Source organism: Phaethon aethereus (genome assembly GCF_964289735.1).
Source record: "Phaethon aethereus genome assembly, chromosome: 2".
Classification (NCBI taxonomy): Eukaryota; Metazoa; Chordata; class Aves; order Phaethontiformes; family Phaethontidae; genus Phaethon; species Phaethon aethereus.
Window position 1 is genome coordinate 27,495,842 of NC_138582.1, and position 60,948 is coordinate 27,556,789.

The 60,948-nt window shown below is 41.4% G+C and overlaps 1 protein-coding gene across 1 annotated transcript; it reads right to left on the reverse strand.

The window, feature by feature from the left end:
- Positions 1-17,478: 17,478 nt before the first annotated feature.
- Positions 17,479-60,537, reverse strand: TMEM67 (transmembrane protein 67; the record flags this gene model as incomplete). Its single annotated transcript, XM_082015260.1, has 28 exons — positions 17,479-17,559; positions 18,010-18,152; positions 22,615-22,717; positions 23,073-23,177; positions 23,260-23,376; positions 24,410-24,526; positions 25,706-25,786; positions 26,264-26,404; positions 32,522-32,661; positions 32,768-32,867; positions 33,610-33,696; positions 34,048-34,146; positions 34,636-34,734; positions 34,826-34,882; positions 36,872-36,977; positions 38,330-38,453; positions 38,835-38,991; positions 40,907-40,972; positions 43,465-43,551; positions 45,160-45,268; positions 45,388-45,542; positions 53,131-53,193; positions 53,947-54,021; positions 54,129-54,198; positions 54,661-54,760; positions 56,213-56,306; positions 57,774-57,862; positions 60,354-60,537. The coding sequence occupies 28 exons, from the start codon at positions 60,535-60,537 to the stop codon at positions 17,479-17,481; spliced, it is 2,949 nt and encodes a 982-aa protein (XP_081871386.1).
- Positions 60,538-60,948: the final 411 nt, after the last annotated feature.

The window sequence follows — 60,948 nt, forward strand, 5'->3', positions numbered from 1 at the left end:
GTAAGCCAATGATGTAGATAATTTATTCAGGCTTCCTGAGTGCGCTATTTTTCTAAACTCTCAGTTAAATACTGTGAATGAAGGTTGCCATAGTTACAGCTGAGTTCAGAAATTAGCTCTCTTGTATTGTAATTCTAGTTCCTTATCTCACTCCTCCTGCTCTGATACAATGAAAGACACATTTCCATCTCTGTAATTAACCGTGATGTAAAAGATCTCGCTCATTTGTCTAAAAATGCTTGAGCAAATGTGGGAAGAGGGACATTTTCCATTCTCTTGTTTTCGCCAAAATCAGTGAGCGACGTGGTACTTCCAGCACCCTGTCTGCATACCTTCTGTGCATAACTTCAGCTTAGTCGTTGAAATTTAGTTTGGCATTTTAATTAATTGCAAAAATATACACCATGAAGTAAACAGGTACTCCCACAACTTCTTTCTGTAAAGGATATATTGCTTGCACAGACCTGCATTACATTGGCACTTATTTTAGCCGAAAAAAAAGTCCCAACATGACTGGATTCAGTAGGGCTTAACATTAATTTCTGTGTGGTTTGGATCAGGTGTTAAGATGGTGGCTGGTAAGCAGGAATCGTCAAGGACTTCATGTAATATCTACTGAAAAGCGAATGCCTTCTCTAGATGCGGAACGACAAGGTGTCTGTCTTACTGTCAGAACAACTTGTCTCCGTGAGCTGTTTGCTTACACATCACAAACGACACATGAATAATTGGTGATGATTCAGGAGTGTTTTTGAGGCTCCTGGGTCATTACAAAGCAGATTGAGAGACGGGTCGTACCACTCTGCAGGCAAGGACTCGGCACGTCTGGGTCTGCCCCGGGCTTATCGGTGAGAGCAAGGCCTGCTCCGGGCCACCGCGGCTCACGGGTCTGAGCGGGGAACGGGGCAGCAGCTCAGCAAAACAGCTGCAATAATTAATAAATACATCCTCACCGCGCTCCTCCCTTCTGCTACCCACATTTCTCAGCCACGGCCCAGCCCTCTTCCCTGCGCTGGTCGTCACGCTCTGCGGACCCTTTGCTGGGACGACGCAACTCCCGGAACGGGGAATAGAGAGCTGTTCAGCTGCTTCTCACTGCGTTAGGTGCTGCTGGTTCAGTGAGATGTCTCCCGCCCAGAGGAGAGCAGAGGGCTGCCGGGCTGGGGCGAGGGGAGCCATTGACTCCTGGGGGGAAGCGGGTCTGCCTCTCCTCTTGGCTCCGCTCTGTCGTCTGTGCCTTTTAGGCTTAAAGGTGTGTGTTGCCATGCTATTTGTTAAAGAATCAGCATCTCTTCCTTAACACAGCAGTCAGAATAAATATGCTTTATTCTCCTGAGAGTGGGTGGGAGGGCACATCCGCAGCGCAAGAGGGGGCAGGGCCAACATTTGCCCTGTGAACGTTTTCCTGGGATTTTTTTCCCCAGACAGGAATAAGGCATGTGCGTATCTTACAGAAGGGATCCACTGGCCATTAGGGACAAACCACCATAAACTGACATGAGCAGGGCTTTGTTTTGAACACGGTATTTGATGCAACACTGGTAGAATGTTAAGGAAAACCAGCACTTACCATGCTTTAATATTAAAATCGAGTGCTTAGAGATGATATGCACCTCACATCTGCATAGTGGGCATAATGAAATACGCATTTCGTACACGTACTGAAATGAATCTTCAGTTTACTTGCGTCCCGTGAACTGCGATGGCACATGCTTGACTAAGCATTGCTGCCGAGGGATCGCTGCGCGAGGATGCCTTACGCCGCGCGCTGAGCCGCTTGGTGAGTCACTGGAGTAGAACGCACGTTGGAAAAGCTCATTTCCCCACTTACGCAGCGGTAAAATATTTTTGGATCCATGCCTGGTTTGTGCTAGGAATATTAAGGATGTTTCTGTTTTTCTGATAAAGTTCAGTTAAGAGAGGGAGAGAGATATCATTGCTGCAGTTAGCACTGAATTCTCTCAGCCTGCAGCTGAGTTTTAATTTCCAAATCAGTTTGCACGGCTCTGTCTGAAACATGCCTTGAAACAGTACGGCCAGCTTCTGTATCGAACACAGAGGACTGCATTTACTCTTTCATCTTTGCCTTATATTTAATCCTCTGTAGCAAACTAGCATTGAGTCCTCATCTGTAACATGGACCATAGGAAATCTGTGATTTTTCAAGCCTTGATGGAATAATTAGAAGATGAAAAGTCATATGATTAAAAAAAAAGATTTTAAAGGCATAAATGCACGTTTAGCTCAGTTAAAGCTATCCAAATTATTAAAAATAATGAGTGGAATTAAAACCATGTTTTTAATTAAAACCAAAGCAATTTTCTCGTAGTGAAAATCTGAGGAGGCTAAGAGTGAAATAGCGCTGGAGCTGGAGGTCAGCCGGTAAAGTGGGGCACGTTCTGCACTCGGATGTCTGTGCATGGTGCTGATCAGCTCTCGTGACATCTGGATGTGAGCAGCTGGGCGCAGAACTTGCTCTGCCAGCAGCAATCACAGCAAAAGCAGACAACCAACGAGAAAGAGGTGAAGGACTGGTCAGCTGTGTGTCTCTGAGTTCATTAAGTCCACGTCCATCAGGGTGAGGAAAGGATGGGCCATTCCCTGAAACAAAGTGTTTGTCTCTCCATTTATTGAATCCTAACCTCTTCTAAACACGTTATTTCTTGAGCCCATTCTGTTTCTGAAGGGGTGGCTGCCTAGTTACAGAGGGCAAGCAGGGTCATCTGAGCTGTGTACGGTTCTGATGGACCAAAAAAAGGCACCACACTGAGCACGGTAAGAATTTCTCGCTGTTTCTGCTGGGGCACAATACTACAACCTTGTTGGCAGATGCTTTTAATACACTAAAGTAACAAGGTCTGGTAATCAAGTAATGGTAGGGAAAATAGGGTGATACATTAAGCCAGGATCTATTTGACATCAGAAGGCATCTCATAACCCCTGCTGTAGACACCAAACCTCAGTGGTGACGAGGAGAAAACTTTTCTCCCCCTCAAGCTCCTCATCTTTCCTCATGTTCTCTTGTCTGTCATTCCCCATGACACTTACTCCTTTTACTTTCCACAAGTAAAATAAATTAGATTTATTTAGTGCCTTTCCTGCCAGGGCTATGGGGCACCTTCTCTGCTCTCAAGCTCAGGGTCTGGCACCCTTTGCATCTGGTGCTCCTTTGCTCACACCTGCATCAGGCGATGCTAAACCAGACCTTTGGAGGAACGCGTGGCTGTCTGATACAGTTGTTAATGGGGAGTTTGTCAGTGCTTATAACTAAGCGGACTCTTAATCACAGATAATCAACCAGAAACAGCAATGGAAGCACTTTAGAGGGAGGTTGTAAGTGTGTGCCTTGTCCCTTTGCGGGGTGGGAAGTGTGTCTGTCAGAGCTAGGTATCTGCTGTTCTGCAAAATGCCCCTGAATGTCACGTTTAGTGTGAGTCCTGCAGACCGGGTTTCTCTGCTGCGGGTGCTTAGTGCTGGTAAGGCATCTGAACAGCTTGGTGTGGGTAAGGAAATGAGGGCTGTGGGCTTCTCACCTTGTACGAAAAGCCCTTGGGCCATGCAGAGTAGCCTTTGCTCCTTCCAGCAGTTTTAAAACACCTGCCCAGTCGGACAGCTAGTCTTGCCCTGGGTGGTGGAAGGAAAGGTCTACCCAGAAGAAGAGGCGCGCCGCAGCCGAAGCGGTACTTCTCTAATTCTGCCGTATCTCATACAGGCAGTTTCACTCTGGCATACATTAGAGAAGCGATACCTGTTACTGCGACACCTTGGAAATCACCGGCAAATAGCTCGTATGAACATCAAAACTTGGATAAAAGGATGAATTGTGTGCCCTCAATACAGTGAAGCCAGCGCTGAGAGAAATACATTTTCCCGTAAGAGATGTCCAGAAAAACCTGCAGTTCCTGCAACAAGTGAGAGGAAGGGCTGGAGAGTTACAAACCCTGAGCGCTCTCCTTTCCCAGCGGTGGGAGGACAAGCGGTGGGTTTTTTTCCTCACAGACCACAAAGCATATGTCCAATTTCAAAATGAAGTTTGGATAAACACATAGACGTGTGTGAGACCCAAAAGGAAATCCTAGGGTTTAGGTTGGTTATTTAGGGTTTGGTGTTCCTGTAAACCTCTTTTTTTTCCCCCAGGAATTTCCTTTTGTGTTATCCGAGTCCTCTTCAATGTGTCCAGGCTCCTTGTTCTCTGAGCGTGGGCATGGGAACCCTAACGTCCTTGGTGTGAGATGGTATCCTCCAGGATGTCCTGTGCTGCAGGTAGCTAAGCCCTGTTCCTGCTAGGCATCTCCAGGCTTCCCAGCCCTGGAAAATAAAAAGTCTGAAATATTTGGAGTCCCCTGGAGCTTCAGATGCAGGAGTCCTGAGAGACTGCAGTGCAAGAAACCAGCAAGGAATGAGGCAGGTCCTGAAAAGAATCTGTTTCTTTTTTCTCAGGAGTTCATTAAAAGCTGCTCTGCTGTTTCAAAGCATGCTGATTTTGATGAACTGACATTTTCTGATGAAAACCTGTTGTTTTGAAGGGATAAAACTCCCTCCAGCTGTAGGATGTACGTTACAGCCTGGCAGACCTGCAATGGCCAGTGTCAGCTGGGCAAGCGAGCCTGAAGCCCCCATGCCTGGGGAGCGTGGTCAGGGTCCACGAGCTGCCTTCAAAAGAGGCCAGGACCGGAGAGGAGCAGGGTTACAGGCAGGCAGCTCCTTCTTCACATCTCCTGCAGCTGGCTGCTGGAAGGGCATGGCCCTCCCTTTCTTTGTCTGTTGATACAGTGGGGCTACCGGGGCTTGTGTATCTCCAGAGCAGTTTCTGATTTGTTTATTGACAATGACAAAAGCCGTCTTTTACTTCTGTCAGCAAAGTTGACGTGGCTGTAAATGAGCAGCCTGCTTCGCCTCCTGCATTATCAGCAAAATTGCCAGCTAAGCACTAACTCCTGGACCCTTTTGTGGCTGATCACTGATGTATGGAGCGGAGCAGCAAAACAAGTTGCCTCTTTACATTTTGCTATGCTGGGGGTGAGGTAAATGTGATTTTAACCACTGCATTGACCGTGTGCATAAGCAGGGAATGTATGTGTATACAGGTGGGTATATGGCCTCAGTATACGATTTCACGGAAGTACATTTCTGATCGTAATTGATCTAAAATAACTGGGGTTTTGGTAATGTCTAGCTATTTTGCCTCAATTCATACTTTCTGAGTAAATCTCATAAGATGTAGGTGGCAGTGATAAGAAGCTGATGACTCTGGAGTGATTTGCATGTTGTTCCATATAACAATACATATATGTAACACATACAATATGATATAACAGCTTTAACTCAGGTTATTGTAGGCATAACATTATAAAACCAATATTAACTTGAGATAATTACAGGGAGATTTAGTTAACTCCAGGGCTATACTTTCTCCATAGGAAACACCACTTCTGCTGTTTAGTCCCTTTAACCTCCTCACTTGGCACAGACAGCAGGGGCAGGACAAGGTGGAGGTACAGGCGGGCACAGGAGGACAGAAGAATAGGACAGACACAAGGATAAGATGTGCCAAAGACACAGCATGGAGTGGGCTGAAGCAAATACACATAAGCAAATTCATGGTAACAAATAAAATAGCAAGTGTGTAGGGTCACTTCCTGGCAGGGGGAAGTTTTATAACCTAGTATTTTGCAGTGTTTAATGTGTTTTTTCATCTGCCACTCTCTGGCCACACGGATAAATAATCTGTGTAATCTTTCATGTTTACCTCTCTCTTTCTATGAGATCCTCTTCCATGCATGTTGAAGTTCCTTTAAGACACATTTTGTGCTTTTGTAGGACACTTAAAAACCCAACCAGAGTTCAACGCAGAGGTTGTCACAAGCAGAAGTGGAAGGCTCTTCCTTTGGCTTCTGCCTCAAAATCATCCCCTCGGCAGCCAGCAGTGACAGAGTCCGATACGGAGTTGATGGACGGGGTGATTGGAGGAGATCATGGTTTTGGTCTCTTTGAGGAAGCCTCAGCACTGAAACCCAGCTGGCAGCACCGGGGTCACTGTGGTGGCATCAAGCGAGTTAAATTGCCACACCAGTGCTTTCAGCCTTCCGCCCAGGTATTTTCAGAAAACAACAGCAAACTTTGTCAAGAAGCATTTCTCCTGTGTTCCCAGATGTTTTTACCCTCCTCCCCCCGGTCCCCTCTATCCCAGGAAACAAAATGAAATCCTGTATCGGTCCTGGATGCAGAATGTCCCCGCGCCAAAGGTGGTCCTGTAGTCGCTTTCTGTCCAAGAAAAAGCCCGGCTTTGTCCGACCTGACTTCAGGTCAGCAGAAGTGGGAGTAACCACCCAGGATGGTGGTAGCCAGAGCTGCCTGGCAGCACCCATTCCCAGTGGCAGCCCTGTCCCTGCGGAGTGACTGCAGGGCTGGCATCTGTCCTGCTGCGGGACGCACGGGCCAGGGCACATGCGCTGTTTTGCAGTAGCGATGTAATGTTTGGGATAGGCGGGTGCGTAAGGTGGGGAAACGTCCTTAGAGAGGATGAAGGAGTGGTCTTGTGGGCTAAGGAGGGAAGAGAGATTTGGGGCCACAGCCAAGCAACCCCAGTGATGTGTCCAAGAGTGGTGTGACAGCTCCTTATCCTTTGGGCTCCGGGCCGGCATGGCAGAGCCTCTCCGGCTCCTCTTCGCAGCGAGGAGCAGTTTCCTGCTGAGCAGAGCCGCTGCTGCGCAAAGGGTTTGATCCTAACGCGCCGCCTCGATGCCGAAGGGCTGTTTCGGAGGTGGGTATGGGCGGCGCAAGGGTATGGGAGTGCTGTGCCAGAAAACACTCTTCTTCCCTCAGCCCCCATAGCTTATAGAAGTGTGTCTTTTGGTCCCGCTTTTTCACACGCTCCCAAAGATGCCAGCCAGGGTGACACAGCCCTGCCAGCTCTGTGCCACGTTTTGGGAGTGCAGCCCCCTGACCCAGGAACCAGCACAACCTCAGCTGGGCTCCAGCACTGGCTCAGCCCAGGCAAAGGCCTTCCAAAATCACTTCTCTGAAGCTGTATCTCTTTGAAACCTGCATGCTCAGGCATAGGCAAAAGGGGAATTATCAGGACGGGCCGGTGCAGCCTTCCAGCAGAATTAATGGGCACTGGCTGCCTGGGGAGCGGGGCTGTGGCGAGCCCAGCACAGACTCCTGCTACTGCCAGGAAAGGGCTTCACTGAGAGGCCTCCTTTGCTCTCCAGGTTATGAAAGAAATTTAAACTTTTCTAACAGGTCACCGGCAAGACAATATTCTTAAGTCAATACTACTCTGGGACTGAGCAAACAAGGGGCAGGTTGTTTAAAACATTTCTGTTCCAGGTTTGGCTCAAGTACAACCTTCATTACATGTGTGTAAACCCAGAGGAAAATTACGTTTGATTAACAGTGTAGTTCGTGGGGAGCATGCATGACTACCTCCGCTCTGAAATTAACCCTGAAAATAAATATTTTTGGAGCAAACCATGCAAGAGCCTGTGCTATGAGGCAGCCAGGGGGAACTGGCCACCAGTGGGTTTTCAGCATGTGCTTGATGGCTTTTTTTGAGAAAAGCATTTACAGGCACTGGTGTCACCGGCCAAAGCAAACAGGATGGTTTCCTCTTTCCTTTAGCTAAAATCAATCCTTGGCAAGAGGGGAGAGCTGCAGCATCACCAGACTTTGGACGGGGATGTGAGCTTTGGGGCATTTTTACGATTGCTTACAACCTCCGTTTACACTCTTAAGCAATGCCTTGGGGCCAGGAAGGTAACTGGACCCTGCTGGCTCTTGGGCTAATGGTTAGAAGCACACTGGCGCCCAGAGGAGATGACTTTTAAGCCACCAGCGTGGCCGCCCTGCTGGGAACCATCATGTTAGTTTGCAGAGGTGGCCTGGGGGAGGAAAGTGTGCTTTGGGGATACCCAGACCTGCTGTCGGGAGCCCCACCGGAAGGTCCTCTCTATTACCTCTCTTGCTGATGGCGTGGGTGCTCCTACAGGGAGTTTAATTTGTGGGTGCCAGTGACTCCCAGTGCCCTTCTTACTGGTCCCAGCTGCCTCCCAGCAGGAACCGGCAGGGAGGCAGGGGTGGGGGCAGCTCCCAGGGAGCCTCCAAGAGGGAAAAGGAGCTTTTCTTTTGCAGCAAGCAGCCTGTCTTGAGGGATCAGGCTTTGTCTCTGGCCATCCCCAGAGTTTCTGACACTTCTCCTGGGAAAATCCCGCAGCAACCAGCTGTGCGGAGCAAGGACTTGGCTTGGCCTGAGGCTATGAGGGCACGTGCTGGGGGGCTGCCTCCAGTCCTGAGGGGTGACCTGGGCTGAAGCCATGAACCTGGGGTGGAAGAGACAAGTCCTTGGGACCTCTCAGTGTTGGGTTTTAGGCTTGTCAGTGACAAACCTAGCCAGCAGGTTGGGCAGTGTTGTGTTATTCATGCACATACCCTCTACTGGCTTCTGTTCTTAAATTAAAATGACATCTTCTCCCAATAAAAACGTGTTTCCTTAAACTCTGCTTCAGAGTGCTTGTAACTAAGGAGATTTGGCCTATTATGATGTCCCAGGGAGAGGCAGCCAAGTTTCCCTGTTTCTTAGAAGAAGCTCCAGATGGTTTCGTTGTTTATCAGGAGAGACCACAGATCTTCCTCTCAGCCCGACACATTCACAAGCTTTCTCTTGCTGTTTACCACATCGCAGGAGTCTTTTCACTCTGTCTGTGCAATTCCTGCTGGTTTCACCCCAAGTGAAAATTTCAGCCTAAATTGCTCTTGAAGCAGATGCTCTCCAGAGTAACTGGCATTCCGCAGAGAGCAGCTTGGCAGGAGCAACTTGTTCAGAAAAGCATTTTTTCTCATGCAGGAGTAAAACCAAGCAAAGTTATGAGTCAGAGTGAGAGTGTGAGACACTGGAACAGGTTGCCCAGTGGATGCCCCCTCCCTAGAAGTGTTCATGGTCAGGTTGGACAGGGCTTTGAGCAACCCGCTCTAGTGAAAGATGTCCCTGCCCATGGCAGGGGAGTTGGACACGATGGTGTTTGAAGGTCCCTTACAGCCGAAACCATTCTGTGGTTCTATGATTGCTTTTGAAATGTGAGGGTTGGTGGTTCACCATGGGTCCCTCATTCACTCTGGGGGTGACTGCAGAGACCCCACAGGGGTCCCTGGGGAAGCACATCAGGCTGCCTTGGCTGGGCACACACAGGTAGCCAAGCATGTGGCCACACACCCAGGAGGAAGCCCAGGGATCAAACAGGAGTGTCAGTGGGTCTAGTCTCCAGAAACCAGACCTGCAGGTCCCCGTCACGTATGCACCATGGGTCTCCTGAGCCTTTGTCACACAGGGAAAAGCTTGAAGATGGCAACATCCAGGACTGTAGGCACCTTTCTCAAGAAATGCCGTATTTGCTGAGACAGAGGAATCTGTCTGGTGATTCTTGGGTATGGTCTGAACACAAAACCCTGTGAGAAGGCGTCATCGCAGGGCGAGTGCCCCTGCTGCATCGGCTTTGGGTCGCTCACTCAGAGCACGTCGGGCGGGCGGGTTGCGGACAGCCAGGGCTGGCGGCGGTACCGTGCGTTCAGCATTCACATTTGCTGCGCGCTCTTCTGGCGGCGCAGGGGCTGCGGAGAAGGAGCCCAGCAGGACACCCTGCCTTCCGTTTCCCGCGCGACGCGAAACAAACCAGCCAAAAGAGCTGGTGGACCTGGGCTGACGCCATGTTTCGCTCTGGTGCCTCTGGGCCGGGCTGGGCCCCGCCGCCCCGGGCGCCTCTCCCCAGGCCTGGCTCCCCCGCTCGCCCCTCGCCTGCTGCCACCGGCGTCGCCCGGGCCCTGCGGGCAGCAAACCCTGCCAGCTCTCCTGGCTTCCCGACAACCCGCCGGGCCGCTCGCCCATGTGGACCCGTTTCAGGGCTGTGGCACGGGCGCCGTGAGGGGCCAGGGCTTGCTCCCAGCCGTGGGCCCATTGCGAGGGGAGTGTTACGCAGCACCCGCACCCGCAGGGTGGGCTCGCTCTGCTTGCAGGCTCCGGTTATGCCGTCCTTGAGCAGAGATACTGACAAGGGGTGCGAAAAGCAGCTGGGATTTTGCACTCCAGCATATACACAGGCAGAGAAGGTGAAACCACCCACCTCCTCTAATTGTACACTGTTGTTTCCAGTACAGCTTTTATAACTACTGGTGGCGTGACAATGACTGGGGGGATTAAGCTTCCCAAATTCTCTAACTGCTGCTTTCACCTGCGGCACCCATTTCAAGCTCTCCAGTTAAAGCAGCTGCAGCTGAGCAGTGCTGGAGGGAAAGGGCAAGCGGAGAAAGCAAAAAGCCTCAGGAAACAAAAGCCATTCCCCAGAGGGGATCAACTCCTTTCTGCTCCTCTACGTCTAGAGACATTTAAATGCGCCTGCTACTTAATTGCGTCTCTAAGAGTCCGGCCTTTCTCGGGTAATGGTTGCTGAGGCTGCAGCGTTGCCTGTGATGACAAATGATGGGGCTGGGTCGGAGGAATCAAGAGCACCAGGTGGCACCAGCAAGAGAGGCTCCATTACCTCATGCTCTCTTCTGGCTTGACATCTGGTGAGTATGAGCAACGAGTATTATTATTTCCAAAAAGTGTGGCATCGAAGCATCGCTCTGCATTTATTCATATCTGAAACAGGCCACTGGGGAGCAGCGCTAGCTCTAATCAGCAAAAGATGTTGAGGAAATTGTGGTTTGCTTGAAATATTTGGGGTGAGGAAGGAAAACTTCCCTGCTGAAAGCAGCCAACCCTCTGTTACACCAACGCGTGTAGCAGGGGTGTCGCAGCTTCACATCTGTGGCTGCAAACCAGCCAGCACGGCCGTAGGGTCCTGCTGTTTCTGGTGCCAGACCAGATGGTCCTGATCCAGCTCATCCCCATCACCATGCTCACAAATCCCTGGGATCCATCACAGCATCTCCAGCCTTCACAGGAATTCAGTATTTTTTGCCTTCCAAACAGCGTATTGCTGGGCACTCTGCAAATGCAAGGGCAGGATGCCATCTAAGAGAAATAACACGCAGTAAGGTCGGCGTTAGCCAGGAATCAGAGCTGCAGCTGCCTGTGCAAACTGTGCAGCCATATTCTCTCTCTTTCATTTTTTTTTTTTTCCTGAGAACTGTAATCATGTCCACATGGAGGAATTTGTCAGGCTTTGTCTCCGTCCCTACAGAGAGGGATGTCTCCTGGTCTCTGCGGGTTTGGGATGCTGCAGGGGGAATCCGGAGTCTCAGCAAGTTCTGCACCGAGTTTGCGTGTCCCATGACACAGCTCACCTCTGCACAGCAATCTCGACAGAGAATCCTCTCTGCATGTCCTATCAAGTGTCTCACCATGCAGTAGTATTTTCCAGTGTTTGTGAAGAGAACTACTGCATACAAGGCATAGATGAGCCACTCCAGTGTTTCCAGTGGTGAGGCTCAGATCTTTACATACACACACACACACACACACACACACACAAAAAAAAGAAAAATGTTGAAAATGGGAAATGCAGCCTTTTCCTTTCCAGGAAAAAGTGTACTTTTTCTCAAACTGTGAAACAAACAGAAAGGGATTTCTGACCACATGCTTCTAGGAGTAATGAAAACTTGAAAAGTCCTTCTCCTGGCATCATCTCTGCTCTGAACTTCCAGTATAATGTAATAAATACCGAGCTTTCGGCACAGCTGTTATTAAACATAAAAATATCAGCGTAACTCCTGCATCCCCTCGCCGAGATTCCTGGGGTTTGGCTCTCTGCAGGCCCAGGTGAACCTGGAAATGGTGCGGTGCGGGGAAGGGCCAGTGCAGGTGGGGCAGCAGCCTGGGGCTGTGCCCCAAAGCCAGCTCCTGGATCCATCCTCTAAGAGGCCAAGGAGGGAGGCACTGGTCCCCGTGGTGCCTCAGCAGCTCCACAGCGCGTGAAAGGATTCAGGGGAAACCATGGGCACGTGAAAGAGCAAAATCCGTTCACCAGCTCAGCTGCCTCCGGGGGGGCGTGGGTGGGAAGGGAATCAGGTCAGGCTCCAGCAGATACCGAGCTGTTTGCTTGGGAGGGAGGTTGGTGCAACTCTCCTTGTCCAGGGATCAGGCAAAGCCAAAAGCAAATACCTCCGTTCAGCATTTACAGGAAGAACTGGAAACTTATTTTTTGCATGGTTTGATGGGGATGATTTTCCTGCAGTTGTAAACCAAAGAGAAAAGGTCACGGGGACCATGGGGTTACAGGTTGTTTTTTTCATTTTGGTTTCTTCCATACTGCATGAGCCTTTGTGACACCCTGACGCACAGAGCTGTAAAATGGAAATTCGATGACTGCTGTAATAGCAGGTGCTTATGCAAAGGAAAAAAAAAAAAAAGAAACCATATAGATCTGTCTCTTCATTGCTGTGTGTTTTCTAGGCATAACTGCTTTTGTGCTATGACAAATGTTTCCTTCTCTCTGCTTAGATACAGCCTTTACTTTTCATACCATAAACACCACAGGTCGTGAGGAGATTGCCTTAGTTTGTGGTCTTAATTTTCACAAATTAAATAAAAAGAACAATTCTGAACATGTAAAGGGAAATTCTTGATGTCAGCTAATGCAGTGCTGCCTCCCAATTTCTGCAGTCTCCAAGCCTCAGAGCTATTCCACAGGTGAGCTTTGAACGTCAACTATTTCCTAATCAACCCCAAGGGCTGCCTGACCTCTCCCCAGCTGCCAGGCTTACAGCCACTCCTGCTGTGATGGAGGTCACCCAGGAAAACTAAGGAGTGACAAGTCCCGAGTAGCACCAGTAGGTTGGTGAAGCAGTCTGGAGAGAGAGGGATACCGATGGTCAGGGCTCTGGACCACCAAGGCTTACTGAAGCTCTACCAGGATAAAATGGAAACGTTCATCTTACAGGGAGGCAAATGCATCTTCCATGGGGTTTCCTGGGGAAGGTCACCCCGGCTCCGCGATCCCCAGCCCAAGCTGTGGATCCACGTCCTCCCCACAGAGCCGCCCGCGCACTCCTGCCTGCGGAGGCTGGCAGCAGCTCGGCTGCAGGCTGGCATCCACAGCCCCGCTCCCCTCGGCAGCCAGGGGTGGGCTGGTGAGGGCGGTGGCTTTTCCAAGCCAGCTGTGTCAGGCGTCATCTCTGCTGTGGTGTGGCAAGAGTCACACGAGGAAGCTGGAGCGCTGGGGTGGAGCTGGTATGTCATCGACAAAGGAGGCAAAGCCGGAGGAAGCCAGTTCTCAAAGACCAGTTTGGAGGTGTCTTGGTTTCATTCCTTCTTCCTTTTAGACATACAGGGAAGTCAGGACTTCATGCGTTCAAACTGATTTGTAATGCTATGTTTGGATTTTCAGTCTTCTCACCGAAGAACCTGTGCCACTAGCGCGAGGCACACCTTGGCACGCAATTCATTGCTACCCGGCTTGGCAGCATTCTCCTGCAAAGGCCACCTCCCCTCAGCCTCTGGCCAGCCAGACCGTGTTCCCTCACTTGCCCAGCGGCGTGGGGACAGGCAGCAACCGCCCCAGCACACAGCCCGCAGGCAGAAGGCAGGGGCAGGAGCTGCAGGCGGTGGGGCAAAGCAGGGGGCTGTGGCAGGCACCACCTGGAGGCACAGGAGAGAGGGATGGGATTAGTGCTTGTGTGGAAAGGTACCGGCACAAAGGGTGCGGTGCCGGCATCCTGGCTAGGGAGAAGGAGAGCTGTTAGTGAGGGAGACCAGTTTGGAGATGTTTGATAGTCACCTCCTCCCACCATCCTGGTTTACTCGTGATTTTCATCGGAGTATATCGCAACATCACACTCCGCTAGTCACCTACTGCTCCTATGCTCCCTTTCAGAAGGAAAAGGAATGGGAAACCCCACGAGCTTGGCTTGGGTGCCACCGCTGCGCTGCGGCACCTGATGGGCGGGATGAGGCTTTGAGCCTCGTGCCAGTTGCACTTCTCACCTCTGGTACGATTCACCTCAACCACACACCTGCCCTCACCACTAAAATGAATGCTGTAGTAAAATACAAATCAATCAAGTCCTCAACAGTAAATGAAACCTGTGAACTTTAAACATCTTCTTGAAATTACTGTACCTTGTCTGTATCTGTGAGTTATAATTATTTGCAGAATTGACAATTTTGGCATCTAGCCCCTAAGATACTCGGCAACAAGCAACCATCTCATTCCATTACTTGTGATTATACAAAACTGTACCACCCATCGCCACACTGACTGCAAAATCCGTTTTTTACACTGTCCTGACAGAGCTTCTGTGGGCTGCAGAGCCACTAGCCGCCTCCTGCCCTATTCTGAAACTTCTCATGTTCATGGAAGGAACAGCGTGTTGTAGACTTGTGTCAACTGCTTTAACAAGTGCCAAAAATCTTCTCCAGTCCTTGAAAATTTTTTTATTGCTCAGAGGGTCAGATAGGAGAGTTTGAAATGCCATGTGATTAAATAAAACATTTAGAAACTTGAAAGACATTCATCACATGAACAACACATTGTAGATGTATATTAATTGTAGAAAAGGAAAAACATTAAGTTGGAAATAAAATCGCAAGAGCTATTTCTTGAACAAATATCAAGCAATGGGAGAAAAAAAGTGCAGTCAACCCATTTCAAATGTTCACTGGACAGCAAGAATGAAGAAAAGCTTCTATGAATTCTCGGAGTTTTTGACACCTGTAATTATTTCCTAAATCATCTAAAGTGCCTATATTAGCTATATTAACATTCTAGATAAATGACCAGGAGAAATAAAACACAACAGAGCAGTGTGTGCACTGAGGAGAAAGAGGGAGCCAAGCGACTGAACAGTTTTGACAGAACATTTTTAGATTAATTTATCATTTATCTGTAACAAGAGTTGCCGTCAGCAGTAGTTCTTGCAAACTGCAAGGTCATTAAAGCTTTCACATGCCCTTCTGAGCAGCAGATAATTAAAGGCATATCTAAAGCAAACTCAAAGCATGATTTTTGCGTGGAATGGTGTACCTGGTTAGCAAAAGCATTGAGAACAGGGTACAGAGTGACAGCCCGCATGCTGAAACGTTTCCAATTCTGCTGGTACCGGACTAACTAAATTAAAACTATGTGGCTGTGTCTACATATGGCACAATCGCATCTTCATTTCACTTGCAGACATCCCCTGGTTTACCCAGATCTTGTACTACCTTTTAGTCGTTCTGACTGAAGTTGGTCATAAATCATCCAGAAAGAGCATTCTGGAGGAGGTACATGCAAAGTGTAGTTCTGCTCCCTGGAATAGCATAATGACTATGGACACACCATCAGAATCTGCACAGCGAAAGAGCTCATGCCTGTTACCATTGATAATGATGCACACACATACTGCTGGAAAGTAACAGCAAGAAAAGACCTGTATCATGGTAGTTCCTTAGGGATATACTTGCTTACTTATGGATCACAGCAACTTTCTTAAATAAATATGGTCACATGAGAAAGATTGTGTTTCCTCTTGTACATTGATATTTCAGTAGGACTTGCAAGACCTGGAAAGTTTAGTTGTTTAGTTAAGCTATGCTTGCATCATGCAAGCCTAACTTTGCCTTGCTAATGTCCTACTGCAGACCATTTTTCAGATGGTTCCTTAGCTCAGTCTACAGGTTTGGCATTTGGTACATCACAGGAAATATGATAGAAACCTCGCAACTAGTGAAGTCATACAGTCATGGTACTCAGCAAAAATAAGATTTTTGGCTGTTTTAACAGATACAGAACTTAATGGACACTTTAATTACTACATTCACTATAAAGGTAAACAACTTTAATTTCATTTATAGTGGACATTTCAGTCTGTTGGAAGTTTTGTATTCACACCTTTTTTTGAGGCATAGTGTGCACCAACAAGCTAAGAATTATGCACAAAACCAGACCGAAGCAAGGAAAGCATGACATGGAAATACCCACGGCTAAAGTGCATATTAATAAATGGATGTCCTGCTGAAAATCAACTCTTCAGTTATCTACCTTGCTATAGCCCTACTGGCAGACACATGTTCTATCAGTTAACAGCAAGCAACAGAGGTTTTGCAACACCAACAGCAAATGCATTTTTGCGTTTATAGAGAAACATATAGAGAAATAGTGACCCTGAGACTTATGTGCATTTTACCATAAGTTTAATATCATGATATGATATGATACGAACATAAGAATATGTTCCTTTTTATGAAGCCAAGAAACACCTGAAATACAATGCTGCTTCAACTCCGATAAGCATGTCTGTATTGAAAATCTGCTTGGTCCAGCTAATCATGTCCTCGGTCTCTGTTTTGGAATAAGCATGCTAATCTCGGCTTACATTTTTATGGTGTTTTTGCTGGTTAAAGTTGAATCATCTAAAGACAAGTAACGGCTATAAAACCAGAAAACACTATTCATGTTTATAAACATTTACTGAAAACCGTAATTTAAAAAAAGTAGTGAGACTTTTCAGAAATACAAATGGGAGGTAGACTTCTCACTTAACGGTGTTCTGAAGGCCATTCATGTCCCTCAACACTTAATAAGTGGCACTTGAATAATTATTAACTTGCCTAAATTCCAAAAATAAGATGACAGTAAAATAATCATGGTCTCTTTATTACCTTTATATCTAAAGGTAATAAAGGCAGAAAACTAGAGAGACAGAGGTACATGAGCATATATAGGCACCTGTGAAAACACTTCTAAAAAGATAGGAACAATTGCTTCTATTTCACTTGTGTGGAAACAGCGGAGAAGAATTACTTTATTTCCCTGGGCATAAGATGACAGAAGAACAGGAACAAACACCAAATACCTGTAACATTTCCTCTGCCTGTTTTTCTGCATCCCTGCAACACTACTGTGTCTCAACTACAACGAAACTTTGTCATATAGTCCACACCCAAGAAAAACAATGATAAACTTCAAGAGAAGGGAGAAAAACATACAATACTATGACACAATAAAGAAAAGTTAAAATTTCAAGTTGGAGTTCCTGTAAATAAGTGACCTTTAAATAGTCCTCTTGAAATATTAATTTAATTCAGAACAAGTCCTGTGCTGTGTAAAACTGGAAATTTGTTTGCTAAACATTATACCTCAAAATAAATTACCCCCCAAAAAAGAGAAAAGGATTTAAGGAATTTTCAGAAAACTTAAGAGTTGACAACCTCTGCTGCCAACTGGAACACTCAAATTTTTGCTGTGAAGTGAGTGGTTCATATCTTAGCAAAAGCCATTAAATAATTTTTATCTTCTTCTAATAATAACAACAGTAGATTTATTTCTGTCTTATTTTCATCTACCTTTCCTTTTAAAGGCCTATAGCTTAGTGTTCACAAATCAAAAAATATTTGTAAATACACAAAAATAAAGCTTAATAGCACACAATATAAAACCCAACAAAATTCAAAACCATTACATTACTACTATTGAAAAGTGCACTACAATTAATCTGTAGGACAGAGACTCTTTGATCGTGGACATAATTTCCATGACTCCTCAACAAAGTTTTTCATCTTCTTAATTAAATGAGAAATCTTTCATCCACCAAGGTTTTGGATGCCAAATTCTTCTGCCCAAGTGTATTACGAATAAACCTAAATATCTAAGAACATTTTAGAAAAAATATTAACAAAAAAATACTTAAAACAGTATGTTTCAGTACCTAACATAAAATAATAACTTCATATTATCCTTAAATCACAAATAACATGAGTGAATTAGATGCTTAACTCCCTTTAGTGTTTTTAAAATATTTTTCAATATCTTTCCACCCTGAAATATCATATAATTACGTGTGATTAATTTTAACAAATAATTGTGTTTTCTATTGAAAGTTATTTGTAGCCTCTTTATTCATGACAGGCATGTGAACAAATTAATTTCTCACAAGTCTATTTGAAAAAAAAATCAAAGAACTATTTTATAAGTTCTCAGTATAATCTTCTGTTACCACAAACTGCTATCCTACTGGTTTAATTATTGAGTTAACTATATAGACTTCCATACTAACCCCCATTTTTTAAATATTACTTTGTTCTTAAATTAAATTTACCTCTTGTTGCAAATACGTTAGAATAGCAGCTAAAACAAAACTTTGGGAAGCCAGATCCACAACGGAGAAAAACAGGATATCAAAGATGAGCAGCATTGTCTCATTGCCATAATAAAGAACATCACTGAAAGAGTGTCCTTCATCTACAGAAAGAAAACAATTTTTGAAAAATGTTTATTTCAGTGAAGTGCAAGTTTGTGGAGTTCATCAGTCCACACTGGGAAAGCTGGTAAGAAAAACAGAAAGTCAGAGCAAGAGCTAGTTATGGTATTGTATGGCATCATAAGAGCTAGTTATGTCACTCTAAGCAAAATAACACAAACCTTTTCACTTATAAAATGGATTAACGCTGACAGAACACAATAGGAAAAGCCCACGTGCCACACACAACTTCATTCAGTTCTGAAATCTCAATCAGATTGTTTAAAAAAGGATGCTTTGAACAAGAAGCAGATGTAACTTCCTGTTACTGAAATTTTTAGGAAGTGTTAACTCCGGCCCCAACTCAACAAAATAATAAAAAAATATGCTTAAAGCCTTACTTAGGAGGAGGTTCAGACCTTAACATTGTCTTTGTTCATTGGTTAGCAGTTTCCCAGAAAATGGGTCTTTTAAGCTTAAAATACCTTTTTCATAGCCAAAGTAGTCTAGACCACTTATCCATTTCTTTATTTTATCAAAAAGCACCACTTTCAAAAGAGAAAAGAACACTTAAAATAAACAATTACAGAAAACAGATTCTTCTCCCTCCTACTTTTTCAGAAAAATGTCTCATGCAAGTTTTATTGGGAACAGCGTATTTTCATTACAAATTTTACATGTCCTACTGCCATGAAATCCTGATTTGTATCTAATCTTCTGGGAACCATGGCAGTCTAAACCATCAAACAATATAGTTATATCAATGTTCATGATAATGAACTTTGAAACAATGGCAGTCAAAGGACCAAATCTTTGTTCAATACTGTACGATTTGGAGAGATCACATCACGCTTATACACTTAATTCTAACTCAGATATTGCATACCTGACAATATTTATGGCTGAGTAGACTTGGGGTTTAGAATGGGGTTTTGGAATGACTGATACTGCAAGGTGTGCAATCACAGACTAAGGCTGAAGAGAGTCCTAGTTGCAGTTTTAAGGCAGATACTGGCTGTCTGGCAACATTTATTACTGAAGATAGTGTTTCACCATGACAGGGGAGGAGAGCCCAAGCCTTTAATGAATTAGGTGTAGCTCAAACATCTAGACTGAGTAAAAATACCAGACTACAACCACAGCTACTTTGAAAGCACGTGCTGCATCCCTGATTATATAGCAAGGTTTGAGATTCAAATTATGCTTCAGCTTTTGCAGCCCTGGTGTCATAGAGCAGGAGAAGTTCTGCACAGCTCAGTGATGTAATCTGCAGATTGCTACTATAGAAGAATAATGACATCTTTAGGATGTATAATGGTGATCTGGTAATATTTATAGATTGGATTATGGTTCTGATAAGGTTTAGAGTTTCTGAACAGTGAGGCTGGAGAGCCAAGTACTTGAGGGACTCAAAATGAGGTCTTGCATTATCTTGGATCAATAGTTAATGTTTAGTTTTCATGCAGGTGATGGCCATATTTATGGTTAGGGGATAGAATCAAGGTCTGAACTAAGGTTTTCAAAGATAATTTTTGACAGATTCTGTACCACTCAGGGACTGAGGAACCAGACTGGTATCAGGCCTAAGTTCACAGCTCATACTTCATCGTGGTCTGGATACCGGTCCCCAGACCACATCTGTTAATAGGAGGAGACCAGGACTCAGGGTTTCAGAACCTTGGAAATGGAGGAAGTGGAGGACCTAACACTGGATGAGGATTCCAGTGGTGCAGGTATTGGTCACCTGACAGTACTTATGATTAGGTTAAGGTTTTTAGAGCCTTGGTGTTTCACAGCATCAGTCTTCCAGGGATTCAGTTTTAGGAACCTAAGGTTGAAGGTTGAGATATGGTCAAGAACTTTCACTAAATCTATTTTTAACACATGTACTGGTCACTTGGAAATACTTACGGCTAGGTTTAGCATGAGTTTGGGATTCAGGATGATGCATTGGAGAACCCAAGTCTGACTGATTTTGCATAGCTCCAGGGACCAGAATCAGAACTGGTGTCATCCCTGTTTCTGCTGGAATACTCATTTTTGCTGTATATATTGGCAACGCTTAAAAAGCTTCAAACTAAAATATTCAAGAACCCAAATTACTTAGTGGAGTCTGCAAAGATGAGTTCCATATTAACATGAAGTATTTCACTAAAACATCCTCACTGTGATCAATATCCTCTTTAAAGCAATTATCTATCTATTCTTTTTGTTGTTTCATGAAACATTTGGTTTGATATTAAAAAAAATAGCATGGAGCTCTTTAAATATTCTGGGTCTTGTTTGCATTTACAAGTGGATATTAGATCTAGATAGTAAGTCAAAGGAGCACTTTGTAAACACGTGCACATCTCTACCCAGTATCCTTTCAGTTGCCTAAAAGAATCACAGAATCACAGAATCACTAGGTTGGAAAGGACCTTTAAGATCATCAAGTCCAACCATTAATCCAGCACCACCATGTCCCCTAAACCATGTCCTGAAGCGCCACATCCACACGTTTTTTGAACACTTCCAGAGATGGCGACTCCACCACCTCCCTGGGCAGCCTGTTCCAATGCCTGACCACCTTCTCAGTGAAGAAATTTTTCCTAATATCCAATCTAAACCTCCCCTGGCGCAACTTGAGGCCATTTCCTCTCGTCCTATCACTAGTTACTTGGGAGAAGAGACCAACACCCTCGTCGCCACAACCCCCTTTCAGGTAGTTGTAGAGAGCGATAAGGTCTCCTCTCAGCCTCCTGTTCTCCAGACTAAACAACCCCAGTTCCCTCAGCCGCTCCTCGTAAGACTTGTGCTCCGGACCCCTCACCAGCTTCGTTGCCCTTCTCTGGACACGCTCCAGCACCTCAACATCCTTCTTGTAGTGAGGGGCCCAAAATTGAACACAGTATTCAAGGTGTGGCCTCACCAGTGCCGAGTACAGGGGCACAATCACTTCCCTACTCCTGCTGGCCACACTATTCCTGATACAGGCCAGGACGCTGTTGGCCTTCTTGGCCACCTGGGCACACTGCCGGCTCATGTTCAGCCGGCTGTCAACCAGCACCCCCAGGTCCCTTTCCGCCAGGCAGCTCTCCAGCCACTCCTCCCCAAGCCTGTAGCGTTGCATGGGGTTGTTGTGGCCAAAGTGCAGGACCCTGCACTTGGCCTTATTAAACCTCATACAGTTGGCCTCTGCCCATCGATCCAGCCTGTCCAGATCCCTCTGCAGAGCCCTCCTACCCTCCAGCAGATCAACACTCCCACCCAACTTGGTGTCATCTGCAAACTTACTGAGGGAGCACTCAATTCCCTCATCCAGATCATCAATAAAGATATTGAATAAGACCAGACCCAGAACCGAGCCCTGGGGAACACCGCTTGTGACCGGCCACCAGCCGGATTTAACGCCGTTCACCACAACTCTCTGGGCTCGGCCATCCAGCCAGTTCCTCACCCAGTGAAGAGTAAACCCGTCTAAGCCACGAGCCGCCAGTTTCTCCAGGAGAATGCTGGGGGAGACGCTGTCAAAGGCTTTACTAAAGTCCAGGTAGACAACGTCCACAGTCTTTCCCTCATCCACTAGGCGGGTCACCTGGTCATAGAAGGAGATCAGGTTGGTCAAGCAGGACCTGCCTTTCATGAACCCATGCTGGCTGGGCCTGATCCCTTGGTTGTCCTGCAGATGCCCTGTGAGCACTCTCAAGACCAACCGCTCCATAATCTTCCCTGGTACAGAGGTCAGGCTGACAGGCCTGTAGTTCCCAGGATCCTCCTTCCGACCTTTCTTGTAGACGGGCGTCACATTGGCAAGCCTCCAGTCTTCTGGGACCTCCGCTGTTAACCAGGACTGCTGATAAATGATGGAGAGTGGCTTGGCAAGCTCCTCCGCCAGCTCTCTCAGTACTCTCGGGTGGATCCCATCAGGCCCCATAGACTTGTGGGTGTCCAGGTGGTTTAGCATGTCCTTGACTGCTTCCTCCTGGATTATGAGGAGTACATTGTGCTCTCCATGCCCATCTTCCAGCTCAGGGGGCTGAATACCCTGTGGGTACCTGGTCTGGCTATTAAAGACTGAGGCGAAGAAGGCATTAAGTACCTCAGCCTTGACCTCGTCCTTGGAGACAATGTTCCCCGCCATATCCAGTAGGGGATGGAGAGTCTCCTTGCCTCTCTTTTTGTTGTTAATATATTTGTAAAAACATTTTTTATTATCCTTTACAACTGTGGCCAGACTGAGCTCTAGCTGGGCTTTTGCCTTTCTAATTTTGTCCCTAGAAAAAACATTGCAGTCAAGTGACAAATTGTAAATAGGATTTCTGTAACCTGAAGAACATCTCTTAAATACCTCCCTCAGAAGTGGTCATTTAATGACTTCTCCTGCTGTGAAGTCCAGTTTAGATTGTAAACCCTGGGAAAGAAATCTACACAGAAACCTACGTACTTATAATAGTACAAATACTAAGTCACAAATCTTTTTACCGTTGTAAAAAATACTTTTCTCTATTGGTTCCATAAACTCCATGCCAAGAATCCGTTCAAGCAGAAACTTATCTTTAACAATATAATCCATTTCTTTATGAACCTGTAAGAAAAGGAAAAGCAACATTTCTTGTTTTATGATTTCACAGAAAAAGTACTTGTCACAAAGTGAAGTACAGCTACTTAGACCTTTGTGAATGAAAAAAAGCACTGTTCAAGACAAAAACAAGTATGTAACAAAAAAGAATTTGTCATCTTTAAGAGCAGGCTGCACTGTTGGACAGTACTCCAATTTTTTGTTTTGAATGAAGCACTATTCCAGTTGCCATAAAGTCTTTAACAACAAGTCTTTCATCACATACGCTTAAAGAGAAATTACAGTATTTCAGAGTTATAATTTTTAGCCTCTACTTACTATAATTATATTTTCCTTAATATAGTAATGTCAATATACATACGTGATCAATAAAAGAACCAAGAAATTTGTTCATGGCGTTGTATGCCCTTGTGCTTTGTTCGAAAGTATTTGCAGATGAGTCCAAAAGCCTAGCAGGACCACGCTTCTGAAATATAACATGGCCATGACTTCAGCAGAAAAAATACATATTTTAAATAACATTTACAGAAAACAAATATCTCACTTACTCTTGTTAGGGTTTCATGAATCCTGTCATAGTGCAGTCGCATTTTTCTTGAAATGGAAATCTGAAATGTCTGGCCGTCTGTGTTTGGTAACAAACCTCTCTGACTACATAGATTTTCCTACACAATTAAAGCAATTGTAAATTAACATTATTAATGTCATTCATAGACCCCAAAAAGTCAAAAGCTTTTTATTTACTCTCTTTCATGTACACATAGTACTTAGTATCTCTAAATATTTAAATACACTGCACTCTTGGTTCTATTATAGCAAGATTTTCTTAGGACATGAAATCCTGACCCCTGCTGTCATAAAGACATATTCTTCTTTCCACCTGTGTTCAGTTCATTACCTTCTTACACATCTTTTGACATTAATTCTAAAGCTCTCCCCTTTATGTTTATCATTTATTCTATACTTGTCCTGCTTTTTTTGTTTTAGATTCCTTTTCCACATGTTTTTCAATTCACATTTAGTAAAATCTCAAAAACCCCAAGAAAAGAGGAAATTTGACATCTCCATAGGGAAAAAATGCTTTTTCCAAAATTATATTAAAATAAGCAATTAGGAAAAAGTTATAGGAACACATAAGTCAAAAATAGTATTAAAAAATTCCTCTACATTTCAATGTTTGAGATTTAATTTTCACATGGTTATGTTTTTTTCTGTCCACTTATCATTAAAATAGTGATATACTTTGTCTAAGGTACTTTCTTCCTCCTTATCCCTACAAAGATGCAAGATGTCATGAAATTAAGTACAAAGTGCTCCAATCTTGTATTAGACATTTTACATTTGCCTGATCCAGCAGCAAGGATACAACATATGACAAACTAGAAAAAATACTTATTCAAATTAATTTTTGTAAAAATGGGTTATATCATCAGAGGAGAATAAATGGAATAAAAGAATTTATTGGAAGAGTAGATGCCTTTTTATTAGGAGTTTTTCAGATTTGTCTCTTTATGAAAGCTTCTTGGTATGCGTCTTTTTTATGTGGCCATGAGCTTACCAACAGCTGGTATCTTTTATGTATCATAATTTGGTACAAAGTAATGCACAAGTGCAGATCCACAGTGCAAAGGTGTGGGTTTTTTTTTTTTTACAAAATAAAAAATTAGTGCAGGTGTAAACTTTATTACTTTTACTTACCGCTTCTCTCTTTAGGTTCATATTCATTTCTTCCATATTGGTATCTGCATGTCCATGCACAGAGCGACCATGGATATAATAACCAAAGCAGCTGTGTGACAAGAGAAACACTGAAATCTAAAAGAGATGGGCAAAGAGAAGAATATAATTAAACATTATAATTTTCTTTTTGAGGTTTTGAATTCACAGTGGAGGTCAGCAAGACCAGCCCTTCTACAAAGACAAAGTAGGCAGTACCAAAGTAAATATGGCAGAAAAATATTGAACAACTGTTTTACTGATTAGTTTTATCTATGTTTAACTAGATATACACATCAGCTTCGAACTTAGTTTATCAAGAGCAAGGATCACTACTTAGCTCCACAGAGCCAAAAAATTAAAGCAAAGTTATTAGTTTTTATTTTGATTCAATGTTATTTCTGTAATACATAATATGTATGCACGATTCCAGTTGAGCTCCTAGGAGACTGTATTTAATAGAACTTCATTCAGTATGATTCAACGCTTATATGTCACATAAAAACCAAAATTAACTCTCTCTACAACCTATGCACTACATGGGTTTTTCAAGGAAGAGGAATAACCAAGGCTGGAGGGGCTGATAAAAAGGGTTAATCTCTATATTTTTTAAAAGTTCTGGCCAAATGAGATAATCCAACCTGTCCTGACTGCACTCTTCTTTGCTTAAAAAGGAACTCCTGCAGTACAGAACTTCAAAACCCATATTTAAACTAAAGAAAGGGAAGTAGTTCAGATGTAAGTGAAAATGCATGAAAAATGTGATAACTATCCAGGAGGGACAATCATGAAGTTCAGTGGTTGAGGGACGACCACAGGATAGGAGCAGAAACTGAACATAAACATGTTAAATAAACCAAGACAGCTGTGTCTGTAAGACAAAATTACTAAAATGAAAACCAGTAGAAAGAACAGCAGCAAATAGTTCCACATCTAATTTCTGACATAATTTCTTACTTTTTAATTCCATATGAGCATATGTAAGCAATTTAACTTCAAAAAACAACCTAAAAATCACATGTCTAGAAGAACATATTGATACCTATGATTCCAGAATCTTTTTCCAATTAAAGTTTAACTGAAATTTTCTTGTAGATTGCACCAATAATTTTGTAGATTGCACCAATAAAGTGACTTGAAAGAAACACTGACTTTGGCTGTTAGCTAGTAATCTCTGATTAAATCAAATGAATAAATATTATTTAAGACTCTTAAAGCTATTGTACATATTATTCTACTTAAAAAGCCACTGTATAAATGAGACAAAGAAATACTTACATTGCTTATGCAACACAAATCAACAAATTGGCTTATCTTATCTTCAACAAATCTTTCATAAAACACAGAAAAAAATATAATCTGAAATAAATCAACAAAATTTTATTAGTTCATCAGATTTGACTTTATTAAGCATTTAACTTCACAGTTTAACACCCACAAATTACAGACTTCTGTAGTGACCAGTATTGCATTGGACTCTCTGAAATGGCATGTATATCCTTCCTCTAAGCAGGTTATTGTAGCAATAGCCTGCTTTTCATTTTGAACTTGGAGATGCTTCAAAGTTGTTTAAAAACAAAACAAAATAGTTGCATAAATTCACAGCTTTGAGAGGATTAAAATCCTGACTACAAAGTAAGATGTCACATAGCTCAGAAGATTCGTTTGGAGTTCTAAAGGTGTATCACGCTAAAGCAGCTAAAAGTCTAGATCAAGCAAAACAGTAAAGAACATACCCAGTGCTATGATACATAGTATGTATGGCCTATTGATATATTCTAGCTTCCAAGAACCAGCCTAAAAATCATAATTCAGTATGTCACGTGTTTCACACACCTGTAACAAGGCAATGGCTAGCCAGAGTGCAGCAGACACACCAAATCTTAAAATGCGGCTCCAAGGAGCTATGTAACTCTCACTGCTTCTTGTAAGACTGGAAGAAGAATCCATTAAAGCGAGGTTTGAAAATCCCACCACCTGAAGAGATAAGAAGGTCAATACAACAACATGAGGCAATGAATAGTATTGACTGTGACCCTGTTGTTTCCATCAAAACAGGAAGTAAAAAGAAAAAAATTAGGAAAAATGGACCTGGGAATAGGAGCATGTTCACTATGATAAAGCCCAGTTGTGCGATCCTGTGTTATTACTGAGAAACATAATTAAAAACATAAAACTGTACATATATGTGTTGATATATAAATTCAAAAATATACACACCTAAATCTCATGCAAGTCAACATTGATTTTTACTGAAAAGCTCCAGAAGATTCTACTGTTGGACTGCATAGGGATATTGCTTCTGCCAAATTTCAGCTTTTTGGTCCTATATATTCCAGTGTTAAAACAAATTTTTTATTTGTTTTGCAACTGTAAGAAACGGATTTTTTTTCTGTTTAATGAACATAAATATATTTCCCTCCACTATCTTTATGGCTGAATTTGTTTTAGACAAATAGTCTAGAAAAAGTTCACAAATAAAAAAGATGAGAGAAACACTATGTCTTGAAACATTTAAGAGGTGAAAATTTTGTGAAAATCATTCAGAATTGAAGTTGCATGAGAAACGTATTTGGTGTGGGTTGACTTCCACCACAACTGGACAGGGAACAGGTAAAACAGAAACAAGAAGACTTGTGGGTCAAGATGGAGACAGTTTAATAAGCAAAGAAAAGGGAAAAAGAAGGTGAAAAAAACCCCCATGACAAATGATGCAAAGGCAATCGCTTCCTCCCACAAGTAGACCGATGCCCAGCCAGTCCCCAGAAAATCCCTCTCCTCCAATTTTATTGCTGAGCATAGTGGTATCCATTCCAGCTGCCCTTACACAACAGATACGGGGCTCTGGAACTTGAGGGCCAGCAACATGTGAACCCTGACGAAGATCCATCCAAGGGGGTGCCTAGGGTGAGTCAGCCAGCCCCACGCATCAAGACGCCCTCTGTTAAGAAAAAAGGAGGGTAATTGTTGTAGGCGACTCCCTTCTGAGGGGTACAGAGGGCCCAATATGTCGACCAGACCCAACTCACAGAGAAGCCTGCTGCCTCCCTGGGGCCTGGGTGAGAGGTGTTACCAGGAAACTCCCTGGTCTGGTTCGGCCCACTGATTACTACCCACTGTTGGTCCTACAGGTTGGCAATGATGAGGTTGCACTAAGAAGCCCAAAGGCAGTCAAAAAGGACTGGAGACCACTGGGGCGACTGGTCGATGGAGCGGGAGCACAGGTAGTGTTTTCATCAATCCCTTCAGTGACAGGGAAGAACGCTGAAAGGAACAGGAAAGCACACCTGATCAACACGTGGCTCAGGGGCTGGTGCCGTCGTCAGAATTTTGGGTTTTTTGACCATGGGGTGGTTTATGTGGCACTGGGCCTACTGGCAGCAGATGAAGTGCAACTGTCTCCAAGGGGCAAAAGGATTCTTGCTCATGAGCTGGCAGGCCTCATCGAGAGGGCTTTAAACTAGATTTGAAGGGGGAAGGGGATAAAACCAGGCTCACTAGAGTTGAGCCTAGGGGTGGCATGCCAGAGTTGAAATTGATAGCCGAGCTCAAGTGCATCTACACCAATGCACGTAGCATGGGCACCAAACAGGAGGAGCTGGAAGCCATTGTGCAGTGGGACAGCTATGATGTAGTTGCCATCACAGAAACATGGTGGGATGCTTCTCATGACTGGAGTGCTGCAATGGATGGCTATAAGCTTTTCCGAAGGGATAGGCATGGAAGGAGAGGTGGTGGGGTGGCTCTGTATGTTAGTGAGTGTTTTGATTGTATAGAAATCAATGATTGTGAAGACCAAGTCGAGTGCTTATGGGTAAGGATGAGAGGGAAGGCCAATGAGGCAGATATCCTGCTGGGAGTCTGCTACAGACCACCCAACCAGGACGAAGAGACAGATGAGACATTCTATAAGCGACCGGCAGAAGTCTCGCATTCGCTGGCCCTTGTTCTTGTGGGGGACTTCAACCTACTGGACATCTGCTGGAAGTATAACACAGCAGAGAGGAAACAGTCTAGGAGGTTCTTGGAGTGTGTGGAGGATAACTTCCTGACACAGAGGGTGAGTGAGCCCACCAGGGGAGGTGCCCTGCTTGACTTGCTGTTTACAAACAGAGAAGGACTGGTGGGAGATGTGGTGGTCGGAGGCTGTCTCGGTCTTAGCGACTATGACATGATAGAATTCTCAACTGTGAGCGAAGTAAGGAGAGGGGTCAGCAAAACTGCTACCATGGACTTCTGGAGGGCAGACTTTGGCCTGTTCAGGTCACTGGTTGAGAGAGTCCCTTGGGAGACAGTCCTGAAGGACAAAGGGGTCCAGAAAGGCTGGACAGTCTTCAAGAAGGAAATCTTAAAGGCGCAGGAGCAGGCGGTCCCCATGTGCTGTAAGAAGAGCTGGCGGGGACGGGGACCGGCCTGGCTGAACAGGGAGATTTTACTGGGACTCAAGAAAGAAGAGGAGAGTTTATCACCTCTGGAAGAAGGGGCAGGCAACTCACGAAGAGTACAAGGGTCTCGTTAGGTCAAGCAGAGACAAAATTAGAAAGGCAAAAGCCCAGCTAGAGATCAACCTGGCCACAATTGTAAAGGATAATAAAAAATGCTTCTACAAATATATTAACAACAAAAAGAGAGGCAAGGAGAATCTCCATCCCCTACTGGATATGGTAGGGAACGTTGTCTCCAAGGACAAGGACAAGGTTGAAGTACTTAATGCCTTCTTTGCCTCAGTCTTTAATAGCCAGACCAGGTATCCGCAGGGTATTCAGCCCCCTGAGCTGGAAGACGGGGATGGAGAGCACAAAAACTCCTCCATAATCCAGGAGGAAGCAGTTAAGGACCTATTAAGCCACCTGGACACCCACAAGTCTATGGGGCCTGATGGGATCCACCCGAGAGTACTGAGGGAGCTGGCGGAGGAGCTTGCCAAGCCACTCTGCATCATTCATCAGCAGTCCTGGTTAACAGGGGAGGTCCCACGAGACTGGAGGCTTGCCAATGTGACACCCATCTACAAAAAAGGCTGGAAGGAAGATCCTGGGAACTACAGGCCTGTCAGCCTGACCTCTGTACCAGGGAAGATCATGGAGCGGTTGGTCTTGAGAGTGCTCACAGGGCATGTGCAGGACAACCAAGGGATCAGGCCCAGCCAGCATGGGTTCATGAAAGGCAGGTCCTGCTTGACCAACCTGATCTCCTTCTATGACCAGGTGACCTGCCTAGTGGATGAGGGAAAGGCTGTGGACGTTGTCTACCTGGACTTTAGAAAAGCCTTTGACAGTGTCTCCCACAGCATTCTCCTGGAGAAACTGGCGGCTCGTGGCTTACACAGGTTTACTCTTCACTGGGTGAGGAACTGGCTGGGTGGCCGAGCCCAGAGAGTTGTGGTGAATGGCGTTAAATCCGGCTGGTGGCCGGTCACAAGCGGTGTTCCCCAGGGCTCGGTTCTGGGTCCGGTCTTATTCAATATCTTTATCGATGATCTAGATGAGGGAATCGAGTGCTCCCTCAGTAAGTTTGCAGATGACACCAAGTTGGGTGGGAGCGTTGATCTGCTGGAGGGTAGGAGGGCTCTGCAGAGGGATCTGGACAGGCTGGATTGATGGGCAGAGGCCAACTGTATGAGGTTTAACAAGGCCAAGTGCAGGGTCCTGCACTTCGGCCACAACAACCCCATGCAATACTACAGGCTTGGGGAGGAGTGGCTGGAGAGCTGCCTGGCGGAAAGGGACCTGAGGGTGCTGGTTGACAGCCGGCTGAATATGAGCCAGCAGTGTGCCCAGGTGGCCAAGAAGGCCAACAGCGTCCTGGCCTGTATCAGTAATAGTGCGGCCAGAAATGATCATGCCCCTGTACTCGGCACTGATGAGGCCGCACCTTGAATCCTGTGTTCAGTTTTGGGCCCCTCACTACAAGAAGGATGTTGAGGTGCTGGAGCGTGTCCAAAGAAGGGCAACAAAGCTGGTGAGGGGTCTGGAGCACAAGTCTTATGAGGAGTGGCTGAGGGAACTGGGGTTGTTCAGTCTGGAGGAGGCTGAGGGGAGACCTTATCGCTCTCTACAACTACCTGAAAGGGGGCTATGGTGACAAGGGTGTTGGTCTCTTCTCCCAAGTAACTAGTGATAGGACAAGAGGAAATGGCCTCAAGTTGCGCCAGTAGAGGTTTACATTGGATATTAGGAAAAATTTATTCACCGAGAGGATGGTTAAGCGTTGGAACAGGCTGCTCAGGGAGGTGGTGGAGTCGCCATCTCTGGAAGTGTTCAAAAAACGTGTGGATGTGGCACTTCAGGACATGGTTTAGGGGACATGGTGGCACTGGATTAATGGTTGGACTTGATGATCTTGAAGGTCCTTTCCAACCTTACTGATTCTGTGATTCTTTATATAGTATGGAATATCCCTTTGGTCAGCTGCGGTCAGCTGTCCTGTGTTCTCCTCCCAGCTTCTTGCGCAGCCCCAGACTATTTGCTGGGGGCCTTAACGCTGTGCAAGCACTGTTCAGCAACAGCCAAAACAGTGGTGTTGTTATCAGACCTGTTTTAGTCAGAAATCCAAAACACAGAACTCTCTGGGGTTTTTATATAAAGAAAATTAACTCCATCACAGCCAGACCCGGTACAATATTGAAAAGCTCACTTTTGCTGCCAGAGTGCAATCTGCACTAGCCATCTAGTCAATACTGCCACGGCGACCAGAACCAACCAAGCGGCTGCTTTGGTGCCAGACATGAGGCTGAGGGGAGGGAAACGCTTTCCAACTTCCTCCAACTTTTCCCGGCTTGTTTTCTACTACTGTACAGCCTGTCACCGTGATTACTGAGAACTGAACAGTAACTCTTTCAAAATTGGTACCCCAACAAGACAGGTTTTGCAATACCGAAGTTCCTCCCTGTAGTGAGCGGCTGACTGCCATATCTATCCACTTATAGGATATTACACTTATCTATTATCTATTACACTTCTAGGGAAGCTACATTCCAAACTCCAGCATGACAATAAAACTTATGAAGATTTTCTGAGGTTTTCACAAACACCAATTTTAGCCTATCTGGGTATCTTTCATGACTTCCTCCACCATCAGTGGCAAGAAAAGAATTCTCCAGAGGGAAATTCATAGCAGGAATTACAAAGCAAGATGTTAATCACTCTCTACTAAGAGTAGCCTCTCCCTTCTAGTAATACCAGGAGCCTATGAAGAGTAACTTGACAAAACTAGTTAGTTTTGAGAATATGTGCTCTCTTTTCTCCCATTCCTTCTTTGTAACATGGCACAGAAGTTGTTGCTAGCCAGTATTTACCAACAGTAAAAATACCGATGTAGTGAATGAGGAAAGCTAGTGTTTTTTTAGTGTATATAATTTAAAAGAGAAATAGAAAATTTAAAAACAGAAATATAAAAATGAATGAAAGTATTAAAAATATGTAAAAGAAGCTCACATAAGCAACTGTACGCTACATAATTTAAGAATACTTCCCAAAATAGAAGTACTTCCCAAACTACTGAAGAAACAAACAAAATGTTTTTTAAAAGCTAAAGTACAATTTCTCACATATCCTTAAGCTGTAACTGAAGGCATACTGCCTTGTGCTATGTCATCAGGAACAGAACTGGCACTTTTCATTTCCTGCTTTATAAAAGGTCACTATAGCAAATTAGCAGGAAGGAAGCTCAGTTCAGACAAATATGAAACCAGAAATAAAGCTGTATCCTGTGGCAGGAGGAAGCCAGTAGGCAAATAAAGAATTTAGTCTGTACATAGATTTATCAGTCTCTTAAGCCATTTAGGGTAACTCATTACCTTAAAAAACCCAAAGAAAACTAACAAAGGTCTCCAAGGTAATTAAAGGTTGGGTTTTGGGGGTTTTTAAGCCTTCCTTAATGAAATATTGCAATGACCTATACATACATACATATAAATTAAAAAATGTATTAAAATAATTATTTTACTAAGTCACATGTTTTCAAGTGAACTTGAAGTCATCCACTATTACCACAGAGAATGCAAGAATTAAAAAACAGACCCTTATGTTACACTCTGCTTGTGAATAATTAAAAAATTAATAACAATAACAATGATAATTTTATTAATAATACCTCCAAGAAAAAAAGAACTGCAAACACTTGAAAGACGGGATTTATCTTCCTCACTGTCTGAATTTCATTCCATTCATTTGCTACAAAATATGTCCTCCATATGCTCACAGGTGCAGCAGCACTTTTAATAACACCTTCACCTAAAAAGAATATATTACATATATTACAGCTCTGAAATGTAATACTTGAGACTAATATCCAAATTTAACCAAAGCTGTTTACACAAACAAGCATAGTTTGAGTTACCTTCAACTGCTTTAAGAACTTTGCCCTTAGGTCTCTCCCAGTCAATAAAGAAAATATCTATAGTAAGCTGTGAAACCAGCAACTGTAAGAATTGCAGAGCCTGAGAAAGAAAAAGGAGAAACATACAAGTAAGGACAGCAGCTGCATATAGACAAAGATGAAGACACAGTCATTGAACATGTCATTCATTAAACATAACAAGTAATATACTTGACTTGAGACTGCAACTTTGTTACCAACATTTGATACATCTTTTAAAAAAAACTTTAAAACTTGGAGTAATGGTAAATCATGTGACAATGTCCAAAATAATGAAGAAAATAAAGCAAAGTAACAAATTCCAAAAAAACTGACTAAGTATTTTTGCATAACTTATTCACCTATATTAGGAATTCCAATTCAATATAATACCAATGATTAATAAAATATTTGCATGTCCCATGAAGACAGAATACCAATCTCTGAATCCTACAATCCTATTATATGCTTGAATATAATTATTTTCATCTGTTACCTTTTTAATTGGGCACTGACAGCACTTATATTCTGCTTTAAAAGAAAGCAGTTACTTTCTTGATATCATGTTATTTTATTTGGGTTTCTTTGCACCTTTATTCTTGAAAGAATAATTTTCCATAGATCATCTTCCTTAGACATTTGTTTCCCTATAAAGACTCCACAAAATAAATGTCTATGGAAAAATGACTTAATTCTTAAAATAATTGTTTATGTCTATACACTAATAAAATGAACTGTACAAGATGTTTAAAAACAAGCCTACTGAAAATATAACAGAAGCATATGCTGAAATGTCTTTAATGCCTGAGGAAAAAAATACTTACCTTTAAACTAAACGCACACGCTATGTATGTAACAAAATCTTCTTCTTGAGATGGAAGTGGTAAAAGGACAGAGACAAACTGCTGCGCCTATAATTGAGAAGTTACATTGAAACAGTGTGGATGGCATATGTAACAACATTAAGAGGGAGTAACATTTTGCAGAAAAAGATAAATATTTAATGTGCAACCATTCTGGATTTGTAAAATATTTCAAGTAAGTGACAATTAAGAAGACTGCAAGTACAATGAATTCTAAGGAAAAGAAACATGTGAACACAAAAATATAAGCACACAAACCAGAATATGATATAGAACTTGCCTCTATAGACTGACCAGAAAGGCAAAAAGAAAGAAAAAAAGAAAGAAAATTAATTTCTGTGTAAAAATATACGCAATATTAATAGGTTTTCATAACACCCAAATCTGAAAAACACTTACTTTGAAGAACACAAGCCAATAAATCCCTGTGCCCACAGTGATGACAAAGAAAACGTTGGCAAGGTCTCCAGCATAAAATAGTAAGAACTTCAAAACTGTCTGCAATTATAAAAACACACTGTAGAGATCTGTAAAACTAATTAACTAGTGCATATGTACATTCATATAAAATGTTACGCAGCCCACACTACAGGAAATTCTAGTACTGAAAAGTAGCCTCGAACAACATTTTTCTACTATGGTCATTTATTTACAGTACATTCAGTACCTGAAACTCCTACATACTAGTCTTTATTCAAAGAAGAATTGATCTGGAAACTAAGGTCACTCAATTGATCAGAACAGCTCTGTAAATACTTTTATTTTTAGCAAAAATATTTCCTAAATGACAACACCAGAATAAAAAAAAAGGAAAAAACCCCTACTTCCTCAAGTGAGCCTAACTCCAGGTCACAGTTCTGTGCAGCTAGGCTAGAAATTATTTCAGTTACCTTAAGAAACAGAATAGTTATATCACAGGGAATGGTGGCAAAGGTCTCCTTGAAGAGAAGGACATGTGTCCCTTTTTAGGTTACCAACTGTTTATACCTGCAAGTCAATTATAGAGCTTCCTGTACGCCTCTTCCAGCCTGCAGTCTTGAGAAGGGACCATAACACTGCAAGACCACCCAACACACCCAACGTGATCTGAAGAGAATGAAAAATTATTTGCAGATAGTTTAAAAAAACACAAAATAGAAATCATTATACTGACAAATTAAAGAGCAATACAACTTACATCAGTCTGAATCTGAGCCTCTGACTGATTCATCTCATAATTGACTGAGAAGGAAACCTGAATATTAAGATACAGAATGTAAATATGCATAGAAATCTTGAGATGCTACAATCATTATAGAAAGTGGTAGTTTTCACACCTGTAGTTGGTGGGAATTCCCATCTAGGGCTACTATATAAATACAACATACACATTCTTTAACTGTATACATCTGACCTGGTGTGCTAAGCTAGTACTAGGCTTGCTAGCATGTGCTCTGCTCTACTTAGTGCAGACTTTACCAACAGTTATGCTAGGGATGGATACCTGCTATCTGCAAGTTACTAGCTGTACCTAATTATAATCCTTTCAAAGGTGCATAATTTTTTTCCTTCTAAAAGGAGATACCAGATGTGTCTTTGATACCTTCCCTTTCAGTGTTGATTAAAAGTAACTTCAATGTAATTACACCAATATGAAAAATCACAAAGTGAGCTCCCATATAGCTCAGACACCTTTTTTTTCCCCAGCTTGAATGAAAAATTGTCATGCAGCATCAAAATTGCTCCCTCTAGCTTAAATAATCTCTCTAACCTAAGACCTAGTTTGAATTTAGTCTAAAATATTTGTTCAAGAAGAGAAAACGTTTGTCTTGGTTTTATAACATTCTGGCCTGAACCTTTGTCACTGGAAGGCTAGAGTTAACACAAGTATGATAACGAATAGTATTTTACATTCAGTTCAAAAAAAAGGACAAAGCCCACCAAACCCAATACCTTCTCCCTCCCTGCCTTTGCTTCCCAAAACATTTATTTCTGTCAGAGCTCATTCTATCACCTCACTTGGATTTAAGTCTAAATATGCTCAATTACTAGAAACCCATTATTTACAGAACTTGGAATAAAATTCAATGTATTGTTTTACTTGCATAAAATTTCTTAAATGCAACAAGACATCCAAAACTGACAACACCTAAGTACATCAGATGTAGATGTGAGGATGAAATACTATAGCATAAAATAGAGAAACTGAAAACAATTGCTCCTGCCATCGCCATCTGTATGAATTATTTTCTAAAAACAGGGCTGTTTCTGTGATTAAATAAAGACATCATTTTGGCAGGGAAGAAGTGTCTGACTAATTTTTCTACCTTTCTAATTCCGTCTCTTCTTTCCTTCCATCCAGCTAATATGGAATGCAAGGAATAGTTCTAGCACGAGAAATTTCTAGCTAGATGTCTATCTGTACTGAAAGTCTGAACTGTAAGGTTGATAAGCAGAAAATGTTACTATTATAACTTTTTTAATTGCAAAATTTTTATTCTACTATACTAAGCCCAACATTTTCCCTTTTTAAAGCAGTGTGATCTAACAAGCAAACAAAGCACAGGAAAGGGACATCTGAGCTGCAGCCCATCATGGCAGGCAAAAGGGCAAGTAGGAAATGCCCCTTCTGCATCTGCTACAGCAGAACGTGGTGGTTTTCAGTAGAAGAAGATCCCCCAAACTGGTCTTCAACCCCTCTGGATAGGGATTTTTGGATTACTTTAATTCTTAGAGATGTGCTGTAAAATAATACATAGCAGATAAAGCACTAAAAGGTGTTTTAAGTATATTACCAATATTTTAATTTAAACTACAGGTGACCTGAAATGTCTGTGTCATAACAACCTCTTCTTAATGCATTGGTTTAAATAAAAATATTAAATTTCTTGCATAAATTGCTGCTTTCAGTGCATTGCATGAAGAGTACATTTCCTCTTATTTTCTATGTGTGTAATTTTATTTGAACTGTAGCCTAATTTAGCATTGTACAATTAATTGTAAAATTCTAAGTATTTAAAGTTAAAAAAGATTCAAGATAAATTAAAAAGAAAATACTTTTAACTGCTTTGTTTTAAAAGCTTTAAGTTTTAGCGAAAACTTGCAACTTCAAAACTGAGGAGAACTAGAAACCATTTATTAGATTTTTACAACTCCACCCAAAATGTTTACTCAACTGGAACTCCAACAGAACTAACAGTATGATTAACAAATCACTTCAATTAAGATAGCACAAAGATCTCACCATCACACTCTGGTTTTCAGGGTTTTGGACAAGCACATCTGTGTAAGCAATAGTAAGTAGAGGAGGGTAGATAGCTCCTCTCTGAGTATGGGACACCAGACGAATACTGCAAAAATACAGAGTATTATTCTTAATACCGAAAATCACAGAATCATGGAATCACAGAATGGTAGGGGTTGGAAGGGACCTCTGAAGATCATCTGGTCCAACCCCCCCGCCAAGGCAGGATCACCTGGGGCAGGTTGCACAGGAACACATACAGTCAGGTTTTGAAGGTCTCCAGAGAAGGAGACTCCACAACATCTCTGGGCAGCCTGTTCCCAAGAAAATGGATGAGTTGCTTGGAAAGTATTGATTGAAAGTTGTACTAATAAGAAAATACTAAATGCACAGAACAACCTGATCAATAAAATGTGAGTTTCAAAACCCAATGACATGGCAATTCACATTTTAAAAGCAATCAGTGTACAAAGGCAGGTACACAAATATATAAACAGAAAAAGCTGGGAAGGATTGCTTATTTGTGTGAAAATACCTGAATCAATCTTTACCTACTGCTCACATTTATGATAGCTGCAACTAAAGTCAATTCCAAAAGGTAACATTTCTCAAAACACTACAGAACGACCTTTTCTATACTTATTTTGAATTTCTGGCATTATCCTTTTTTCCAAGGGGGGATAGGAGGGACTTCTCCTAACATACATAAGCTAATCCTTATTTTTGAAGTAATGTAATATGTAATGCTCAGCAAATGGAATTAGTAGATGAAATCAGTCTTCAAGACGATTATTTGTATGGATCAGTACTCAGCACCACTCAGCAATCTTTTTAACTAGTAAGTTGTGAAGAAGAGCTGAAGGAAAAGGAAGATCTCAAATTTTAGACGGTCATCTCCATTATGTAAAGAAGGAGACCAAAAAAGGTTCGTCCAAAACATATTCCAGTTGAGATGAGCTCTCAGTAATGACCCCAACAGGTAGTCTCAGAATTTCAGTTGAATGACTACAAACCTGTTCTGGATTGCACAACAGAACAGGCAACAGTGTGTAAAAATACTGCAAAAAATAATATGGAGTATGAAATAGCATCCTTGTACAGGCAGTAACACACACACTGAAAAAGAATTAACAGAGGAATTTTTAGGTCTTTTCAGATGACATCTGCTTCTAAGAGGTGACTGAATGCCTGCTAACTTGCATTATGCATACAGAGTCTGATCTGTCTTACCTGGAAAGTCATCACAGTAATTTTAACCCCTACAAGACAATGTTATGTTTTCTTAACAGAACAACCTATGGAAACTCTTGCTATCTCCTACTATGCAAAATGGAAAAAGCAGCATGGGACATATTAGAAACAACATAGTAAACCAACTTTCTTTTAAGACAATAAAATGCAGACTGCACAAAATTGGCTTTATTTTCTACGGACTATATATTATATGCAATTAATCACCTTATTGTTATTTTGCTAGCAATTCGAATTACTCTTGGTAGTTTTCTCAAGTCATTCTCTTTTCCACTTAGCGTATCCACCAAAAAAAATCGACGAGTCAAAAGCCAGTTGTTCATATTACTACCTTTGAAAAAACATGACAGTCACATAGCATTTAAAAAACAAAAAGAATGAAATCTACTAGAAGCAATACCTATAACTGTATGATACATATAATTGTATTCAGGATGTAAAATTATTTATTTTCAACTTAAACAAATATGTAATGAAATTAGATTATTTTATTTGTGTATATTATTGATTGGGCTGGTGTATGCAACCAAAGCTTGCATTTAACGCTGTCAGAACCTACCCACAAAATATAAAATTCTTAAAACAGAAACAAGTTACAGTAGGTTGTGGTATCTTTAAAAACAACTCAGTAACAGTAATTAATAGAAATTCTTTCTATTTGGAGTTATTCAGATTATTTAAATTCATAGAAATGTTATTATAACAGTCTTACCTTGATTAACAAACATTTCACTGTATTGAAGATTCAAGTTTAAAACCGGCACGGCCCAAAGATATTGTTGTCCATTGTCACCATTATATTCAAGGAAAAGGTCATAAAAGATTGGATTAGCAAAATCCAATAAAATCTTGGAAACTGAAATTTTGCACTACAAGAAAAAAAAGTTAAAATAAAAAGATCACTTTAGCCATTTAATGATTTTATCAAGTTGTGGATTCTTCCCCTACAAAATTATTGTGGAATCTGTCCCATTTCTTTGCAAAAGAAAAGGCATTCCAGCTACTTGCAAGCAATTACAAAGCACTAATGATTTTATACAAACCTCTTGGAAATGACTGCAATTGACTTGAGTGACTAATGTGGGGAATGAAGCTCTGCTAACATTTTTCAACAGATTAGGAAAAAATATCCTAGTCGATTTCACAGATATAAAATTTCAAACAGCATAAACGCTCAAGTCAAGAAACATAAACGCTGAAGTCATGGAGTACCGTGTCTGGTTCTGGGCTCATCAGTCCAAGACAGAAATGGAGCTACTTGGTATTGTCCAGCACAGGCCACTAAGATGATGAAGGGACTAGAGCATCTCTTCTAAGAGGAAAGTCTGAGAGAGCTAGGACTGTTTTGCCTGGAGATGAGAAGGTGCAGAGGGGACCTCATCAACGTGTACAAATATCTGAAGGGAGAGCGTACAGGACAGAGCCAGGCTTTTTTCAGTAGTGCCCAGTGACAGGGCCAGAGGCAATGGGCACACACTGAAATAGGAGGTTCCCACCGAGCATCAAGAAACACTTTTTCACTGTGGGGGGTGACCAAGCACTAGCACAGGTTTCCCAGAGAGGTTGTGGAGTCTTGCTCTTTGGAGATACTCAAAACCTGTCTGGACACAGTCCTGAGCAACCTGCTCTAGGATGCCCTGCTTGAGTAGGGTGTTGGACAAGATGACCTCTAGAGGACTCTGCCTACCTCAAGCATTCTGTGATTGTGTGAAGAAATTAAATGTGAAAGTAGCTACTTTTTTGCATATGTCAACAACCATGCAGTCTTTTAAATACTCATATAACATGTCCACCATATTTTCTCCAAAGCTGTAGGGAAAAAAAAGTGATGCATGCAATCCATGAAAATAATTACATCAAAAAATACTCAGTAAGTTAATATTTATTAGTATTTGTATTTAAATAGAGTAATATTAACTGTTGTTAATACTTAACACGTGTTCCACAGACTCAATATATCAAATACGTAAGATTTTTAAAAGTACAAAAAAAAGAATAACCATACTTGACCAGTTCAATGATCCTAAATAGGAAGTAGGTTTTCATTCTACTGAAATTTGGATTAAACAACATTAAACAATATGGAAGAGTAAAAGTATTTAACTAAGATTTGTCAAAATTATTTGGTAAACACTTTAGTCTTCCAGGACTAAAGCTTTGACAGTTGTTATAGTACAAGAGTTTCACACCACCCAAACAACAGCCAGCATTTATATATTTTTACACTGCAACACATAACATGGGGAATGGTTTTGAATGTAGATGAGTTAATAAATAATATTAATGGATATATAGGTATTAGATGCTGTGCACAGATATGGGGTTTTATAAAAATAAAGATGTTATTTCTACACCCTGCTGCCAAAAAGATAAAAGTGACAAAAATTAATGAAGCTTTGTTGTTGAATTTAGCTTCTAAGGATACCCAAGCTCAAGTGTTCTGGTTCTATCCCCTCTCCCTTTCCTGGTGTTTAGTAAGGTATGAAAAATCCAATAGTTTTTCCCACAGTTAAGACAGCTAAAGAAACTCTTTCCTCTGATGAGTCACCTGTTCGATTAAAACTTGCCTTCAGTTTCTTTACTGAATTCACTGAAATCAGGGAATACACTAAAGAGTTATGGGGGCAACATACAGGCATGGCATGATGAACAGTTTCACAAGAAAGAAGTCCATGTTGCAGCTTATGGTTAAACTCCAGAGGTCCTTCAATACGCACTGAATTACTGATGATGTATAAAGCAACTTAATTCAAAATTCAGAATAGCATTTTATCTCTTACTTACACTTTGTTGGTACGTTGTTCCAAATGCATAAGCTGCATTCAATTTAGTTTGGGTATCAGGACAAAGCTGAACGAAACATAATTATAATTAGGTTAATTGAAATGTATCATTTTCCCACATGAAATATTCACAGGTATTTGAAAACCAAGAATTTTATGTATTCACGGTTCTCACAAAAGATATTTTGTTCTATTTTTCAAGAAAAAAGGGATTGATTTTGAAGAGTAAACATGATTATTTACCGTACTGTTATTGGTGTTCTTAAAAGCTGTTTTAGCTTATTCATACTTGCACAGTATTTTTCAGTTCCAACACTGATGTTGAAATCTGTGGACAGCAGCATCCAACCATGCAAGAATAATCTTTCTGGGGACTGAATGTTCAATGCATTGTGCTGCCTCAAGCTTTATTAGTGGCTTCTGCTAAATCCAAGAATCCCATGAGAAAAGAACTCCACATTCATGTTGCTCCCTTTCTCTTAAGCTAACATTCTCAGAGGATCAAAGTTATCATGGCAAGTAACAGACTGTTTCAATGTAAGTTTTACATTTTCTGCAAAGAACAAGTCATTCTAAGCAGAACCCAGAAAAATGGGCCAAATTCTAACTAACTGAGCATGGCACCTAAGGGAGGGCACAGCCATTTTCCAAACATGAAAATCAATTCTAAATTTACATTTCTATTAGTGTGCAACTGAAAATCTGGGAATTGCTAAAACTATGCACTGTGGTTGCTTTAGCACTGCAATGTCTTTATCATCACATACAATCTGTTATATTAAAAGAGGCTTTGAACGGAAAAGCTATTCCTTTTCCATTGATTTTTGATAGCGACTAAAAGCTCTGCATTTAGGAAATTAATGTGTCCCAATAAACCTTAAAATCTATGTCAGACTATCTAATTTTCTATGCACAGTAATTGGCTTAGTAACCTGTTTTCTTAGTCACTAGTTTTCCTTAAAATTTAAGATGCAGATGCAAGACAGTTCATCCTGAGATAATAACAAAAGAAATGGCAGTCACTGTCTAAATCCTGAATGTCAGCTGCTCTTCTGTAGATACTGGAGCATTTAAAGTGATTTGCTCCAAGAGTGACATGAAGAGCCTAGAAAAGGGGACAGACAATTCCCAATTGTTCTTGCTATTGTTGCCAGCCTAGGGAATTGCTGAGACTGTCTAGATCACTACTGGACTGCTAAACAAATTCTACTGTCACGTGTTTTGCAGCTGCCAGTTTCTGCTAACTGTTACGCTAATTACTATTGCGCTTTCCACTTGCTTCTTGTGTTTTTCACAGCATTTTACTGCTGAAGCAGAATGTGTGTGCGCCACTGAAATCTGAGGGTAGAATGTCCAAGGGTACTGTGAATCCTCTAGCCAGTGTCTCCCAGTTGTATGTAAAGTCTCCCAGCAAGTTTTTCTAACTTTCTGTTACGAAAAATCCAGGCAGATGCTGGCCAAAGTGTACATTTTATATTAAAACCAACAGAAATAAACAAACAAAAAAAATCCCAAGAGAACTGAAAGAAAATGGGGTGATAGATCAGTTTTCCTACCTCTCTTGAGAGTGACATAATCAATGATTTGCTTGACATCCCCATAATGTGTGAAAACAGGTGACAACATCCAATAGGGACATACTCCCAGAATTTTCTATAAGTGTATGTGGTCTGAAAGCTAAAGAATATACTTTTCTCAACAAGAAAAAGGGGGCTAATAAGTTATGTACATGGGTAACCATATGTTGAATGGAAGAAAGAGATAAATGGTTGGTTCTAAATGACTAGTGCTGTTTTTCAGAGCTTTCCAATATTCCAAATTTATATTGGTCCAATGGATGAGGGTAATGTTGCTGAATTTACACTTTTGATTTTGTAGAGATCATTGTGAGCAAGAGCCAAGGGCTATTTGCCCTAATCTAGCTCTACGGTTATCTTATAAATTGTCACTACTGTAGTAACCAAACTCTTGGCTTTTGTCTTAATTTGGCTACAGGCAATCAAAACGTTATGGTGTGGAAGATATTCAAGGAATGAGCTGGGGGTATTGTTTAGTCTCTGTGAGCAGTTAACAAGGTGCAACCTTGAGGGAAGGAACAAGATAACCATAAAGGGAACACAACTACTGAACTTTGAGTGAACTATCCTAATTAACATCTAATTAACATCTAACTGGCATAATAGAAACCTGCCCTTGGGTGGGGAAAGCCCCCTACTCACAGAAGCCCCTTCCTCACTGAGCATGGGCAGTAAAAAAGAAGGATGTTGTGAGTTTAAGTGGAGACGAGGCTTGTGAGAACCGATAGGAACAAGGGTGACTGAGTCAACTTGCAAAAATACTGATAATGGTTGCTCAAAATGTATAAATATTTTCTGTGTGTTAACACAGTGTGCTAGCTTTGTGGGCCTACCACCTAGCACCCAACTCTGTGCAGATTTGGAAGAAAAGCAAATATCTCGACTTGGTGTGTTTTTCAGCTCTCTGCACACCGACCAGGTGAAAGAACCCATATTTGGGACAACAATGGTATCAACAAAAGATAATTAAAATCCAACGTACCTGCAAGATGCCTCCTTCCAAATTTTGCCACTTAAGAAAGTTTCCTGCTGCATCAAATGAGGCTGCAATAAATTGCAGCTTTACATCCTGATGATGAAAAAAGATAAAGAAATAATGAAACTGCAGACATATACATTTTAGGGACTGCTGTCTCATCATTTGATGCTTCCCTAAAACTTTCAGCATAATGCTTCATTTTTTCCCTTTGACTTTATGTTTTTAATCTTGGTTTTGGTAGTTTATTTTTTAAGAAAAAACCCATATTTTACAATTCTACAGCTTCATTGGTGATGTGGAAAGAGTTCCAAAGGAACTTCTAGACATGCCCTAAATAAATCAGAAATTGATGCAGATTTCTACTGTATACCAAGCTGGGATCCTGAGGACCTTAAGTGTTAGGTGTTAGGAAGAATAACAAATATTTTAGTTGTTAAAACAGAAGCTGTATTGCAACATGGTTTAATTTAAAGCACAACCTTTTAGAAAATGGCTGAAAAGAACTACTATTTTATTTCTGAGTCAATAAGAAAACAAGTTAAATCTGGCCGTATAACTGACAAAGAGGTTATCACTAGCACTGCTGACTTTCTGTGATTAGCTTAACCTGAATAAACTATTCTAGTTATTCTAATTTTACAATGAATCTGTAAAAGAAAATGCTTGACTGTTTGAATTACTGTTTGATTCCTTCTTAGAACTGTAGTAGTTAACAAGCTACTTAAGGAGTCTGTCCCTCCCAGGAATGGAAACATGGCTTTGTTAACGTTGAAATGGTTGTTTTTCCTCACCTCTTTTTTTATTTTTTCCTAATTCACTGTAGGAACAGGAAAAGGCTGCAGTAATAGGCTGAATGCATTGCTGATACAACTCAACTTGTAGAGGTTTGTAACAGAGATATTAAGGTTATTACAAATGAAATATGAATAGAAATGTGTGCGTAAACACCAGAAGCAACAGAAGGAACGGGTTAAAAAACACATAGCAATAATGAAGAACACTGTCCCCAGCAATAAATCTGAGAAATGGGTTCTGATAAAACCATGAGACAGGCAACTTGTCAGCAAACGATCATGTACCTTGGTACCAGGAGAATGGCAGCAAAGCTACAGTACATCACATACATCCCTCGTTTTCCAATTAGCTCACCAAGAAAACTGACAAAAGGATGTATATATTTCAAACAAGGGAAAAAGATAAAGACTAACTTTGCCTCAGATTTATGGAGACTGAAAGAAACAAGATTCTGAAGCAAAGGACAATGCCAAAACAACTATTAACTCCTAAGGGGTATAAAAGATTTGTCTAATTACTAGTTCATCACTAACAATCCAGAAGAACCTTGGGGACATAATGAGAACTTAATAGCTGGCATCCCTTGTTCCTTGTGTCACACACAATTGATCCTGGTCAGACGACACAGGCAAGCACATTTTGGCCTTATGAGAATGTAGGTATGAGAGCGTGAGCAGAATAAATGTGTGAGCAAGCGAGCGTAAGTCAGTAAAATCGTCTTACCTAGAGAATTTTTACATAAATGTCACCTTCCTCTTCTGTAAGATCTCACACTGAGTTTTCTTACACTAACTGCCTAAAAATTATCTTTAGTGGAGCCACATCTGCAATGACTCTAAACCTCTATGTGATTATGTCCTCTTCCAAATGTTCGTTTCCCCATGTCTACTACCCAACACCTACCTTATCTGTTCCTTTAAAACCGAAGATTGTAGGGACATGATTTGCCTCAAGCGCTTGGGATGCTAATCCTGGTTGATCACCATAATATAGCCATGGAAGATTATGCCTCCTGAAAACAATTACAATATTTTTTTTAAAGAAACATAACATTTTGCATCAAAGAACATTTAGAATAATAATTTCCATAAAACACTATTAAAGACTGAAGTTATGGAAGAGGCAACTTACCAGAAGGCTATTGAATGAACAATGCCTAGCCTTGCTGTATTGACATAAATATAATGAAATAAACCACAGGCATCAGTACTTGAAGAACTCAATGAGTTCATATTCATTACACACATATTTCCAAGAGCTTGGCATGCTGTTAGATTGGAGTACAGCTGCAGTGGAGAAACACAAGAACACAGAAAAGTATTTATTTACCCTTCCTTTTGGTGAGGCAGTCATAAAATTAATGTTATCTTTAATAAGCCACTCCTAAACCCTCATTTTTACTTGAAAGTGATTTCGTTTTGTCAACACCTAATATTTTCTTTCAGTTATTCAGGTTCCCTATTTTTATAGGTCTGTAGATGGCAGCGTGAAATCAATGCTCTCATTTTTTCAGTTTATTTTAGTTGCATGAGCTAGATGGTATGATGTGACAGAAATGTCAAAATCTGCACTTAGAAAACAAAGTAAGAAACAAAATGTTTAACATCACTTAGGCTGTATAACAAAGATGACTCCATCAAAGATCTAAGACTGACAACTATAGCTGCATGTATCATAAATCTCTTCTTTGCAGTTTTAGTACTTTTTCTATTCTGCTGTTCCTAAACTACGTTGTATTTATACCACTGTTCAATTTTGGTAAACAAACCATGTGATAGCCAGAAGTGATGGCTGGCATCTGTGTGCAGTGATCACTGCACTAGTATTAACTTGCCTATTGCCTTTGTGTGGGTCAGATCGGCAGTTGCACATTACACTCAGGCAGCACCTCTGAAGAGCTGAGCAGGCAGAGGTAAACAAACAGAATAAACTTACATAAGAGATGAGGATAGCCTCAGTTTGTAAAAAAGAATGGGATAAGCAGGAGAATACATCTCAGAGCTGCGTGTATGAGATGGTGATGGCAGCAGCCACAAAGGTGATCTGGGAAAATACTGAACAGAAGTCTGCTGGAATACTGACAGAGAGAATGCTTGCCAGCCTGCGAACTGCCAGCCTGGGAATCAGAAACATCCTTGAGAAGTGCAGCTGGGTACCTAAACAACAGAGACATCCTGAGATACCATTGGTAAGCACAAAACCAAGGAGCTGTAACAGCAACTTAATCATCTGGAAAGGCAAAAAATAGCCTAGAAAAGAGGGAAAACATTCTAAGAAAGCAGGAATCAGCAATTGCTATTGGCTATTCTAGCTGAAAGGGCAGAAAAACAGCCTGGAAAAATAAGAAGTGGTCTGAGAGAATACAAAACATCATCATCTATTGGCTGCTCCAGGTTGTGCTGTCCTACATCCCCTTATGTCTCTGCGATATAAAAATGACATTTTTTATCCCAAATGGAGAGGGAATCTGTCCCTGTCTGTCTCCCCCCTACACACAGACAACCCCCCCCCCCCCCCCGCACAAACCTTTCTATGAGCTTGTGGTGGTGCATTTCTCCCCCCCTTGCTCAATAAGCCTTGGCCTTGGAGCAGAGAGTTTGGCAGTTAAGGGCCCCTTGACCATACCAAGTGCTCTTGCGTAGATGGGAGTAACTCAGCATCCCCAGACAGCCTTGGAGCATATCTTATCTAGCTGTGACTCCAGTGGATCAGTACCAGCTTCACTGGGATGTCGAGAATTCTAGCAATTACCAACAAATGATTTGTGGAAAGGATGGAAATTTACTGATGCCTAAAGTCAATCATCTCCCAGTCCTATAAATAGCAGTCCCAAGAGCTCTCCTTTGAGTTCTCCTGGACCGCAGCAGGCTGCGACCAGCATCTCCCTCTGAGTGGGACGCCTCTTAGAGCCCGTGAATCCTCAAGTTCGCGATCAACTCAGAGGCGTGGCTGATTACCCGTTGAGTGATGCAAAGCATTCCATGCGAGTATTCAGTGAAATTCAAGGGGGGCATTTAAAGGTACCTTTGTACATATTTATCTCTTTTCTTTATATCTCTTTAAGTGTCTGATCTTAGCATGTTGCTATGATTTAATACTGTGATTTGTCTCAATATCATTAATCTTAGTAAGTTTTAGGTTAATTATGTTGCTAGGTTATATATATGATTTGATATTGTGATTTATCTCAGTAATGTCAGTGAATTTGACTGCTGTCATTTTAAAGTTACACAAAGCACTACACCAGAATCCCCGATACCCTACTCCTTTAGACATAAACTGTTGACCAAGTCTGGGACTAGGAGTGGATTCAGCCACACCCAGACCCCTCTCTGAAAAGGAGTCTAGAAAGCAAGGGGGTCCACTCTGAACCTTGTGACTCAACTGGAAGGCATTCCTTTACTTTCCTTACCTAACCTTAGTCATAAACCATTAACCAAGTCTAGGACTAAGGGCAGCTTTTGGTCCACTCTGAACCTCATGACTCAATGGGAGGGTCTCCCTCATTTTCTTTCCCTTTCCTCATCTTTAGACATAAACCATTGACAAAGTCTGGGACTAGGGGTGGATTTCAGTCCACTCTGAACCTTGTGACTCAACAGGAGGGTCTCCTCTACTTTCTCTCCTCAATATACATATAAGCCACATTAACCCAATTCGACCCATGAGCAAATCATTCCAATCTAGCTGTAACTTGGTTTCTCTTTGTATACTTTTCCATGTTAAGTAAGTAATAGAGTGAACCTTGCCATCGAATTCTGTTAAGTCACACCCTTTTATAAATTTATATTAAAAACATTCTTTCATGGTAATTCTTTAAGCGGCCCAACCACTCATTCGCAACAGAGCTCTCCTAGGCAAGTTATCGGACCACCGCTGGGGATGCGTGGCTGACTCCAGACTCCGTGACATGGATCACCTTCGAAGTGAGACTTTGTCTGTCGTCAATTTCAAGGCCTCACTCCTGGGAGTGGCTTGGTGAGCACTGTACTGCTACTGGTTTGGATAATATATATACATAGGCACGCATATAGGTAATTGATCATAAGTGTATTTGCCACTTTACTAGTGATAATTTTGTAGTAACTTGTAATATTGAAATATATGCTTGCTGCTACTATTGATTGCTGCTACCATATGCTTTATTAATCATGAGTATACCCACTTTACTAGCAGTAATCTGTAATAAAGAAATGTAGGAAATAAAGACTCATGTGCGTGTGTATTACAGAATTCTGCAAATCCACTGTTGTGATCTTTATACACCTTTAGGCCAGGTAACCCTTTGGGTCATGACAGATTGGGACAAAAGGTAGGGCCTTAGAAGTTAAAATCTGATTCTAAGGAGAAGAATACGGAAAGGAAACGAGTATGTGTGATAACAGAGTTGGTAAAAGGAGGCAGAGGCATATCCCGTTCAGCAGTGTGCACGATTCCGTTGCTGCAGCCAGTCTTCCACCCATGGTTATTGCCACCCAGACCAACATAATGGTAAATAACACTTGCATACATAAATCAAAGCAAAGCTAAAAGGATGGTTCTGTGTTTGTAACCAAGGTGGTAGGGAATTAAAATAAAATAGGGTTAGAAAATAGGTTTGTGAATTTGTAGCAAGTTGTAACTATAAGAACATTATGCACCAGCAATGCTGCTCGAGAACCCACCTAACCCTTCCCATCTTGATTTAATTATCAAGGAGTTAAGTGTAACATTGTGATCATGGTATTATGTTTTGTTCTAATAACAAGTAGTCAGAAAGAAGGAACACCTTGGTCAGTTCTACGGTCTGGTGGGTAGGTAATTATTCATTCTATAGTCTTGTCTTAAAACAAAGGACTGTGGGGTGAATGATTGCATGTTGGACCGACAGGCCGTGAAGATCTATTTAGTGTTGCCAAGTTTAAGTGAACTTTGTAGGAAAGGTAATTCCGGCAGGGGGAGATCATGATCACCGACTCAGAGACCACCCACTCAAGAAACCCTCCAACTCAAAAGATTAAGGAAGTAAAATCCCAAGAAATTATAGTGAGCATGCGTGGTCATTTACATGTGAGGCGAGGAATATTTAACCAATCATTGTATGGAAACTTGTTGAATATGTATTAATCTTGTAATCATAGGCCTATAAATGTTTGATTTTTGAACTGATCGACGAACACGATTTAGGAGGAGCTATCCCCCGTGTTCCCGGCGCCGTGAATAAAGAATGCTTGCCTTTTAACACTACATTGGTGTTACAAGGTTTATTCCCGATTTCGGTGACAGTTTTGGCACCCCAGATGGAACCCTGCTTGTGAATCTCGACGGATCCATGGGATCACAGGACCTCCAGCCCGCACCGAGGGATTCTCGGGGAGAACCTCTGATCCCCGGACCGAAGAATTCTGAGCAAGTCCCCTGGAAAGATAATAAGGCATTCTTTAAAGGATTGAAGTAACGTGGGTTCGAGTCCCACTAGCTCGCTCATAAGGCACGGTGAAAGCTGCGCAGAGTAGGGCTGAAAGGTACCTCTGGAAAGGGTGAGGGTACGAGACCCTCACAAGGAATGCCTGCCTATAAGATGCGGTGAAAGCCTCGCAAGGTTGGGCTAGGGGCCCAGGTAAGGAGGTTGGGGGATTTCTAGCAGAGGGCTAGAAGATCCAGAGGGACACTTGAGGAGAGTAGGGGTCCCTCCGACTAGTGCCTGTGATAGTGCACAATCACACCCACTAGTCTTGGGAAGATGGGAACATTTCTGAGTAGAAGATCTATCCCACAAAAAAAACACCTTTGGGACGTATTTTGAGGCATTGGAAAGATCTGGGAGGTGATCCTCTGACTCGGAAGCAATTAATTGAATATCGCAATCATTGGTGGCCAATGTATAGGTTGGACAGTGGGGAGAAATGGCCAGAAAATGGGACATTGCAATATAACACCATTTTGCAATTAATGTTGTTTTGTAAAAAGGAGGGTAAATGGGAAGAAATGGCTTATGTTGATTTATTCTTTACACTACAAAATCATCCAGAATGGCAGAGACAGTGTGGAATACATCCGTATGATCCCATGGTAAACATTGTGAAAAAGGGAAAATGTGATGAGAACTTGAAAAGGGGTTGTTCTACTTATAATACTACAGAAAATTGTTGGAAAAATGGAACCGAGGAGGAAGACCTTGAATTAATGGTTGCTCCTCACCGAAGGTGGGGAAGGGGAAGAGAGGTCCAAAATTCGGAGGATGATAGTTCTCCTACTGCTCCCAAGGAAGGGGAAGCAGGGGGATTTAGCCCAATTTCAGGAAGAACACGGGGAAGGAGGGGGGAAGTAAGACTAGCTTCCCTCCAAGCCCCTCTCTGAGAAGCGGTGGGGAATGATGGTCCAGTGGTAGTGAAAGTTCCTTTTTCAGTTACTGATTTAAGATCATGGAAAGAGACTGCAGGTACCTATCGGGAGGATCCTGAAAGGGTGGCTAAGGTAAAATGCTTGAAATTGCTTGGGCTGTATATAACAATAGAGTTTCAATGTGCTGTTTGCAAGGAGTGTGGGCACTGGAAAAGAGAATGTCCTAAGGCAGGAGAATTAGATCCGGCTCTCTGGGCAATTAAATTAATGACTCTGGATGAAGAACTATGAAGGGGACCAGGGGAATCAACCCTACCTGAACGTCTGGTTACATTGAAGCTAGGGAATGAAGAAATAGAGTTTCTGGGACTACTTACTCAGTATTGAATACATGCAAAGGGGGATTTAGTCACAAATCAGTAGATGTTGTTGGTGCGACAGGGCAGAAGGAAAATTGGCCATTTTTAGAGCCATTAAAGTTTAAATTGGGAAAACAATGGGTAACTGACCAGTTTCTGTATATGCCTGAATGTCCACTGTCTTTGTTAGGACGAGATCTATTGAGTAAATTAGATGCACAAATAACTTTCAAAGACGGAGAGATTAAATTGTTAATACCAGAATCAAAAACCATAGAGGCAAGAGTGTTTATGTTACAGGATTCCTACAGGGAAGAACGGATTCCAGAAGAAGTGGAAAATGTAGTTATTCCTTTGGTCTGGGCAAGTGGAATTCTGGGATGATCTAAATTGGCAGAGCTGGTAAAGGTGATTTTAAAACCTGGAGCCAAACTGGTAAGACAAAAACAATATCCTATTAAGTGGGAAGCTCGAAAAGGATTAGAGGGGTTGATTACAAAATTTTTAGAATATGGACTATTGGTAGAGTGTGAATCAGAATATAACACTCCCATATTACCAGTGAGGAAATCCGGAGGCAAGGAATACTGATTGGTTCAGGATTTAAGAGTTATAAATCAGATAGTCCAAGATATACACCCTGTAGTGGCTAATCCATATATTTTACTGACTTCTTTGAAAGAGGAACATAAACGGTTTACTGTACTAGATTTAAAGGATGCCTTCTTCTGCATACCTCTAGATATAGGCAGCCAAAACATATTTGCTTTTGAGTGGGAAAGTCCGGCCACAGGATGAAAGACCCAATTGACATGGATTGTACTTCCACAAGGATTCAAAAATAGCCCTATGATATTTGGGAATCAATTGGCTAAGGAATTAGAGTTATGGAAGAGACACGACCAAAAAAGTGTTCTGCTACCAGTTTACTAAATTTCCTAGGCCAAGGAAGATATAGAGTCTCCAGAAATAAGGCCCAAATAGGAAAAGAAACAGTAATTAATTTGGCATTTGAAATATCCCAAGGACAGAGACAATTGGGAAATGAAAGAAAAGAGGCTATCTGTCAAATTCCTGAACCAAGTAGCCCGAAAGAATTGAGAACTTTTCTGGGAATGATTGGGTGGTGCCAACTTTGGATTTTGGATTATGGATTTTATGTAAAGCCACCGTATGAGGCTTTAAAGGAATCCAAGGATCAGTATCTGACTTGGACACCTCAATGTCAGAAATCATTCAAAGAACTGAAAAAGGCATTAATGATGGCACCTGCTCTGGGATTACCTGATGTGACCAAACCTTTTGAGTTGTTTGCACATGAAAGGCAACATCTGGCTCTTGGAGTGCTGATGCAATGGCTGGGATCCTGGAAACAACCAGTAAGGTACTTCTCTAAACAACTTGACAACGTGAGTAAAGGATGGCCAGGATGTTTACGTGCTGTAGCAGCAACAGTATTGCTCGAAAACTGACCATGGGTCAAAAGATGGTGGTGCACGTACCACATATGGTAATAACTGTTCTAGAGCAAAAGGGGGGTCACTGGCTATCCCCCAGCAGAATGCTGAAGCATCAGGTTGTCCTATTGGAACAAGATGATGTGGAATTGAAAACCACACCGATTGTTAATCCAGCAATATTTTTGTCAACAGAGAATCCAACAGGAAATTTAGAACACGATTTAGGAGGAGCTATCCCCCGTGTTCCCAGCGCCGTGAATAAAGAATGTCTGCCTTTTAACACTACATTGGTGTTACGAGGTTTATTCCCGATTTCGGTGACATGATTATCTTTCTCCATCACAAACCAGAATGACAAACTGAAAGCCAAATAAGAGGTAAAGAGCAGCTGCCAATCAATACTGAATACGGAACAAGTTAATTTTTTGAGTGATCCTTTACTGGATATACTCAATAACAGCTCACATACCTACTGCCCACTGCATGATTTATTGTTTACCATCATTCACCTTGTGAAGAGTCCAACCCTGGAGACTTGCATTAATAGTGACTAGCGTTCAGTATTCTTCCTAAACATTCTGTATATGTATTTCTTTCTGATCTATTGTCATCTCAAAATCAGATTCTTTAAAAATAAGCAAGCTAAATTCCAAAAACTACAGTACCATGCTTTTATACAGAGTATCGCTTCTGTATAAAAAAAGCAAACTGCAAATATTAGCGAAACTCACCCAACAGGCAGAGGCTGAGGATTGCAGGTTTTTCAGAAACCATGCCGATGTCAGTGTTATACCCTGTGAATAAGGAACTGATTCACTGTCTGTTCAGAACAATTTATCCATAACATAACAGTGTGGAAAATTGTCAGCTAAAAGATGTTATGTATTTTTTTCTAAGAGCTTTCTGTCCTTTGTTAAGGACAAGTCTTTTTTTTAAGTCTAAATCAAATCAGCTCAGTTCAAAACACACCTGTGATGCAATAATTTGTTTCACTTAATTAGACAAAATATAGAGAAGAAGAGCAGAAATTCGAGGAGTTCAACAATTTCATATACAATCTCAAATTGCATAGGTGTCCATTTTCTTCTACCAGCTCTAACCATCTGACAACTAAAAATGTTCTTTCAATCTTCTATCTTCTTTCCAATATTTTATATGAATACCAATTTTACATAGTAAAAAGAAAGAAAATTAAAAAAACCCAGAGGCTCTCACGGACTCTTCAGCATGTTTTTGTGGTATGTGTGTGTTTTAAATACATACAATTAATACAATAGCCCACATACTACTTGTTTTTATACTAAATTCATGTAAATTACTTCCCTTTTTCAGTGTCCAAGAGGGCATGAATTTTCTTAAACATATTCCATTAGAACAATGCTTGCCTGGTCTACATGTCTACACTCTTATCTTGATGCAAATTACCTCGCAATCACCGTGATCAGACAACAAACCACCACCTTTGTTTTTCAGGAATGGAATTTAAAACACTTACTGAAAGTAAATAATGAGATAGCTTGAAAATGTTTTAGAATAAACACACTAACCAGCTGTCCAAAACGAACAGTTGCAACTCCCTTTGGGGGTAAGCTGTCACTAGCACTGAAACACAAACCCCCAGTCTGAAAAAAAAAAAACAACACAGAAATAAAAAAATGGAAATTTATACATTTGTCAACATAACTTTTCTTTTTCTGAGCTTCAATACAAGAAGCATTCCTCTACTTACTAAAATATTTGGGCTGCTGCAGTCACAAGACTTGCTTACATTGATGAATGTTTGTTCACATCTTACACACCTGTAGATCACAAACATGAAGAATGCACTTAAAATGTAGTTAAGCATGAGATTTAGTACTCAGTGAAAGCTGATTACATTGTATGCCTGATAACACTGTCAGCATCTTCACTAGTTTGAACTGAAATCCAAAACACATTATGGATTTGTTTCTACTGTCAGCGAAGTAGAAAGGAAATTAAATAGTTAATTATCAAAAGAAGAATTCTGTTTCTGCTTTCAATCCAAAGCCCACCTGTAGTCACACTAAAGCTAAACAAACAATCAAACCAAGCTGCTGGTCATATAAGGACTTCACCGAACACAAAACATACTGAGTTTGATATTGGGTTGAGCATTTCCAAGTCACTGCTTTTAAAACTGTCATCCCAAAGATACAGACTGTTCCTCAAGAATATTCCATTTAAACAGAACATAACACGTTCAAATTTATCATCACAAAAGGAAAAGAATCCTATCTCACCTATTTCCTGACGCATCTGAAGCAGAGAAGGATTGCTCACTTCCATCACAATGAATGCACAATGCTTCAGCAAGCAAAATGCCACCGACACTTCTTTCCACTAAGTGGAAAAGAAAAGCAACTGTGATAAAATTGCATGAGGCATAGTATGTCAAGCAGGTTAAGAAAAGTGTGAAAAAATGAAGTGTATGTGCAGATATAAAGTAAATGCAAAGATTTTATTAAAAAAAAGTCAAGAGCACAACTTGCAAATAACACCACAATAAATGCACATGTATAGGTGCATTGTTTATACCTATGCACATGCAGTCTATTTTTAATGAGAAATGCAATATTTCATGTCTAGATTGCTGTTCCTTTGTTATTTGTTCTAAATAAATGTTTTATTTCAAACCAAGACTTCACTGCAAAGCTAAAATTCAAAATATCAAGTTTACAAATTACTGGGGGAAAAAAAAAATTCTTCTGAAATGATTCATGCAAATGTTACAAATTCAAAGTTTCAAAACCGCATCTTCCAGCAATTAAATAATTTGGCAAGAGATTTCAAGTCTAATTATTTAAAAAAAGATACAAAGAGAATCAAAAGAATTAAAGTACTGATGTTCATTCTGCATGTTAAATTACAGAATCAGCTTTCCTCTCAATATTTTGCCATAAGGGCTCGGAATGTGTTTTGTAACTCTCATAAAGTTTAAGGGAGACTATTTGGTATTTACTCTTTTACAGATGCGTTTTAAATTAATGATCTGGAAAACAGTGATTCTCCAGTATACTCTGTTAGAAATGTAAACAAAGTGGACATTAGTACTACTTATTCAAATAATTACAGGCATACAGAAAGTCTTTTCCATCCTGTGTCGTTGAAAATAAGGAAAACTAGAGCTCCCAAGAGCTTTTTTGTTTTACACCCTTTTTTATACTTTGCTCTCAAGTTTTTTACTATGCAAGATAATAAAAATTATAGTTAACACAGACAGTAAAGTTAATATTAAGATTAATTTTCTGTGCCTACTGAAATTCATCTGCAACTATTAGAGAGTAGCAAGTAAGAAGCACAGATATAGGGAAGGATGTCGCAGGAAATCAGAGAGTGAGGCATGAAATCCATTGATATTAATGCACAGTAGTTTGTTTGGTTTGCTCAGGCTGTTCTGTTCCACCTACTCATATATGTATAATTCTTGTACTGTGAAGCACCTACACATTATACTCTTCAAAATATTTTGATGTTTTTTCTTAGTCTAATCAAAATCATTTTTATCCAAATTTTAATGACTCTACCCAGTGCCAGCCAGCTTAAAGGAAGTGATACACCAGTATTCATTTTGTGAATGTCTGTGTAATAGTTTTTATTGCAATTAATAATGGTACAGATTTATCTGCTGTCTTTCAGGAATGAGGTTTAAGATCAAGAAGTATGTTAAATTTTTACATTAGATATGTAAATGTATGTTAAATTTCCTTTCTTACTTAACAGAAGAGCATGCCTTAATAAACTCAAATATCTAAAATAAGCACCAATATCTCATAACTTGCATCTATTTCTTACCTAATATTTCATTATTGAGGCATTTACATTTTCCTTCTGAAGTTAGGCCCCTAGGGCAAGTAATACAGTTCCACCCATCTTGAGTAACTCCATTCTAAAATAAAATGTAAAAGTACTATAATTTCCAAAAATACAGACATCACCAAGTATCTGTGAGGAATGCCTGATCCAAATATTATTTACTAGAAAATGTGTTCAGATACAACAAAATCGATAACATTCATGAAGCTTTTAAAGATTAAAAGAAAGATAAACAATCTAGCAAAAGTAATTCCTATGCAGACATAGACTAGAAAAAAGTGTTCTTAAGTTTTTCGGAACCCATTAGCTAACACCCTTTAGTGAAGATAAGAGTTTATTAAAAGTGGAAGGTTTAAAAAAGATACAGAGGATCTACACTGAAAAAAAATGTATAAACATAACTGCATAAATAGACATGTGCATATAAATATACAGAAGTAATGGAAATGGAAGAGTCTTGAGTGAAGCAGCTTATGTAACTGCACAGAATTTTGCTCATATCTAAACAGTTCACAGCCACACTTAGGTTACACCAGAAGTAGCTGCACTACTAATCAAAACCAATGAGGAAAATGAAGATACTGCTTATCCTCAGGTGATACACGTTATTTCCTTCTCCACTACCATAATTTTATCTTTGCATAAACCTTGCCATAGAATCAAAGATGAATGCTGCCATTACAGGAAAGACAAAGAAACAGCAGAATGATCAAAACACTAATGGATATTTGTCCATGTCCTTGTCTAATGCAGCCAGAAGACGGAAAGAAGAGGGAAATGTACTTACATTACCCATTAGCCATTAAACACCTAACTTATGCAACTAAGCTGGTCTCTTGAGAGTTCTTCTACAGATATTGGAGAGAAAGAAATATTCAGGAAGGCTCTCATCCTGAAAAGTTGTTCTTGCTGGAGAAAAATTATTTCTCTATTTACTACAGCGGGAAAAAGCTGGTTAAGCCTGGAACCTCTGGCTCAATGCTGTGAATATGACCCAAAATTATAGCTTAATCTGTCAAGAAAGGTAGAAAGAACTGACCAAATTACAAAGATATATATAATTAAAGCAACATAATAGCAGCAGCTCATTTTGAAGTAAAAAGATAAAGTATCAGGGACTACAAAGATACAGGCTAAATATGAAAATAATAGGATTTATATAAATAATCAAGTAAGATAACTCTGAGCTGAAAAGCATCTTTGGTATTCTATAAAACAGTGGTCTCCCGGCACGGATAACATAACATGAAGCAGGGGAAAAAAAAAAAAGCAGTGGAAAGAAATTAAACATTTAAAATATCCTTACTTTGTCTGTGGGGTCAAATTTATAATGAAAAAATGCCTGCAAAATAATGGTAATAAACACTTCCAAAGAGAGAAAAATTACTACCTATTAAGCATGGTCTTATGAATTCCCAAGCAAGACTACTATGCAAAATAATTTTAAATTAATGAAAAATAACTTGCAGTCAGGATGAAATTTAATATTTTTAAAAAAATTATTATTATTATGGCAAAGTATGAAAAGTTCAATACTTACCCTATTTTCTGGGCATTTTTCACAAATAACGGAGGACCCACCATTACTGGAAACCATCCTGTATCCTGGTTGACATACACATGAACTACCTGAAAAAAAACCCAACCAAATGCACTTTTAGTTTATATGAAATTGATTTTTTTTTTTCCCACAGAATACTAAGAATAACTGCGGTTGTTCTCAAGAGATCAGTATAGATTATTAGACAGACAAATAAAACATCTGAGAGAGATGTGCACGGAAATCATCTTGCTTTTTAAGAAATGTTTGGGTTACAGTTTGTACAAAGTTGTTTTAGGAAAATGTTACTAGGCTGACTGATACACCAGGGAGAAACAGGAGCCGAGAGCTTGTGTTTTTGTGGCTTTTTTTAACTGCATTGGTTGGTCTAACAAGATATAATCTCTCCCTCTAAATCTTGCCACACTGCCATCCTCTCTACACCACCAGCATTGTATGTTTGTATACAGTTTTTATCCTTTGAATAGGAGGTCAGTCATAAAACCAAAACATGTTTATATGCAAAGGTTTTTCAAAATATAACTGTAGTTTGTAAAGCTATTTTAAGCCCAAAGCTTTTAAAATTGTGCATGGGGATCAAGCTTTATACTGAATGGTTTTCAGTGACTTATTTAACATTTAGTATGAAATTAAACACTACTTTTAAGGCACATTATAGCACACATCTGCTAGGGCTCAACAACTTTTTTTCAGAAACTTTTTCAGTCTCACTATCATGGACCTCTCTCTGTATTTTTAAACACACACTACAAATCAAAATTGATTCTAGGTACTAATAAACTGTATTTATTATTATTTAAGCTTCTTGAACTGCGCATGTAAAAATAATGTAATATTCTGTGAAAAGGTTTGTAACCTTAAAGTACATGCTCAGGAGAACAGTTTTACAGAAACAACATTAGTCAAAATGTTCACCAATTCATATTTAACTATAAAGAAGGAAAAGCCCAACGGGATTAGATCAATGAAGAGACTTGAGTTGTGACATTCACTGTGATGATACCTAAATTTTTAAACATGTTGCTTGAAAGCAGAATCCACAGTGATGAGCTAGCCATGGAATGCATGGGCAGACTTGTGCAATCCCAAGTGGAATTCAGACACAATGGAACCAGAAGACTGAGTGGCAGCTACCTACAGGGCTCCAGTCAGATGTTGCAGAAAAAATTAAATCTTTGACCTTCCCCTGCAATTTATCGCTCCTTGAAGCCCTTGACTTAGAGGAAGATTTAAGCCTAAAAAGGAGTTATGGATCTAGACACCCACATTATCAGGTGGTCTGAAAACTATTACAGTGCATTTTTTCTGCCATGAAACTATGGGTTACTCTTTTACGATACCATGATGGTGGAAGGAGAGGTGACCAGCTTTTACGCAGCAGTTGTGACCACAGCCATTCAGATCACTGCATCTGACTAGACGAACCAGGTCTGAAGAAAGATGCTGTTGGGTCTTGGTCTCAAATTTGTTTCTGTACACAGAACACCCACTCCTTCTAGGCCTGTGTATTTATAAAAAAATGGACACTGGCATATCATCTTATCTCTTAAAGAAAGTGAACTACCATCTGTATTTTTCATTTAGTACTGTCAATGTGTGTTGTGCATGCTCCAAGTTCCCATGAGGGACTTGGATTAGCATGCACACAGCCTGGAAATCTCTGATACCTAACATCTCAGTCAACTTCTGACAAGGGAGTTTCAAGTTATGGAAGCGTTCGAGAAATTCGAATTGGAATTTTACTGATGAAAATGTGAATACCTATTGGGATAAACTGTAAACTGTTTTGTTCATCAAACTTTGTGTATAGGTGTTATACAATTAAGTCCTGTGATATGTGTTAGAACCATGTTTGCTAAAGTTTTCTTAAAGCATTAAAGTTTAGATGGTAATGCTAAGAATGAAAGAACTGTATAGTAAGAAATCGGTGCTTAACACCTTGAATACTCCTGGCTACAAGACAGAACAAGCCCTGCAACAAGACAAAACAAGCCCGGCAACAAGACAAAACAAGCCCAGACAAGACCGGAGTAGATTGCAATTGGAAGATTCGAGAGAAGGCGCGAGTGAAAAAAAGGTATAAAGAGGGGACTGAAAGACCTGTTAAGTTGCCGGCCGTTGGTGGAGCAGGAGACTCCCCGGTCGCCCAGCGCTGTTTTGCTTACTGGTCGCTTGCTTTAATAAATCAAAAATTTCTAATTGACTAGCCTCTGTCACTCAATTGGACAGGTAAATTTATAACACCTATAACCATACAAGAGCCTGAGAAAAGAATAATTATAAAAAAAAAGGTCTACAGAGGTTTCGCGGGGATCTCTCTCTGAAAACGGGTATCAAAGTCGTGCTGTGCCCACTTCGGTCTTTGCGGGATCCTGGCCCTCTTCGCTGCCTTCTCAGGCTTGCCCGAGCTCATCTGTTTTACCACCAATATCTGAGGCCCAGCTTTTGCACCTCCCGACGCCGAGGGCGGATTTCAGCGCGGAGCTGCCCGAGCCCCCGCACGGCCACCGGGCCAGGGCAGCCCCGCCTCCCCCCACGCGGTAGGGCCGGGTCGCTCACCGCCGGCGCTCCGGTGCTGGTGGGCCCCGCAGGGCCCGCAGGCCAGGCGGGAGATGTCGAAGTGGCGGGTGTCGCCGCAGTCGGCGGGCCGCTGGAACGGGAGGGAGAAGCCGCGGGCGGGCGGCAGCAGCACCGCCGCCGCCAGAAGCAGAGCGGCGGCAGCCCCGCGCCCTGGCGTCGCCATGGCTACCCGCGGCCTCCTACGGCGCGCCCTCATTGGTCACTCGCCTCTCGTACGGCAAGCGCGAGGGCCCCCTCCAGGAGGAAAAGCGTTCGTGGGGCGGGCGGGGCACGCGCATTGGAGCTCATCGCGCCAAATGCTTTTATTCCTCGGCGCGTTTCCACAAGTCTTTGAAGGCTGAGTTACTAGGTGAGTCTACCACAAGTAATACAGATTTTTATCCATCAAAATGGAGCAGAGAAGTACAGAGTAAGCCTAGGAAGACGGGGGAATACGTAAAAGACAGGGAAAGGCAGGTGGGATAAACACTAGGATAAAATAACTACCTCACCTGCACAGCCAAAGTAGCCTGCCTCTCCCCTTCCCTGTACACAGCCTTACACCTTTCCTCCTCCTCTTACCTCCCTCTATTCT